At 47.5% G+C, this 72,089-nt stretch overlaps 2 protein-coding genes and 1 pseudogene across 2 annotated transcripts; 2 read left to right on the top strand and 1 right to left on the bottom strand.

Moving 5' to 3' along the window:
* The first annotated feature begins 20,139 nt into the window (after positions 1 to 20,139).
* Positions 20,140 to 24,583, top strand: LOC119325850 (elongator complex protein 2-like). The gene is made up of 10 exons (XM_037599573.1): positions 20,140 to 20,374; positions 20,473 to 20,560; positions 20,852 to 20,937; positions 21,122 to 21,275; positions 21,472 to 21,629; positions 21,707 to 22,357; positions 22,474 to 22,789; positions 22,921 to 23,135; positions 23,556 to 23,733; positions 23,838 to 24,583. The coding sequence occupies exons 1-10, from the start codon at positions 20,210 to 20,212 to the stop codon at positions 24,332 to 24,334; spliced, it is 2,508 nt and encodes an 835-aa protein (XP_037455470.1). The 5' UTR covers positions 20,140 to 20,209; the 3' UTR covers positions 24,335 to 24,583.
* A 1,486-nt stretch (positions 24,584 to 26,069) lies between these two features.
* On the top strand, positions 26,070 to 27,374 carry LOC119303231 (protein CHUP1, chloroplastic-like). The gene is made up of 2 exons (XM_037580341.1): positions 26,070 to 26,738; positions 26,824 to 27,374. The coding sequence occupies exons 1-2, from the start codon at positions 26,100 to 26,102 to the stop codon at positions 27,277 to 27,279; spliced, it is 1,095 nt and encodes a 364-aa protein (XP_037436238.1). The 5' UTR covers positions 26,070 to 26,099; the 3' UTR covers positions 27,280 to 27,374.
* Positions 27,375 to 40,535: 13,161 nt separating this feature from the next.
* Positions 40,536 to 45,289, bottom strand: LOC119325842 (annotated as a pseudogene).
* Positions 45,290 to 72,089: the final 26,800 nt, after the last annotated feature.

Raw genomic sequence — 72,089 nt, 5'->3', positions numbered from 1 at the left:
AAACAAGACTTACCCTGACAAGACTGGGACCGGGGTCGGCTTCCCGCGCCTCTTCTTGGCCGGCCTCCCAGGCTCGGCTGGGTCCGCCGTGCGCTTCGAGGCTCGGGGTCGCGGCGCGACGCTGTCCTTCCCGTGCGGGCGGCTCGGCACCGTCCCGCGCGAGGGCCCGGCTCCGCCCGCCTTGCCGCCTCCCTCGCCCAACGCCACTACATCAAAAACTGGCGTCAGCATTGCCAACACCGCAACACGGCCAAACGATCCAAGACAGATGAAGAAGAGAAAGACTTGAAGCTTACTCGTGTGATGCCCAGTGTCGGCGTCGGACTCGGCCACATCCTCGCCGCCGTGAGCCGCGGGCTCCCCTGGTGCCACCGGCGCCACCTGAAATGGAGCCCGGGCGTAAGGGTGCCGGCTCGCATTCAGAAGAATCTCCCGCGACGCATCGGGACGAATGAGAAGATGCGCGGCAGAAATGTGGTCCGCGCTGTGGTTGCGGACGTAGAAGAAGGAGTTCTGCCACTTCTTGGCAGAATCGTCGAGCGGGATCTTGGGGAAGTCTGCCCCCGACCCCTTGGAGATGACGGCGGCCCCGCAATCGGCGAACTCTTCGGCCGATGGGCCTTGCTGCTTCAAGGAGAAGAAGTGCGCCCAGAGGTCAATGGTGGGCTCAACCCCCAAGTACCCTTCGCACAGGGTCATGAAGCCGGAGAGCTGGACGATGGCGCCGGCGCCGAGATGGTGCGGCTGGAGCCCGAAGAACTCCAAGAACCCATGGAAGAAAGTGCTCACCGGCAACCCCAAGCCGCGCTCAAAGTGCGTGAGGAAGACGACGCGCTCCTACCCCTCGGGCCGGGGCCTCTGCTCGCCGTGCGGCAGACGGACGCCAACGTCCGTCTCCCGCGGCAAGCGCCGCGAGGACCGAAGGTAGGTGATGTCGTCGGTGGTGACGGTCGAGCCCATCCAGGAGCCCGACGCAGCGACATCACCGAAAGAAGAAGAGGAAGAAGGACGACGGAGAAGGTCTCTGCTCGAGGCCGCGGGCGTAGCTGTGCGTCGGTAGCAAGAAGCAAAGCAAGAGCGGGGGGCAGGAGGGCGCGAGCGAGAATAATGTCCGCCGCCCCCTTGCCCCCTCAATTTATAACCCCCAGTTCAAACATGGGGAAGTGGGATCGTCTGCACGCGCTCGTTCCACTACCCGCAATAAGTGTGCACGTACACGCTCACTAACTGCACGGGGAAGTGCAACCGGCCCCCAGACACCGCAATAAATCCATGCGCGTGGCCAGGAGCACGCGGCGGCGGGCCTCGGCCCGTCGCCCAGTCTCGTCACGCGCGTGGCCTGTCAGGCCCCTCCGACTTCCGGGCACCATGTGGCGCCTGCACGAAGCCCGGGGGATCACCTCAAGATTCGACGGACTCCTCGGTTCCCGCCACGGCCGGGACGCCGCGATCCGGTTTCCGAGAAAACCGGCACACAGTGGGTGTTGCCGGACCCGGCGTTCACAGATTCCGCTTTGCTCAAGGTGGAAGCTGGGAAGGCCCACTCATCCAAAGACGGCAGACCTTCACAGCTTCGGGGACTACTGTCGGGGGATGAACCCCAGGCAGGCAACGGAACCCGGATCTATTTCAAAAACAGCGGGGCCCGCATCGCCCCGCAAACCGGCGTGCGCCAGGCCGGGCCGCTCGACCCGTCCAGGCACGCAACCCGGCCAAGACCCTCGACTCGGCAAGGTACATCGACCCGGCCGTAGTGGCCCGCGCAAGGCATCTCAACCCGGCGCATCCTTGGCTTCCCCAGCAAGCGATCCCACCCATGGCGTCCACGGCAACCCAACCACGGGTCAGCTCCCGTCCCATTCAGGCCGTATGATGGGACGAGACCGCAATCACCGATGACCAAGACTACAATACCCCCGCCCATGCCCGTGGTCAGCCAGAGCGTGGAAACAGTGCCCCTTACCTACCCGCTGACCAGGGTTGGCACGGCAACAATGTCCCCGCCCACACCGCTGACGACAACAAGCGGCGGTCTGACGGAGAACACTGTACGCGGCTCGACTCGGCCACGCCATGACGATCGACAAGACGGCGCATAGTCCCCCTAGGCGCGGGGCCCGCGCCTAGGGGAACCCGGCGAACCACAAGCCCCCAAGCAGGACCCAGCCCGGTGTCCCGGACGCCGACAATACGGACTCACCGACTTGGCATATTACCATTGTAACCCTGGGTGGGTTGATCTATAAAACCCCCCAGGAGGCCACGCCCACAGGGGCATCAAAGATAGAGAGGCATGGCATGATACGTGAGATCCCCGGCATGCAAAGCCACTCGAGATAAAGCAAGCAAGATAGGACTAGCCACTACCTAGCCACACCAGGGAGAAGAAGCAGCCCGAGCCTCGGCCAGCCTTCTTCCTCCTCGATACAGCTCCAGGAGCAACATTGTACCATCGACCATCCAACTAAACTCGGCAGGACTAGGGGTGTTATCTCTCTGGAGAGCCCCGAACCTGGGTATGTCCGGTATCCCGCGCCCGCACATATCAACCTCGCCTCCCAAGACCACCAGTGCCCTCGAGCCTCCTCCTCTCTTTAGCCATCCCTTGGCATCTGCCATGCGCCCACCACGATAGTACTATTGCAAACTCATCATTTATTTATATTGGTGTAATATCTACTGTATTCCAAGTTTTCCATGGTTCATACCCCCCGATATTACCCATAGATTCATCAAAATAAGCAAACAACACATAGAAAACAGAATTTGTCAAAAACATAACAGTCTGTAGCAATCTGTAACTCTCGAATACTTCTGTAACTCCAAAAATTCTGAAAAATAGGAAAACCTGAGAAATTTGTGCACCAATCCAGAGCAAAAAGAATCAGCTCAAAAGAACATTTCAATCAAATTCTAGAAATTATTTACTGGGCCCAAAAGTTTATGTTTTTCAGCAGGATCAACACAACTATCACCGTAAGCTATCCTAAAGGTTTAACTTGGCACAAACACTAATGAAAACATAAAAACCCACATCTAACTAGAGGCTAGATGAATTATTTATTAGTAAACAGGTACAAAAAGCAAAGAACAAAAGTAAAATTGGGTTGCCTCCCAACAAGCGCTATTGTTTAACGCCCTTAGCTAGGCATAAAACACAAATAGATCTAGGTATTGTCATAGTAATGATAAGGCAAATCTCGAAAGCTCATCTTGTACTCTCTACGTTCAGCAGCAAGTTTTCTTTGGGCCAAGCAAAAGTAATCAAAAGGGCTAAATTTAATGGGATAAAAATCGACAAGATCAAGCTCGGGAGGGATAGATTCCTCCTTTAGCGTTCTTTTGGAAAAAGGTCATGAGTTTTTGTTCAAGAGAGAAACCCAACCCATTGTTTTGAATAGCCAAATCATCATTAAGCTCAGAAATCCTATCAATTAAAACATCTGTAGGGACCCTCTTTCTTAAATTTTCATTGTAAGCAACATGATCTAGGGATAGTAAATACATTATGTCCTCTTGGTTAAAGAGAATTGCCTCTATGGGAGGACGACCACCATCTACCCTGTAATGCACAAAAATTTCATTGGCTTCTTTTATTATAAATCTAAATTCATGTGCTAGAAAGATGGTAGCTGCGCGCTTAATAGAAGAATGTTCAATATTAGAAAACTCTAGAAAAATCCTTTGTATGGATGGATGCATGTGAACAAATTGTCTTTCAAGATCAACCACGAGCAAAGATATAGCATCCGCGAGACTACTAGTTTTATGGAGAGTATATCCACCCATTGTGGGTAACGCACCGACACAAGTAAAGAAATCTTGAATAACCCCTTTTTCCAATAATATTGCCGCTACCAATGCGAAGCTTTTGGTGTGCAAAATAGTAGATTCTTTGTGAGGATTATTATTGGTAAAATCATTAAAGTTTCCCTCATTATTACTACTATCTTTTTTTAGTGATATCCTCCTTAGATTCAGACATGGTGTCAACAAACCAAACTAACAATCTAGCAAACTGAAGGCAAATGAAAAATACGAACGGAAGAGGGGCGAAGAAAAGGCAAATCTTTTCGAAAATCGTTTTAGAGGTGGGGGAGAGGAAAACGAGAGGCGAATGGTGAATAATGTAATTCAAGAGACAAGAGTTTATGATGGGTACTTGGTATGGCTTGACTTGGCATAGATCTCCCCGGCAACGGTGCCAGAAATTCTTCTTGCTACCTCTTGAACTTGCGTTGGTTTTTCCCTTAAAGAGGAAGGGGTGATGCAGCAAAGTAGAGAAAGTATTTCCCTCAGTTTGAGAACCAAGGTATCAATCCAGTAGGAGACAACGCACAAGTCATCGAATACCTTCACAAACAATCAAACAAACTTGTACCCAATGCGATAAAGGGGTTGTCAATCCCTTCAAGGTTACTTGCAAAAGTGAGATCTGATAGAGATAGAAAAACGTAAGTAAATATTTTGGTATTTTTGGTTTATAGATGGGAAAGTAAAATATTGCAAAATAGTAGATCAGAAACTAAAATGATGGAAAGTAGACTTAATATGATGGAAAAGAGACCCAGGGCCATAGGTTGCACTAATGGCTTCTCTCAAGATAGCAAATAATACGGTGGGTGAATAAATTACTGTCGAGCAATTGATAGAAGAGTGCATAATTATGACGATATCTAAGGCAATGATCATGAACATACGCATCACGTCCGTGTCAAGTAGATCGAGACAATTGTGCATCTACTACTATTACTCCACACATCGACCACTATCCAGCATGCATCTAGAGTATTAAGTTCATAAAGAACAGACTAACGCATTAAGTAAGATGACATGATGTAGAGGAATTAACTCAAGCCATATGATGAAAACCCCATCTTTTTATCCTCGTCGGCAACAATACAATACGTGCCTTGCTGCCCCTACTGTCACAGGGAAACAACATCGCAAGATTGAACCCAAAGCTAAGCACTTCTCCCATTGCAAGAAAAACCAATCTAGTAGGCCAAACTAAATCGATAATTCGAAGACACTTGCAAAGATATCAAATCATGCATAAAAGAATTCAGAGAAGATTCAAATTGAAAGAACATGTGGTGCCCCCATGTTTGGTTTTGGTAATTGATGACAATATCTATGGACTAATGGTTGCCTTGAGTTATGTTTGAAGGTTTTGTCCATAGGCCTTTCTTGAAGTCCATGTGTTGGTTTCAAGGAGTTTATGAGTTGACCAAGGTGTTATTAAGGAATTATCCAAAGATTGGTCATGTGAGTGGTGAGATTATTGCAAGCATGTCTTGAAGAATAAGATTGTGTGATCATTCATGTCCACCTTCAAGACATCATCCAAATGAAGAGAGTTGGAAAGATTCAACACAAAAAGCGCACAAGATGTACCGAGGGATCAAGTGATCCCATGGTATGGTAAGCATTGTCCATTACGCTTTGTGTGCTAACCCATGGTCTTCGTGAGAGTTCTTTGTGGGGTTAGGTTACGGTGTGCAAGTTCAAGTGATGTATCACGAAGAGATCAAGTGCTTGAATCTTGCCGTCCATTGTGGTGACAATGGACTTGTGAAGATGAGCGGAAGAGTGGATCACCCATAGTGGAGTATGGGGGAGCAATCAACTAGTCTTCATCGAGCCAACGCAATCAAGAAAGGTGGTCCATCTTGAGGAGGAGTAGATCGTCATCATCTAGCTCAAGTGGATTTTGTGCAAGGCAAAGGTTTGCCCTTGATAGGTTTTCTATTTTACCGGTCTCATGGTAGTTGTGGGAGACCGAGTTATAGGATCGATTGCCGTACTATCAAGGGGGGCTCTCGATGAGTTGCTTGATCGTATCGTTCGTAGAGAGCTCAAACCATTGCATCCTTGCATCATCTTTATTGGTTCTTGTTTGGTTCTTCTCCTTGTGAGTTTTGGAGCTTTTGGTCATTTTTATGACAAGCTCAAGTTCATCGAAAACGGAGTTCACATGCGTCTTCTATGATGTTTTCGATGTTGGAGGGTATGCCGGTTCTTCTCTGTTGGAGGTTTCACTCCTTTGCTTGTTAGGCATACCTCCCCTGCCTCTTCTTACTATATCCAACAAGCTTGAGTTTGCTCAATTCGGAGCTCATTTGCAGAAGTTATGGCAGTTCTGGTTTTATTGTTACCCTCTGTTGTCTTCTCTGCAAAATGAAGGACTCCTAGTGTTGCTGATCTGGGGCATGCGGTAGTACTGCTCTCCGGAGCGGTAGTACCGCAGGCCCTTGCGGTAGTACCGCTCTGTGGGAGCGGTAGTACCGTGGCCTCAGGCCAGGCGCAGCTGCTCGAGCGGTAGTAGGGGCGGATGTAATTTTTTACATCCGCGCCCTATGCGGTAGTACCGCGCCGCGGGCGCGGTAGTACCGTGGGCTCTGGCCAGGCATAGCAGCATGAGCGGAAGTAGGGGCGGATGTAATTTTTTACATCCGCGCCCTACGCGGTAGTACCGCTCTTCGTGTGCGGTAGTACCGTGCCGGAGTTTTGCGCAGGTCCTCCTCAGCGGAAGTAGGTACGGAAGTAATTTTTTACTTCCGTGCTTTCTCTGCACCTAGTGTTGCCTGCCTTACGGTAATACCGTAGGGGGGCGCGGTAGTACCGCTCCGGCGATTCTACCGCTCGTTGCCCTATGCAACAGGCCTTCATCTGGCCAGTGCTGCACATGCAGCGGTAGTACCACAGCCGACTGCAGTAGTACCGCAGCTCCGTGCGGTAGTACCGCGTCGTGCGGGCTGAGTGAGGGGATAACGGTTGGTTTTTCTCCCCACCTATAAAAGGGGGTCTTCTTCCCCATTGAGATGTATCCTTTGAGCTCGTGTTCTTCCCCCATTGTTGACCTTCTTCGAGCTTGCTAACTCTCAATCCCTCCATGGATTCTTGCTAATTTTTGAGGGAAAAGAGAGAGGAGATCTAGATCCACATTTCCACCAATCACTTTCTCCTCTATGTGAGGGGAAGCCCTTGGATCTAGTTCTTGGAGTTCTTGGTGTTCTCCTTCTTGTTCTTCCTCTCATTTTCCTCCCTAGCATTAGTTGCTTCGGTGGGATTTGAGAGAGAAGGACTTGGGCACTCCGTGTGCCCTTGCCATTGCATTTGGTGCATCAGTTTGAGTTCTCCACGGTGATACGTGGAAGTTACAAGTTGAGAAGCTTATTACTCTTGGGTGCTTGGTACCTGAGGGAGTTCCGAACTAGGGGGTGTCCGGATAGCCGAACTACCATCATCGGCCGGACTCCAAGACTATGAAGATACAAGATTGAAGACTTCGTCCCGTGTCCGGATGGGACTTTCCTTGGCGTGGAAGGCAAGCTTGGCGATACGGATATGTAGATCTCCTACCATTGTAACCGACTCTGTGTAACCCTAGCCCTCTCCGGTGTCTATATAAACCGGATGGCTTTAGTCCATAGGACGAACAACAATCATACCATAGGCTAGCTTCTAGGGTTTAGCCTCCTTGATCTCGTGGTAGATCTACTCTTGTAACCCACATCATCAATATTAATCAAGTAGGACATAGGGTTTTACCTCCATCAAGAAGGCCCGAACCTGGGTAAAAACATCGTGTCCCTCGTCTCCTGTTACCATCCGCCTAGACGCACAGTTCGGGACCCCCTACCCGAGATCCGCCGGTTTTGACACCGACATTGGTGCTTTCATTGGGAGTTCCTCTGTGTCGTCACTGATAGGCTCGATGGCTTCTTCGATCATCAACGACGATGCAGTCCAGGGTGAGACCTTCCTCCCCGGACAGATCTTCGTATTCGGCGGCTTCGCACTGCGGGCCAATTCGCTTGGCCAGCTGGAGCAGATCGAAGGCTACGCCCCTGGCCGTCAGGTCAGATTTGGAAGTTTGAACTTCACGGCTGACATCCGCGGGGACTTGATCCTCGATGGATTCAAGCCACAGCTGAGCGTGATGTACTGTCACGATGGGCATGATTTAGCTCTGCAGCCGGACAGTACCCTGGAGGCCGCACTCGAACCCGCTCCGATCTTCGACTCGGAGCCGGCTGCGCAGACCAAGGATGGATGGCTAGACACCACCTCGGGGGCTGCAACCTCTACGGCGATAGAGCCGAACACCGATCTTGTCCCTCATGAAGCTCGTGACTCCGAGGTGCCGGACTCCTTGACGGACTCCGGACCTCCCGCGCCCCCTCCAGTCGAATCCGATTGGGCGCCGATCATGGAGTTCACCGCGGCGGACATCTTTCAACACTCACCTTTTGGCGACATCTTGAGTTCGCTAAAGTACCTCTCGTTATCAGGAGAGGCCTGGCCGGACTGCGGCCAGGACGGTTGGGATGCGGACGACGAAGAAATTCAGAGCCCACCCACCACCCACTTGGTAGCCACTGTCGACGACCTAACCGACATGCTAGATTACGACTCTGAGGACATCGACGGTATGGACGACGATGCCGGAGACGACCAAGAACCAGCGCCCACCGGGCACTGGAAAGCCACCTCTTCATACGACATATACATGGTGGATATCCCAAAGGATGGGAACGGCGAAGGAATAGCGGAGGATGACCCCTCCAAGAAACAGCCCAAGCGCCGGCGTCAGTGGCACCGCTCTAAATCCCGCCATAGCAAGAATGAGGATTCCGGCACCGGAGACAATAATACACCGGATAGCGCCGAAGACAACCCACTCCAGCAAGATCCAGCACAGGAGGAGGGGGACGCCAGCCCTCATGAGAGAGCGGTCGAAGAAGAGGTAGAGGACTATATGCCTCCCTCCGGAGACGAGGCAAGCCTCGACGACGACGAATTCGTCGTGCCTGAGGATCCCATCGAACAGGAGCGTTTCAAACACAGGCTTATGGTCACGGCAAACAGCCTCAAGAAAAAGCAGCAGCAGCTTATAGCTGATCAAGATCTGCTAGCCGACAAATGGACCGAAGTTCTTAACCAAGAAAAACCAAATCGTCGACTGTCCGGATGCCGAGGCCCTCGCGGCCTTCAAGCATAACATCTGTGACGAGTGGCTTGCCCGGCACCTGGGACAGGAAAAGCCGAAATCCATGGCAGCCCTTACATCACTCATGACCCGCTTCTGTGCGGGTGAGGACAGCTGGCTAGCACGCAGCAACAACCTCAATAAAAATTCTGGCAGTCCGGATATCAAGGACCGTAGTGGCAGGTTGCGTCGCAAAAAAAACAAACACCGCATTAACGGCGATAACAGTGAGGATACGGCAGTCAATGCCGGATTCAGAGGCTCTAAACCCGGTCAATGGAAAAAGCCATTCAAAAGAACAACTCAGGGTCCGTCCAATTTGGACCGAATTCTCGACCGCTTGTGCCAGATACATGGCACCCCTGAAAAGCCAGCTAACCACACCAATAGGGATTGTTGGGTGTTCAAGCAGGCAGGCAAGTTAATTGCCGAAAACAGCGACAAGGGGCTACATAGCGACGACGAGGAAGAGACCCGACCGCCGAACAATAGAGGACAGAAGGGTTTCCCCCCACAGGTGCGGACGGTGAACATGATATATGCCACACACATACCCAAAAGGGAGCGGAAGCGTGCACTCGGGGATGTATACGCGATGGAGCCAGTTGCCCCGAAGTTCAATCCATGGTCCTCTTGCCCGATCACCTTTGACCGAAGGGACCACCCCACCAGCATTCGCCATGGTGGGTTCGCCGCATTGGTTCTAGACCCAATCGTCGATGGATTTCATCTCACCAGAGTCCTGATGGACGGCGGCAGCAGCCTAAACCTGCTTTATCAGGACACGGTGCGCAAAATGGGCATAGACCCCTCAAGGATTAAACCTACCAAGACGACCTTTAAAGGCATCATACCAGGTGTAGAAGCCAATTGTACAGGCTCAGTTACACTGGAAGTGGTCTTCGGATCCCCGGATAACTTCCGAAGCAAGGAGTTAATCTTTGACATAGTCCCGTTCCGCAGCGGCTATCATGCCTTGCTCGGACGTACCGCGTTCGCAAAGTTCAATGCGGTGCCACACTACGCATACCTCAAGCTCAAGATGCCAGGCCCTAGAGGAGTCATCACGGTCAACGGAAATATTGAACGCTCCCTCCGAACGGAGGAACATACAGCGGCTCTCGCGACAGAAGTACAAAGCAGCCTTTTAAGGCAATTCTCGAGTCCGGCTGCTAAGCGGCTGGACACAGCTAAGCGCGCCCGGAGTAACCTACAACACGACCACCTGGCACGTTCCGAGCATGCGTAGCAGTGCGGTCCCAACCCCAGCCCCTGTAAAACATTAAGACAGACCCTTCGCGTACTCCATTACGCTCTGAAGATACCATGGGCATGGGGTAAGGGGCTCGACCACGATAAGCCCAGACTGCGGCTCAACCGCACCAGGGGCTCTTAAGTGTGTCGTTTCTTTTTCTTTTCCTTTTATTTTTTACCCACAGGACTCCGTTCGTCAGAGGCCCTGTCCGGCAGCAGACATGCCGAACCCACGATGCAACAGCCAGGGAAGGAGAAAGGCTACAACGAAAACCCAGGTGGTCTCCATCATGAGCATTAAATCTGTTTTATGGATTATTCCGTAGCCTACCCCTGGAGGGGGACATGTTAAAAAGTCCCATCCCTTGCTTACCGCACCACTTGTATCGTCCTGCACTTACAGCAGTTTTTATTGAATAAAGCAATGCAGCACATTTTTGCTTCTAATTGCATTTCTTTCTTACACATGTGTTCATCTATGACATGTTGCATCCGAACGTTTTGGTACAGCTAAATACACCAGGGGCTTATGTTTCCCGCGTTATGGTGTGATAAGTCCGAACACTTTCACAAGTGCGGCACCCTGAACTTATAGCATTATATGCTTCGGCTCCGAATCATGTTCTTGGGTCAATAGTTGGGTTTGCCCGGCTCCCATGTTTTGGTACCTTACGTTCCATTTTATCGGCTAAGGTAGCACTGGGAGAACCACTGCGATTGCGCCCCAGTTGAGCTGGGTTAACGCCTCAGTGGAGAAAGCTAAAACTGACCGTCATGATGAGGCGAGAGCTGGTCGCTGTTCGAGAGGTTCTTTGCGAGTCCCTAAAGACTTATGCCGCTTCGAGCGAGGAGCCGGATTCTGTCCGGCCAAGGCGTGGATAGCGCCCCAAATTCGGCCTTCCGAAAACTAGGGGCTTCGCCGAAATTTAAAATTATAGAATTCTATGGCTAAGTGAGAGTGTTCAAGCATTATAAGTCCGGTTGCCTTGTTCGTTGTGTTGAGCACCTCCCTAGATGGACCCAAAAATGGAAACAAGAGCGCTCGAGTTTATCCCGAACACCCCAGCACTCGTGGCATGGGGGCTGAAGCCGACGACTTGCCATCTCTCAGATTTGATAAACAGCCGCACAGAAGGTAATATTTTAAATTAACAAGCGTTGCTTAGCGCATATGAACCAAGTTTTCAGCGCACAGGATAACAAAATGCGAGTCTACTCAAATATTACATCTTTGGAGCACTCACCCACAATAGTGCGGGCGCCCTTGAGCACACTCCTATAATACATCTCGGGCGTGCGATGCTCCTTGCCCTCTGGTGGGGGGTCCGTCACAAGCTTCTGGGCATCCATCTTGCCCCAGTGCACCTTTGCGCGGGCAAGGGCCCGACGCGCACCTTCAATATAGGCGGAGTGCTTGATGACTTCAACCCACGGGCACGCATCCACCAGCCGCCGCACCAGGCCGAAGTAGCTCCCAGGCATGGCCTCCTTAGGCCACAGCCGAACTATGAGGCACTTCATGGCCTGTTTGGCCGCCTTGTGGAGCTCGACCAGCTGCTTCAGCTGGTCGCTAAGGGGCACCGGATATTCGGCCTCAGCATACTGAGACCAGAAGACCTTCTCCGTCGAGCTCCCCTCCTCGGCCTGGTAGAATGCGGCAGCATCGGACACACTGCGAGGAAGATCTGTGAACGCTCCTGGAGAGCTCCGAATTCGGGTAAGCGACAGGTAATTAACACTCACATGCTTACTTTGCATGAAAAATGCCTTACCCGCTGCTATTTTCTTTACCGCCTCGATCTCCTGGAGGGCCTTGTAGGCTTCGGCCTTAGCGGCTTTGGTACTCTCAAGAGCCGTTGCAAGCTCAGACTCTCGAGTCTTCGAGTCACGCTCCAGGCTCTCATGTTTCCTCACGAGATCCTGGAGCTCTTGTTGTACCTCCGCCACCTGCGCCTCCTGTTTCTCTCGCTCGGTGCACTCCACAGCCGCATTGCGTTCGGCCGCGGCCACCGCCTCCTTCAGGGTCGCCACCTCGTTAGTGGCCCCTGCAATACCCCAGTTATCCTTGTCATTTTTCTTGCAACCAAATCCTTTTCTGTAAGGTACAATTTTCATAAGGTATTACTCACCTTCTTTTTCCTCGAGCTGCTTCTTGGCATGGCCGAGCTCGTTCTCGGACCGCTCGAGGTTTTCCTTCAAAGTTTTGACCTCCGCAGTCAGTGCGGCAGAGGTCAGCAGCACAGCCTGTAATCCCATATTGACATATTTTCATGACTCCTGCGTTTATCTTTCTAAAGATCCTCAGTCCGGCTTTTCTTTCTGAACACCGAACCGAGCATCAGGGGCTACTGTCTATGCGGTACCATTTTACATATATTGAAATTCTTACCTCAAAGCCTGTTAGAAGGCTGCTGCAGGCTTCGGTCAGCCCGTTCTTGGCGAGCTGAACTTTCTGAATCACCGCACTCATAACAGTGCGGTGTTCCTCTTCAATAGAGGTGCTATTGAGCGCCTCTAGCAAATTATCCGGCACCTCCCGTTGGACGGAGGCAGCCAGCGTCGCGGTCTTGCCCTTCTTACGAAGGGGTCGCCCGCCGGACTCCGGAGCCACTATGGGTTCCGGAGCTGAGTCCGGTGCAAAGTCCGGGAGGTTGTCCTGCGACACCTCCGGGGCCCTCTCCTCCTGGTGGGTCCCTTCCTGGGATCTCACCTCGGCATCATCCGCATCACGGGGGGTGGAGGCAGTCGGAAGAGAATCCATATCCGACGCCCCTAAGGACCCGCTCGACGAAGTGGGGAGATCATCCTTAGGCGGACTGCAGGGTTGTATGCGGCATTAGAAAGACATAATGTGGTGGAAAACGAAAACCTTGAAGTTATTCAGGAGTCCGGATACTTACGATCTCGCCAGAGGCTTGGCCCTTGGAGGCCAGTTCTCGTCGTCGTCACTGGCGTTGGCGGAACAGTCCGGGGGAAGAGTTTTTCCCCTCTTGGACCCTTCGGCCTCCCTTGTTGGGGAGGCCTTCCTTTTCTTCCCTCCCCCCGCTAGGGGAGAGGCTTTCTTCTTCTCCTCCTCGCCTTGGTGGGAGGAGTCGACCTCGGATTCATCGTTCGATAGCACCTGAAAACGGGAACTCTTCCGAGTCCCCGTGGCCTTCTTCTTGGCCTTCTTCTCCGGCACCACGTGGGGTGCCGGAGCTAGCAGCCCCGTTAGGCGGGCGTCATCTAGGTCCTCTGGCAATGGGGCCGGACAGATAGCCTGTGCGACCTTCTTCAGCCAGTCCTGTCAAAGGAAAGGGAGTTTAGATCCCGCATAGAGTCAAACTATGAATAACAAGCGTCCCTTAAAGGACAATATCACTTACCTCGTCAGCTGGACGCTGCAAGCTGAATCCGCGATCTTCGGTAGCGGATGCGGGAGCCTCGGCGCCCTTGAACAGCACCTTCCAGACCTCTTCGTACATAGTGTCGAAGAGCCATTCAAAGTCTGGTGCTGCGCCGGATCGAACTCCCACATGTTGAAGCCCCGTCGTTGGCACGGGAGAATCCGGCGGATGAGCATGACCTGGACTACGTTGACAAGCTTGAGCTTCTTGTCCACCAGCTTCTGGATACAGGCTTGGAGTCCGGTCAGCTCCTCCGAATCCCCCCAGATCCGGCCACTCTCTTTCCAGGAGGTGAGCCGTGTAGGGATACCAGATCTGAATTCGGGGGCCGCTGCCCAATCAGGGTCACGCGGCTCGGTGATGTAGAACCACCCCGATTGCCACCCCTTAATGGTTTCTACGAAAGTACCCTCCAGCCACGTAACGTGGGACATCCTGCCCACCATGGCGCCTCCGCACTCCGCTTGGCTGCCCTTCACAACCTTCGGCTTGACACTGAAGGTCTTGAGCCACAAGCCGAAGTGGGGCTGGATGCAGAGGAAGGCCTCGCACACGACGATAAACGCCGAGATGTTGAGGATAAAATTCGGGGCCAGATCATGGAAATCTAGGACATAGTAGAACATGAGCCCCGGACAAAGGGATGAAGTGGGAAGCCCAGTCCGTGGAGGAAATGGGGAAGGAATACTACCCTCTCATGGGGCCTAGTGGTGGGGATGAGCTCTCCCTCGTCGGGGAGCCGATGCGCGATGTCGCTGGACAAGTATTCGGTGCTGCGTAGCTTCTGGATATGCCCCTCCGTGACGGAGGAGGCCATCCACTTGCCTCCCGCTCCGGACATATTTGGAGAAGGTTGAGGTGAGATGTGCGGGCTTGGGCGCTAGAGCTCGAGTTCGCAGAGATGGATAAGCCAAGGAGGAAGAAGGCGCAGGTAAAAAGGTTGGATCTTTATCCCCTTATATGGGCGGACGGAAACATGCGTCCCCACCGGCCTGATAAAACTCACTTATCTCCCAAGCGCCGCAATCAATGGCGCGGTTGGGTTACCCACGTCCGTATTGATGGGAATCCCGGAATAAGGGGAACACGATCTCTGCTTCGACAAGACGTGCCAAGGAAATCGCCTCGCTAAACGCGCTGAGATGGAACAATAAAAACAATTTGAAGGCTTGGTAGTGGCGTGACGTTACGCCACAAAATACTTCAGCAGATTGAACTTGTGTAATATTATTCTCTCTACGGTTGTATGTGGAATTTATTTTGCAGAGCCGGACACTATCCTGGTGTTCACAATCTTCTATAAATTATTCGGAGGAGGAACCCGCCTTGCAATGCCGAAGACAACATGCGCGCCGGACTCGTCGTCATTGAAGCTTGGTTCAGGGGCTACTGAGGGAGTTTCAGACTAGGGGGTGTCCGGATAGCCGAACTACCATCATCGGCCGGACTCCAAGACTATGAAGATACAAGATTGAAGACTTCGTCCCGTGTCCGGATGGGACTTTCCTTGGCGTGGAAGGCAAGCTTGGCGATACGGATATGTAGATCTCCTACCATTGTAACCGACTCTGTGTAACCCTAGCCCTCTTCGGTGTCTATATAAACCGGATGGCTTTAGTCCGTAGGATGAACAACAATCATACCATAGGCTAGCTTCTAGGGTTTAGCCTCCTTGATCTCGTGGTAGATCTACTCTTGTAACCCACATCATCAATATTAATCAAGCAGGACGTAGGGTTTTACCTCCATCAAGAGGGCCCGAACCTGGGTAAAAACAACGTGTCCCTCGTCTCCTATTACCATCCGCCTAGATGCACAGTTCGGGACCCCCTACCCGAGATCCGCCGGTTTTGACACCGACAGTACCCTTGAGCTTGTTCCTCTTGGGTGCTTGGGCGCCCTAGACGGTTGGTGGTTTTCGGAGCTCAATCATTGTGGTGTAAAGCTCCAGGCAAGCGTCGGGGTCTCCAATTAGGTTGTGGAGATCACCCCGAGCAATTTGACGGGTACCGGTGACCACCCCCAAGGGTTGCCAAAGTGTACGGGTTCGGTGACCGCCCCCAAGGGTTGCCATTTGTACGGGTTCGGTGACCGCCCTCAAGGGTCCCTTAGTGGAATCACGGCATCTTGCATTGTGCGAGGGCGTGAGGAGATTACGGTGGCCCTAGTGGCTTCTTGGGGAGCATTGTGCCTCCACACCGCTCCAAACGGAGATTAGCATCCGCAAGGGTGTGAACTTTGGGATACATCATCGTCTCCGCGTGCCTCGGTTATCTCTTACCCGAGCCCTTTACTTATGCACTTTACCTTGTGATAGCCATATTGTTTCTTGTCATATATCTTGCTATCACCTAAGTAGTTTTTCTTGCTTAGCATAAGTTGTTGGTGCACATAGGTGAGCCTAGTTGTTGTAGGTTTTGTGCTTGACAAATTAACCGCTAGGTTTATTCCGCATTTGTTCAAGACTCAACCATAATTATTTTAAAGCGCCTATTCACCCCCCCCCCTCTAGGCGACATCCACGATCTTTCACAAATAATATTCATAGATAGTCTGATCATAAATCCACAATTCATCAGATCTCGGCGAACAAACCGCAAAAGAGTATTACATCGAATAGATGTCCAAGTACATCAAGGAGAACATGGTATTGAGATTTAAAGAGAGAGAAGAAACCATCTAGCTACTAGCTATGGACCCGCAGGTCTGTGGTAAACTACTCACGCTTCATCGGAAGGGCAATGGTGTTGATGTAGAAGCCCTCCGTGATCGAATCCCCCTCCAGCAGGACGTCGGAAAAGGTCCCTAGATGGGATCTCACGGGTACAGAAGGTTGCGGCAGTGGAAAAGTGTTTTCGTGGCTCCCCCTAATGGTTTTGGGGTATAAGAGTATATATGGGCGAAAGAATTAGGTTAGGAGACCCACGAGGCAGGGGGCGCGCCCTCTACCCTCGTGGCCGCCTCGTTGCTTCTCCGACTTCATCTCCATGTCTCCTGGTTTGCTTCTGGTCCAAGAAAGATCATCGCGAAAGTTTTATTCCGTTTGGACTCCATTTGGTAGTCCTTTTCTGCGAAATTCTAAAACAGGCAAAAATAAAAACTAGCACTGGGCTCTAGGTTAATAGGTTAGTCCCAAAAATAATATAAAATAGCATATAAATGCATATAAAACATTCAAAAACAGATAATATAATAGCATGGAACAATAAAAAATTATAGATACGTTGGAGACGTATCAGGAGACAATATGAGCATCCAGGTTCTGCTATTGGTTATTGACCGGAGAGGTGTCTTGGTCATGTCTACATAGTTCTCGAACCCGTAGGGTCCGCACGCTTAATGTTCGATGATGATATTGTATTATATGAGTTATGTGATTTGGTGACTGAATCTTGTTCGGAGTCCCGGATGAGATCACAGACATGACGAGGAGTCTCGAAATGGTCGAGAGGTAAAGATTGATATATAGGACGATGGTATTCGGACACCGAAAGTGTTCCAAAGGGTACTGGGTACATATCGGGTCATTGGAAAGGAGTTTCGGGCAACCCCGGCAAATATATGGGCTTAATGGGCCGAGGGAGGGACAAACCAGCCCACAAGGGGCTGGTGCGCCCCTTTCCTGGCCGTAGGCCCTAGAGGAAGGAAATGAGGGGGCGCCACCTCTTCCTGCATTTCCCCCTTGGTGGCAGAAAGGAAAAGGGGGGTGCCACCTCCTCCTTCCTTCCCCTCATCGCCAAAAGAAGGAAAAGGGGGGTGCCAGCCCAGGGCAGGAGTCCAAGTAGGATGCCTCCTACTTGGGGCGCCCCTAGGGCTGCTCCCTCTCCCTCCTACCTATATATATGAGGGGAGGAGGCACTTAGAAAACACAACGACATCTGTTAGCCGTGTGCGGCACCTCCCTCCACAGATTACACCCTCGGTCATATTCTCGTAGTGCTTAGGCAAGCCCTGTGCGGATCACTTCACCATCACCGTCACCACACCGTCGTGCTGACGGAACTCATCTACTTCCTCGACACTTTGCTTGAGCAAGAGTTCGAGGGACGTCATCGAGCTGAACGTGTGCAGAACTCAGAGGTGTCGTACGTTCGGTGCTTGATCGGTCGGAACGAGAAGAAGTTTGACTACATCAACCGTGTTATCAAACGCTTCCGCTTTCAGTCTATGAGGGTACGTATACACACTCTCCCCCTCTCGTTGCTATGCATCTCCTAGATAGATCTTGCGTGAATATAGGATTTTTTTTAAATTGCATGCTACGTTCCCCAACAGTGGGGTGGTGCAAATTCTTTGCAAAAAAAATTCTACATGGCCGGGGTTAGAGGGATGGTTGGGGCGATAGCAGTATATGATGGACAACGGTTGGGGGGAGGGCGGCGCGGCGAGGCCGGCGAGGTAGCGCCGCCGCCCGCGGGCGTTGGTAACAGGCGGTTAGGCCGGTGGTAGATCCGCGAATCTGAGGTATAAGATGAACAATGAAACTGTTTGAATGTTCAAGAAGCCGATCTGGCTGTTTTTCTTTCATCCAATGGCTCCCAAAATTGTTTTCAGTCACCGGACATCTAGCCCGTCCCTTTGTTTCTCTCTCTCTAAAAAAATCGCGTTACCGACGGTTATTTCAACTCGATCGACCTGTTAAGCCTTAGAGCATCTACAGTCGTTCGGCCCCCGGGGGCTTGTAAAAGCGCCGCCTGGGGCGCGCCGGCGAAAATATCGGCATGGGGACAGTCGGTTTCCCAACCACTGACCCCAGGTCGCCCCCAAACGCCGATTTTTGGAAATATTTGAAATAAAAAAACTCGGCCAAACATGACACATTTCAGGCAAACTAGGCGATTTCATTAATGTTTGTACATAAAAACTTAAAAAAGCTAGGCGATTTCATTAATGTTTGTAGGGGCGCCGCCGCCCGCTGCCCCTACAGGTCGAAGAATGCGCCGAAGGCACCATAGTCGCCTCCGTTATCGGCCTCCTCCTTCACGCCACCGCCGTCCTTGCTGCACCCCTGGCCTGCGTTGCCTTGGCGGATGGCTTTGGTTGGCGGCGGTGGTGTGTCGTTGTTGTCGTCGAGGACGATGACACCGCCCTCGTCATGGCCGCGGCGCCAGGCGGTGATCTCCTCGAGGCGCGGCGCCGGCGCTCCATTTCCAGCTTGACGTAGTCCTCGCGCTCTCACTTGAGGGCGGCCTCGGCGGCGGCGGCCATGTCGTCGTGCTCGTTCTTCACGGCGACGAGCCCCCACTCTGGCTTGGGCTTGACGAGGCGGAAGGAGGAGGAGCCACGGTCAGCCTCGTTGATGATGAGGGGGCTGCCGCGGGTGCGTCGCTCGAGCGGCGTCCCCATGGGCTCGGGCTTGACGCTGGCCATCGCCAGCGAGCCGGAGGAGAGGGAGGAGGAGGAGGACAGGGAGGACGAGGAGGAGGAGGAGGACTAACCCGCCATGCGCCTCTACAACCAGATCGCACCGCTCCAGCGTGGGATAGGCGCCGGGGGCGTCGGGTACTGGAGCGGCGGCTCGTTGCCGCCCTCAAGGTGCTTGAGGACGAAGTGGAGCGTGCGCCCGGGGGCGCCCCACCACAGGCGGCGGCCGTCGGCGCTGTGGCGCCCCCTCACCGGCGTGTGGTTGGTGGAGGCGAGCTGCTCCTCATGGCGGCGTTGGAAGTACGCTGCCCAGCTTGCGTGGTTGTTGGCAGCGTACTCCGGGCGGCCGCGTACCTCCTCCAGCAGGGAGGCCCGGACGCGCTCGATCTCATCGTGGAAGCGGCCAGGGTGCTCGGGGTCGGGCCGCGGGGGGACTGGGACGCCTCCGGCACTAAGCCTCCACCTCCCCGGCGCGCGCATGTCTAACGGCGCCGGGTAGTTGGCCTCGTGGAGGAGGTGCGCCTCCCACTCATGTAGAGTGCAGCGCCCAACAGTTCATCCATCGGAGATTGGTGGCAGGGGGAGGGAGAGACGGAACGGGGCGCCGGCGACGAGAGAAAGAGAGATGGAACGGGGCGCCGGCGACGAGAGAAAGAGAGACTGCGGGGCGAGGAGAGTGCGTCCACCAACGAGAAGGGTGGCTTCTTATAGCCGCTAAGGAGGCGACAAACGTGTGTGTACGCGTGGCTGGAGGGGGCGGCGAGTCGCCTGGCCATTACTGCGTTGCCAGTGGGGAATCTTAGCGGAAGGCTGACCAGCGGCAGCCTTGACATTGATTCGTCGCGGGAAAACGAGGCGACGAGGACGAGGATACGCCGTGCGTCGCTGACTCGACAGTCCCACCGGGCTTTCGCGCTAAAAACGTTTTCCCCGACACCTCCGGGCGTTCCTGACGCGTGGGTTTGCTCTGGGTCCGCCGGCGGCAATTTTAGACCGAACCGACGAAAATTGGATTTCTGAAGACGTGACTAGGCTTTTTTTAGCGCGGGCTCTAAAAACAGACCGGGGGACTGTTGGGGCGCGGCAAGAGATGCTTTTAGCGTGGCTGAGCCGGTCGGACCCGGCAGTAACCAAACCCTGAACCCTAGCTAGAGCCTGCTTTCCCCCAAAACAAAGGAGAGAAAAGAAGCAGAGCCTGCTTGCCGTCGCGATGCCGCCGGCGGCCGGGGAGCTCGCCGGAACTCGCGGGGGAGTGGAGGCGGAGAGGGTCTTCATTGGCGCCGGGTGCAACCGTGTCGTGAACAACGTCTCGTGGGGCGCCTGTGGTCTCGTCGCCTTCGGCGCCCAGAACGCCGTCGCCCTTTTCTCCCCTTCGGTCCGTCGATCTGGTCCTCTTACCCTTCTGTTTTTAGGTATTCTGCTGTTTTCTTTGTTTGATCCGATTGGTCTCGGTTCGTGTGTGTGCTGGAACAGAGAGGGGAGATCGTGACGACGCTGCCGGGGCACAAGGCGGCGGTGAACTGCACGCTGTGGCTGCCAACCAAGAAGGATGTACTCCAAGGTCTGCTACCTCCTTTTTACACCTATTTTGTGCCTCTCTTACTAGTTTCCTGTTGCATCTGAACTGAAATGATTAGCCAGAGTAACCAGTCTGAAACAATACCATGTCTTGTACCATTGCTGATGCAGTGAGCTGCATTTTGAGGTAAAAATTAGAGTGTGAACCTGAAATTGTCTCAATGAATAATTGGTGCGACTTGAGAGGAGATAGATCAAGCAAAATGTGTTTTGGACTGATCCTGTAATGAGTACTGAACCGTTGGCTGGTGGTTTTTCATTTGCCCCTTTGCAGTTCAAAGCAGGGAGACACACTATCTATTGTCTGGAAGTTCTGATGGTGCTATTATGGCATGGAAGATTGGTTCTGGAATAGGCAAGGTGAATTTCTTCTGTTTCACCATATATGAGTTTGTTGTCGTTAGGATTCTGTTTGAAGCCTTTGCTGCAATTTCGTGGCATTAGATTTCTCCTTCTTCTTCTTCTCATGTGCTTGCTCGGAATATGTTTATCTGTTTATCTTGACCTAAGTTGATTGATTTTGCTGTTTATGTCTGCTTTGCAGTGGTCTCATGTTTTGCAACTACCAGCCATGCATAAGAAAGGCGTCACCTGTCTTGCTGGAAGAATGGTGTCGGATAGGGTATCAATTTTCGCTTCCACCTCCTCAGATGGTATAGTGGTTATTTGGGAAATGGTGGTTGAGCCGACTGCTGATGGTAAGATGATCGACTAGCATTCTGATACTTTGTCCACGGATCCTAAGCTTAGTGATTATATCTCGAATAGTCGCATTAATCTTTAGCTTATCTCTAAAGCAAAATTTATAGTCCAATTCTTTTAACTTGTATGATCTTAAAGCTTTACAAACGCGTGCTGTCATCCCATTTAAGTTATCTGGTTTCACTTCTGCAGGCTCCTGCAAAGTGTCTTGTTTGCATTCTCTTTCCGTTGGTTTAAAACCAATGGTTTCACTTTCATTAGTGGTGTTGCCGGAACAGGAAGGCCTAATTTTAGCAATGGGGGGATTAGATCATAAGGTCCACATATATTGTGGGGATCAGTCAGGCAAGGTTTGTAAGATTTCTTCTTACTTCCATTGCTATACCTGCTCGCATTTCTGTACTGACCAGCATTTTATGATGCACAGTTCATTAAAGCCTGTGAACTTAAGGGCCATTCTGACTGGATTAGAAGTTTAGACTTTTCTTTACCTGTGATGACGAGCAGTGAGAAACACAGCCTTTTTCTCGTTAGCTCGTCTCAGGACAAAACCATTCGGATATGGAAGATGACTTCAGATGTGCAACAAAGGAAGGATAATATTGGGATGGCCTCCTACATTGAAGGTCCTCTATTTGTGGCAGGTAATACAAGTTACCAGGTATCATTGGAGTCTCTTCTTGTTGGGCATGAAGATTGGGTATATTCAGTAGAGTGGCAGCCTCCTAGACTGCTACTTGGTGGTGAAGCTCATCAGCCAATGAGCATATTATCTGCATCTATGGACAAGATGATGATGATATGGAGGCCTGAAAAAAATACCGGCCTTTGGATAAATTCAGTGACAGTTGGTGAATTAAGTCACTCAGCACTTGGATTTTATGGTGGCCATTGGGAACCTGATGGTAAATCAATTCTTGCACATGGCTATGGTGGATTTTTTCATATGTGGAGAGATGTTGGACTGGATTCGGAAAATTGGCAGCCCCAGATTGTCCCATCTGGTCATTTTGCACCCGTATCTGACTTAACATGGTCTAGATCTGGCGAATATTTGCTAACAGTTAGCCATGACCAGGTAGGTTCTTGTACTTCAGCTTCAGCGCAGTCTTATAGAGAACATTTATCTTTGGTTATTATCATTTTTGCTTGCTTACTTGCTAAGCCTGTTTTGCATCAATGTTTATTATGCAGACAGCACGCATATTTGCTCCTTGGAGAAGTCATGTTAACCCAGGAGATGTGATTTGTTGGCGCGAAATTGCTCGCCCCCAAATCCATGGGCATGACATTAACTGTGTGGCATTCATTCAGGGTACAGGAAACCACCGGTTTGTTTGTGGTGCTGATGAAAAGGTCTGTAGAGTCTTTGAAGCTACTTTATCATTCCTCAAGACCCTACAGGAAGCAACTTTGTTGAAACCTGACAATGAGGATTTTGACAATGTGCAAGTCCTTGGAGCAAATATGTCTGCTCTTGGGCTTTCACAGAAACCTATATATACACATGGTAAAAATCCCTCACGTATTGGGCATAGTGTCTTGTTAGCTTTTCATAACAAATCTTAGTAGCACCTACTTTATTTTTTCAGTGATTCTTTTTCATTTGACCGATATTTTTTTATTGATGGTTTTATGCAGGAAAGGAATCCCCAAGCAGCGCTTCTAATGATGGTCCAGATTCCATGGAGACGATTCCTGATGCAGTGCCAACTGTGTTTACTGAGCCTCCTGTGGAGGACCAGCTTGCATGGAATACCTTATGGCCTGAATCTCACAAACTTTATGGGCATGGAAATGAACTCTTTTCCATCTGCTGTGATCATGCAGGGAAGCTCGTTGCATCGTCGTGCAAGGTATTACTGCATGCTTTCTTGTCGTGACTGAAATTTTTGTATGATATCCGGTATCAGTTGTGTTAAGCCAGACATCAGCATCACCATGATCATTTACCTCACCTGGCCATGATTGTTCTTGTTTAGAGCATGTACGGTTCAGCTAAGTGCTCAAATGTGAATCTGCAAACAGATGTTATTTTTCATTTTCATAGAAACTTGAACGGATACATAGTATTGCTGGGGCTTTATTTATTTATTTCTGGGAACCACTTAAATGTTTTGCCACTGTCGCAGGAAAATAGTTTTGTATCTGTGCATCCTCATGTGGCAAGAATACATATTACAGTACTATTTGTCGTCATACTACTACAATAGTAGTTGATGGAGAATGTCTATATTTTGCTAGGGAGTTCTGAATGATACTTGATTCTCTTGCAGGCTCAATCGGCACCAGTTGCTGAGATCTGGCTCTGGGAAGTTGGAACATGGAAAGCCGTTGGCCGCTTGCAGTCTCACAATCTGACGGTTACGCAAATGGAATTTTCTTCTGACAATGCTTTTCTTCTGAGTGTATCAAGGGATCGTCACTTGTCTGTCTTTTCGATTAAGAAAACTGGTGAGGGATTTGTATCTTTTAGTTTCATATACCTTGTTTGTTGTATTGGATCCAGTGCTCATGTTGTGCAATTGTTGGTGCCATCCCACTTTTGTAACTCTTAGAGGAAGGGGCACAGCATCACCTGGTTACAAAGCATGAAGCGCACAAAAGAATCATATGGGCATGCTCGTGGAACCCATTTGGGTACGAATTTGCAACTGGTTCAAGGGACAAGACTGTCAAGATATGGTGTGTTCAAGATGCATCTTCCGTCAAGCTGCTCGCCACATTGCCTCAGTTCCGTGAGAGTGTCACAGCATTGGCCTGGACGGGCCGTGACCGTGCTCGTAATGCCGGCATTATTGCTGTTGGCATGGACAATGGACTGATCGAGCTCTGGAGTGTTTCAGGGGGGAGAGCTGCTTCAGACAGTAGCTCAGATCCACCCCTCCTCAGCGTCGCATGCATGCTCCGGTTGGATCCTCTGTTGTGTCATGTGTCAACTGTGCACCGTTTGCGGTGGCAGAAACCCGACTCGGCTGATGAGAAAGCAGCAATCGAGCTGGCTTCTTGTGGATCTGATCACTGCGTCAGGGTGTTTGCAGTGCGTGATACTTGAGGTATATATGCAACGTTGTGACTCTGAAATTTTGAGCAGATGCATCTATTTTGTTGGCATGACATAGGCATATACGTCTAGATTTAGTGGACTAAAATCCTGGCAGTTCTTGGTGCCCTTGGCAATCCTCCCTGATGTTGTAAAACTTTTATCGTTCTGTTTGTGAGATAATATTCCTGTATTGCAATGATGTACACCTTAGTTGACTGGTGAATGCAGTGCGTTTGGATTTTCAATCCAATATTTTAAGCTCTAAGACTGGCACATTGTTGAATACCATGTGCACAACTTTTGCTCCATGTATCATCTAGTCTGCAACAACTTTATATTTTCGAACTGTATTTTGACAGCTATATACAGCCACTCCAGCTGTTTTAAGGGAAGCTTTCAGGTTCTTTCAGGTTTGCCACAACCTCAAGCAGCACTAGTTTTCTAGGAATAGGATGCATGCAGTGAATCAGGCAATTTTCTAGATCAAATCGACAAAATGTCCGACACTTGAACTGTATATGACATTTAGTGAATCGGGCAATTTTAGTGATGGAATCAACAAAAACTTAGTATCAGGCTTATGAAGCTCTGGACTCCTGACAGCATCTAGCAGAAAAGAATGGTTTTGCTTCACTAGTACTCCCTCCGTTTCTAAACACTTGAATTTCTAGGGGTTTTTGAAGTCAAACTTCATAAGTTTGACCAAGTTTATAGAACTTTAATTATGTTGGAACAGAGGGAGTACTGATTATTTCAACATTGACAGGAGCAAAGCTGCAAAGGTACATAAGCTTCCATGCTTTTATTGTTCCCTAGCATGTCGAAGGTAGAAAAAAAAAGATCACACTACATAATAGGCCATCTAATAGAAAAAAGTAGCTTTGCTTCACTAGTAATTTACTTTTTTTTGCCGGTGTTCACTAGTAATTTACTGTACATAACATTACATAGTTTGAGTGCACAACAAGTTTCAACATAAACCCCTCCAAAAAAAAAAGTTTCAACATACTAGAAGGCAGATAGAATACTTGTAAGAGAGGGCATACGCAAACAACAGCCCCAACACAACAATCTGGACATCACAGACTTCACCCATGGTACAATTACATGCTGGTAGCTAGCAACCAACATATACTAGGAAAGGTTTCCCGATGCCCGTAGGTGACGATCTTGTACACTCCAAACAAACTGGGAAGACTTTGCATCTGGTGCATGCCAAGAGGTTGTGCTTTCCTCTCTCAAGCAAGAAACAAAACAATACTAATCCTGCCTTGCAAGGCAAAGATATGATGAATCCCAATTGGTTACCAACTCCAACAGTTAATGTGTTTAATACCGTCAAATAACACGGAAGAAGCGAAAATTTCCGTGTCTTGAAACTCTTGATCAAAGATGTCACCCAAGCAGCTGCTCTTGGGTTACAGACCTGGAGAAACTTGGCATAGTTTAACCCTCAAGGCAAAGCAAGTCAGGACTTATGGGGTGGGGCACTGTCCAGATATACATACTACTAATAAAGAGCTTGTTTCATGCAGACTGCAGGAATGATGAAATGTTCTAAATGGGAAGTAAGCAAGCAGAGGACATCAAGAATCTCCTTCTCAAGATAATCATTCCCTTGACCTTTCCCCTGGCAGGTTCTTTTATCTGCGGCCTCATAGCAGATAGAGCAATCAGGCACAGTGACCTAGACTCGTCTGATAACTCGATCCAATTGGATCAATCATCGTCAGACGGTTTGAGATTGATTCAAGGAGAAGAGGGAGGAGGAGAAATGGAGTCCCCGAACCGGGCGCCGCGGAAGCTGGTGCAAGCAGAGACCCCCTACAGCACCGGCAGGCTCGTCGGCGGTGGACATGCGAGGCAGGCTTCTCTTACTGAAGAAATCATGGTGGCGCAGGACACCGAGAGCTCATCGGAAGTTTTAGTCAAGAACCAGAGGTTCCAGGACGTTCAGGGGACGTCCCCCGCCGGCGCCGAAGAGGTCGAGAGCCTGAAGCGCGTGGTGTCGGCCCTCGAAGAGCGGGCCGCCGGCATCGAGTCGCGGTTCCACGACTACTGTGACGCGAAGGAGCAGGAGTCGACGTACCAGAAGATGCAGATCATGTGCCTGGGGATGAAGCTGGAGCTGCTGGAGTCCCAGAACCAGAGGCTCGAGGCGGCCGCCACGGAGATCCGGGCAGCCGCTGAAGAGTTCGCCGTGATGCGGGCGAGCCTCGACGCCCTGCAGAGCAAGTTCAGGAAAGCTGCCAGGAAGAGCAGGCAGGAATTCGACGCCATTGATGGAAGGATCCTGGCTCTGGATGCCCGGGAGGCAGAGATGGCGACGAGGTGCCGAGGCTTTGAGCAGCTCGTGGCGGAGATGAAAGAGCTGGTTTTGCAGCTACAGAAGGGGAAAGGAACAGACAGTGAGGTACGCATTTTCTTCTTCGCTTCGTGGACATTTCCTTCCATTTCCGTCTAATCAAGATCTTTCTTGTGTGCTGTGCATGGCATAGAGCGTGGAGGTCGCCGTGGAGAGGAGCATGCGGAAGCTGTCGAGCAGCAAGGACCTGCTGGACGGGATGGAGGTGCTCCGGGACCGGTGGGCGGCGGACATGGAGGAGCTGATCTACCTCGGCTGGATCACGGCGTGGCTGCAGCACGACCTCCTGGTCAGCGACGGCGAGGGCGCCGCCGCCAAGGGCCCGGTGGTGATAGGCGACGACGACGATGGCACCAACCCGACGGTGGAGGAGCAGCGCAAGAAGGGGGAGAAGATGGTGGCGGTGGCCGCGCCGATCAACGAGGTGGAGCTCCGCAAGACGTCGTCCAACGCGTCGTCGTGCGCCGCGGGAGAGGAGTCGTGCATGGGGTTGGTGGGCTGCAGGGCAGGAATCGGACGGCCGAGATTGCTCCGCAAGATCAAAGGGTGGGCCAGGGGAAAGGGTCCAAGCAAGAGCAGTGAGTCCTGAATAAGTGCTGATTAATTTACTTGTGATCACTCGTGAGAATAATGTATGTTTGAGTCAAATTGCGTTGTTGAAAGATAATAAATATGGTGCATATATGTGTTTTTTACACAGTTCAATCACAGATGCTGACATACACGCACACACACCCCAATGAACGCACACACACCCTACATCTATGAGCATCTCCGAGACACTGAGCTAGCACAGCATCTTAAGATTGACAAAGTCATCACAGACGCCGCATTGTCGATGGAAATGTCGTCCCCCACTGAATGAACATTGCTGGAAAGGTTAAAATAAATCTAGCAAATATGTGCACCCGTATCGGTGTAGGATTTGAATTCTGATGGGCAGGCTTCACCACATGAAAGCTAACCATCTGAGCTATAGTTTGCATACGATGCTGGAGGACCAACGGTGAGCTAGCTTATGTTCAGATTTTCTTCGACAAGAAGGTGTCAATTACATCTTCATATGCACCCGGATGAATAGTAAATTTCAAACAAAAAGAAAAAGGAAACAATTTAGTTTTGTGATAAACATTGTTGAATGTGCTACCAACATGCAAAGTTTCATGATGAAAAAACGTTCGGGGAGGCCTGGAGAAAAACAAAATTGATATTTCAAATGCTTAAAAAATTACCCTTTTGCAGCATTTTTTTGTGCCCAGATCTCCATGAATATTTTTTCACCGCAAAAATATTCATGTGGGTAAAACATTCAACAATGTTGATAAAAAAATTTAGATTTTTTGATTTTCTTCTATTTTTTTTGATTTTACTGCATCTGAATGCACAAACTCCATGCCAACTACACCTAACCTCTGTATCAACACAACTCAAGAGCTACTCAACACATCGATGATTCACACAACCAACTTATTACAAAAGAAGAAGAAAAAAATCTCAACCGAACTCCAAATGCAACAACAAAAACCATTAACGATGACAACCCAAGTAACACGATATGTACTCCAATAACAATACCTTCAGAAAGGAAGGTAGACCCAACCACTTAGATTAGATCATGGGTTTTCATCCAGGGGTCTAAGTGAACACAATGCAACAAGGAAAGGTTGCATTAACAACGGCATTGCCAAGTTCAACCAACAAAGGTAAAACCTAAAGCTTTCACCCTCAGGAACTCGGCCCCTGCACTAAAAAACACCACTTAAGTGATGCACATATAAAATCATTCTTTTGTGCAAAGTTTAACAATTTACTTGGCAAAAAATATATTTTGTAGGGGTCGTTTCCAATAGCCAGTTAAGTTAAGGAAATAAAAAATCACCCCCTGCCGCTTCCTCTATTTCTTCTCCAGCCTTGTTCAAACGGAGTACTATATTCGAGTCCAATGTGAATGATGGTTCTTACGAAAGAAAGAAAGAAAAAAGAAACCCAAATGATAAGTGCCACACGTGTGGCACGAAGCACTCTGGCCCTAACGTCTTTTTACAACTAAAGTTGGCGTCCAAAAAGAAAAACAAAATAAAATAAACTGAACTTGTCATCCAAAAAGAGGTTGTCATGCTTGACCATTAAAGTAGCCATCCTCGTGTCACTAAATTTGCCATAAAAACATTCGGAGTTGCCATGTGTGTGCCACGTGTGTCATTTATCAAAGTCCAAAAGGAAACAACCCTTTGTTCCACAACGAAGGGCTTGTTGTAAACTCTTTTTTCCTTGATCTTTCTATATCAGCCCTTTGTGCCGCTAAAAGAAAAGGAAAAAAAAAGATCGATCAATCAGAGCCGAAAGAAAGCCGGCCGTGCAGTGAGGTCTGCCGGCCGAACGATGGCGGCGCTTCTGAAGCACAGTGGATAATACCTAGCGGCCGGCGGCTTCCCTGATTACAAAGCGGACATCACAGCAGAAATGACGAAGATGTCAATTTGGAATCAAAATTAACAAGGTTTCAGGGCTTGTTAATTTTGAAATGAACGAACCCAGAGAATTTCGCTTTGATTTTTTATTTCATACTGTATTATACTGTATTCATACACACAGCGTTTTGCGTGACAAACGCACTGGGTCCTCGTGCCCGCACCGTTGAGCCCACGGAGAAGGGAGGCGGCCGCCGCTTCCCGCAGCTGCTGCGGCTCCCGCATGTCTGGACTGCTCGGCCCAGAAGAGCAGCTATGCACGATGTCATCCATCGGTCGCTGACCCCGGCGGACGGATGCGAGGCGTCACCGCCGGGCTCGACATTGAGGAGTCCAAGCACCCCACAGCAGAGAGGGCGAGCGCCGCGGCGAAAGCAGTCCAGCTGGCGAAGGAATAGGCTCACGCCGCCCGTCGACTCACCAGCATTACTCCTCCTTGTTGTCGTCCGAGAGCGGCACGAGAAGGATCCTCCTCGGCTGTCGATGCCTACGCGGTTCAGTGACAGCAAAAGAAAAGGACCAGCGAGGAAATGATGAAGTCTGGCGCCCCTCCCCGTTTAATTAGTCAACCTAGCTAGCATTTTAGCTAATCCATATATCCAAGTGGAGAACTTGCTTTTTGGGTGATTGTGCAAAATTTTAATACCCCATATATGTATGATTTTTTTTTGCGGGTTCCATATATGTATGAATATTCCTATGTTGATCTACATAGTGTTTATCAAGTTGCATGGCTTGTATGGATTTGAAGAACGGATATGAGGATGACAGCTTTGGACGAGGCGTCACGCTGCGGGTGGAGGTGGGGTTTAGTGGGACTACCAAGTCCATCCCAGTTAAATTGCTTTAGTGGGGTCCCATTGAACAGAAAAAATATTAAGTGGGTTAACTCTCTCAGCCCATCGGGATCCCACCAACCCCTTCTCTCTCGTGGACACACAGAAACAGAGGAGGCGCGGCCCTACTCCTGACGTCGCCGCATCCCCTCCCGTCCTCCCCTTCCTCGCAGCTTCTGCCTACTCCGCCTCACATCGCCGTCCTAATCAAGTTTGGCCAATCCCCACTACTCCGGCCGAACGGGGTGGCTAGGTCGCCGCCAGCGGCCGCAACCCGGACCCACAGGTCGACGAAAGCATCAGTCCCACATAAGTGACCGCGGGGGACGATGGGCATGGGTGGCATCATGACCTGGGGCACGGTGATCGTGGGCACGACCGGCATGGGCGGTACCGTGACCCGTGGAGCGGTGAGCGCGGGCACGGCCTACATTGGCGCCACTGTGACCTATGTGTTGGAAATATGCCCTAGAGGCAATAATAAAAGCATTATTATTATATTTCCTTGTTCATGATAATTGTCTTTTATTCATGCTATAAATTGTATTATCCGGAAATCGTAATACACGTGTGAATACATAGACCATAACATGTCCCTAGTAAGCCTCTAGTTGACTAGCTTGTTGGTCAACAGATAGTCATGGTTTCCTGACTATGGACATTAGATGTCATTGACAACGGGATCACATCATTAGGAGAATGATGTGATGGACAAGACCTAATCCTAAGCATAGCACAAGATCGTGTAGTTCGTTTTGCTAGAGCTTTTTCAATGTCAAGTATCTCTTCCTTAGACCATGAGATCGTGTAACTCCCGGATACCGTAGGAGTGCTTTGGGTGTACCAAACGTCGCAACATAACTGGGTGACTATAAAGGTGCACTACAGGTATCTCCGAAAGTGTCTGTTGGGTTGACACGGATCGAGACTGTGATTTGTCACTCCGTATGACGGAGAGGTATCTCTGGGCCCACTCGGTAATGCATCATCATAATGAGCTCGGAGTGACCAAGTGTTTGGTCACGGGATCATGCATTACGGTACGAGTAAGTGACTTGCCGGTAACGAGACTGAACAAGGTATTGGGATACCGACGATCGAGTCTCGGGCTTGTAACGTACCGATTGACAAAGGGAATAGTATACGGGGTTGTTCGAATCCTCGACATCGTGGTTCATCCGATGAGATCATCGAGGAGCATGTGGGAGCCAACATGGGTATCCAGATCCCGCTGTTGGTTATTTCCCGAGAGCCGTCTCGGTCATGTCTACGTGTCTCCCGAACCCGTAGGGTCTACACACTTAAGGTTTGGTGACGCTAGGGTTGTATGAATATGAGTATGCAGTATACCGAATGTTGTTCGGAGTCCCGGATGAGATCCCGGACGTCACGAGGAGTTTCGAAATGGCCGGAGGTAAAGAATTATATATAGGAAGTGGTATTTCGGCCATCGGGAAAGTTTCGGGGTCACCCGGTATTGTACCGGGACCACCGGAAGGGTCCCGGGGATCCATCGGGTGGGGCCACCCATCCCGGAGGGCCCCATGGGCTGAAGTGGGAGGGGAGCCAGCCCATAGTGGGTTGGTGCGCCCCCTAGGCCCACCCCCTGCGCCTAGGGTTGAAACCCTAGGGTGGGGGGGGGCGCACCACATGCCTTGGGGGGCACTCCTCCCCCCTTGGCCGCCGCCCCCTTGGGAGATTGAATCTCCCAGGGCCGGCGCCCCCCCTGGGGGCCTATATAAAGGGAGGGGGAGAGGGGCAGCCGCACCCTGAAGTCCTGGCGCCCCCTCCCCCTGCTACACCTCTTCCTCCTCCGTCACGTGCTTGGCGAAGTCCTGCCTGAGTGCTGTTGTTCCACCACCACCACGCCGTTGTGCTGCTGCTGGAGCCATCATCATCAACCTCTCCTTCCCCCTTGCTGGATCAAGAAGGAGGAGACGTCACACGCACCGTACGTGTGTTGAACGCAGAGGTGTCGTCCGTTCGGCGCTAGGATCTCCGGTGATCTGAATCACGGCGAGTACGACTCCATCATCACCGCTCCATCTAACGCTTCCGTACGCAATCTACAAGTGGTATGTAGATACAAACTCAATCCCTTGACTCGTTGCTTAGATGAACTCATAGATGGATCTTGGTGAAACCGTAGGAAAAATTTTAATTTTCTGCAACGTTCCCCAACAGTGGCATCATAAGCTAGGTCTATGCGTAGTTCTCTATTGCACGAATAGAACACAATTTAGTTGTGGGCGTAGATCTTGTCAACTTGCTTGCCGCTACTAGTCTAATCTTGCTTCAGCGGTATTGTGGGATGAAGCGGCCCGAACCAACCTTACACGTACGCTTACGTGAGACCGGTTCCACCGACACATGCACTAGTTGCATAAGGTGGCTGGCGGGTGTCTGTCTCTCCCACTTTAGTTAGAGCGGATTCGATGAAAAGGGTCCTTATGAAGGGTAAATAGAAATTGACAAGATCACGTTGTGGTTATTCGTAGGTAAGAAAACGTTCTTGCTAGAACCAAATTGCAGCCACGTAAAAGATGCAACAACAATTAGAGGACGTCTAACTTGTTTTTGCAGCAATTGTCATGTGATGTGATATGGCCAGAAGTTGTGATGAATGATGAATGATATATTGTAATGTATGACATCATGTTCTTGTAATAGGAATCACGACTTGCATGTCGATGAGTATGACAACCGGCAGGAGCCATAGGAGTTGTCTTTATTTTTGTATGACCTGCGTGTCATTGAAGAACGCCATGTAAACTACTTTACTTTATTACTAAACGCGTTAGTCATAGAAGTAGAAGTAGTCGTTGGCGTGACAACTTCATGAAGACACGATGATGGAGATCATGATGATGGAGATCATAGTGTCATGCCGGTGACAAGATGATCATGGAGCCCCGAAGATGAAGATCAAAGGAGCTACATGATATTGGCCATATCATGTCACTACTTTATATAATTGCATGTGATGTTTATTATGTATTATGCATCTTGTTTACTTAGAACGACGGTAGTAAATAAGATGATCCCTTACAAAATTTCAAGAAGTGTTCTCCCCTAACTGTGCACCGTTGCTAAAGTTTGTCGTTTCGAAGCACCACGTGATGATCGGGTGTGATAGATCCTTACGTTCACATACAACGGGTGTAAGACAGTTTTACACATGCAAAACACTTAGGGTTAAGTTGACGAGCCTAGCATGTACAGACATGGCCTCGGAATACGGAGACCGAAAGGTCGAACACGAGTCGTATGGAAGATACGATCAACATGAGAATGTTCACCGACGATGACTAGTCCGTCTCACGTGATGATCGGACACGGCCTAGTCGACTCGGATCGTGTAACACTTAGATGACTAGAGGGATGTCTAATCTGAGTGGGAGTTCATTATATTAATTTGATTAGATGAACTTAATTATCATGAACTTAGTCTAAAACCTTTGCAAAATATGTCTTGTAGATCAAATGGCCAACGCTCATGTCAACATGAACTTCAACGCGTTCCTAGAGAAAACCAAGCTGAAAGATGATGGCAGCAATTATACGGACTGGGTCCGGAACCTGAGGATCATCCTCATAGCTGCCAGGAAACAATATGTCCTAGAAGGACCACTAGGTGACGCTCCCGTCCCAGAGAACCAAGACATTATGAATGCTTGGCAGTCTCGTGCTGATGATTACTCCCTCGTTCAGTGCGGCATGCTTTACAGCTTAGAACCAGGGCTCCAAAAGCGTTTTGAGCAACACGGAGCATATGAGATGTTCGAGGAGCTGAAACTAGTTTTCCAAGCTCATGCCCGGGTCGAGAGATATGAAGTCTCCGACAAGTTCTATAGTTGTAAGATGGAGGAAAATAGTTCTGTCAGTGAGCACATACTCAAAATGTCTGGGTTGCACAACCGTCTGTCCCAGCTGGACATTAACCTCCCAGATGAGGTGGTCATTGACAGAATCCTTCAGTCGCTCCCACCAAGCTACAAGAGCTTTGTGATGAACTACAATATGCAGGGGATGGTGAAGACCATTCCTGAAGTATTTTCAATGCTGAAGTCAGCAGAGGTTGAAATCAAGAAAGAACATCAAGTGTTGATGGTCAATAAGACCACTAAGTTCAAGAAGGGCAAGGGTAAGAAGAACTTCAAGAAGGACGGCAAAGATGTTGCCGCGCCCGGTAAGCCAGTTGCCGGGAAGAAGTCAAAGAATGGACCCAAGTCTGAGACTGAGTGCTTTTACTGCAAGGGGAAGGGTCACTGGAAGCGGAACTGCCCCAAATACTTAGCGGATAAGAAGGCCGGCAACACCAAAGGTATATTTGATATACATGTAATTGATGTGTACCTTACCAGTACTCGTAGTAACTCCTGGGTATTTGATACCGGTGCCGTTGCTCATATCTGTAACTCACAGCAGGAGCTGCGGAATAAGCGGAGACTGGCGAAGGACGAGGTGACGATGCGCGTCGGGAATGGTTCCAGAGTCGATGTGATCGTCGTCGGCACGCTACCTCTACATTTACCTACGGGATTAGTTTTGAACCTTAATAATTGTTATTTAGTGCCAAGTTTGAGCATGAACATTGTATCCGGATCTCGTTTGATACGATATGGCTACTCATTTAAATCTGAGAATAATGGTTGTTCTATTTATATGAGAGATATGTTTTATGGTCATGCTCCGATGGTCAATGATTTATTCTTAATGAATCTCGAGCGTAATGTTACACATATTCATAACGTGATGTAAAGTTGATAACGATAGTTCCACATACTTGTGGCACTGCCGCCTTGGTCACATTGGTGTCAAGCGCATGAAGAAGCTCCATGCTGATGGACTTTTAGAGTCTCTCGATTATGAATCATTTGACACATGCGAACCATGCCTCATGGGCAAAATGACCAAGACTCCGTTCTCCGGAACAATGGAGCGAGCAACCAATTTGTTGGAAATCATACATACCGATGTGTGCGGTCCAATGAGTGTTGAGGCTCGCGGAGGATATCGTTATGTTCTCACTCTCACAGATGACTTGAGTAGATATGGGTATGTCTACTTGATGAAACACAAGTCTGAGACCTTTGAAAAGTTCAAGGAATTTCAGAATGAAGTAGAGAATCAACATGACCGAAAGATAAAATTCTTACGATCGGATCGTAGAGGAGAATATTTAAGTCAGGAATTTGGTACACACTTAAGAAAATGTGGAATCGTTTCACAACTCACGCCGCCTGGAACACCTCAGTGAAACGGTGTGTCCGAACGTCGTAATCGCACTCTATTGGATATGGTGCGATCTATGATGTCTCTTACCGATTTACCGCTATCATTTTGGGGATACGCTCTAGAGACAGCTACATTCACTTTAAATAGGGCACCGTCTAAATCCGTTGAGACGACACCGTATGAATTATGGTTTGGGAAGAAACCTAAGCTGTCGTTTCTAAAAGTTTGGGGATGCGATGCTTATGTCAAGAAACTTCAACCTGAAAAGCTCGAACCCAAATCGGAAAAATGCGTCTTCATAGGATACCCTAAAGAAACCATTGGGTATACCTTCTACTTAAGATCCGAGGGCAAGATCTTTGTTGCCAAGAACGGATCCTTTCTAGAAAAAGAGTTTCTCTCGAAAGAAGTAAGTAGGAGGAAAGTAGAACTCGATGAAGTACTACCTCTTGAACGGGAAGGTAGTGCAGCTCAGGAAAATGTTCCTGTGATGCCTACACCAACTGAAGAGGAAAATAATGATGATGATCAAGATACTTCAGATCAAGTTGCTACTGAACTTCGTAGGTCCACAAGGACACGTTCCGCACCAGAGTGGTACGGCAACCCTGTCCTGGAAATCATGTTGTTAGACAACGGTGAACCTTCGAACTATGAAGAAGCGATGGCAGGCCCAGATTCCAACAAATGGCTAGAAGCCATGAAATCCGAGATAGAATCCATGTATGAAAACAAAGTATGGACTTTGACTGACTTGCCCGATGATCGGCGAGCGATAGAAAACAAATGGATCTTTAAGAATAAGACGGACGCGGATGGTAATGTCACCATCTATAAAGCTCGACTTGTCGCTAAGGGTTATCGGCAAGTTCAAGGGATTGACTACGATGAGACTTTCTCTCCCGTAGCGAAGCTTAAGTCCGTCCGAATCATGTTAGCAATTGCCGCATATTATGATTATGAGATATGGCAGATGGACGTCAAAACGGCATTCCTTAACGGGCATCTTAAGGAAGAACTGTATATGATGCAGCCAGAGGGTTTTGTCGATCCTAAGAATGCTAACAAAGTATGCAAGCTCCAGCGATCCATTTATGGGCTGGTGCAAACATCTCGGAGTTGGAACATTCGCTTTGATGAAATGATCAAAGCGTTTGGGTTTATGCAGACTTATGGAGAAGCCTGCGTTTACAAGAAAGTGAGTGGGAGCTCTGTAGCATTTCTCATATTATATGTAGATGACATACTTTTGATGGGAAATGATATAGAATTCTTGGACAGCATTAAGGCCTACTTGAATAAGTGTTTTTCAATGAAGGACCTTGGAGAAGTTGCTTATATATTAGGCATCAAGATCTATAGAGATAGATCGAGACGCCTCATAGGTCTTTCACAAAGCACATACCTTGATAAGATTTTAAAGAAGTTTAAAATGGATCAGTCCAAGAAGGGGTTCTTGCCTGTATTGCAAGGTGTGAGATTGAGCTCGGCTCAATGCCCGACCACGGCAAAAGATAAAGAAGAGATGAGCGTCATCCCCTATGCCTCAGCCATAGGATCTATTATGTATGCCATGCTGTGTACCAGACCTGATGTAAACCTTGCCGTAAGTTTGGTAGGGAGGTACCAAAGTAATCCCGGCAAGGAACACCGGACAGCGGTCAAGAATATCCTAAAGTACCTGAAAAGAACGAAGGACATGTTTCTCGTTTATGGAGGTGACGAAGAGCTCGTCGTAAAGGGTTACATCGACGCTAGCTTTGACACAGATCTGGATGACTCTAAGTCACAAACCGGATACGTGTATATGTTGAATGGTGGAGCAGTAAGCTGGTGCAGCTGCAAGCAGAGCGTCGTGGCGGGATCTACATGTGAAGCGGAGTACATGGCAGCCTCGGAGGCAGCGCATGAAGCAATTTGGGTGAAGGAGTTCATCACCGACCTAGGAGTCATACCTAATGCGTCGGGGCCGATCAAACTCTTCTGTGACAACACTGGAGCTATTGCCCTTGCCAAGGAGCCCAGATTTCACAAGAAGACCAGGCACATCAAGCGTCGTTTCAACTCCATCCGTGAAAATGTTCAAGATGGAGACATAGATATTTGCAAAGTACATACGGATCTGAATGTCGCAGATCCATTGACTAAACCTCTCTCGCGAGCAAAACATGATCAACACCAGAACTCTATGGGTGTTCGATTCATCACAATGTAACTAGATTATTGACTCTAATGCAAGTGAGAGACTGTTGGAAATATGCCCTAGAGGCAATAATAAAAGCATTATTATTATATTTCCTTGTTCATGATAATTGTCTTTTATTCATGCTATAAATTGTATTATCCGGAAATCGTAATACACGTGTGAATACATAGACCATAACATGTCCCTAGTAAGCCTCTAGTTGACTAGCTCGTTGGTCAACAGATAGTCATGGTTTCCTGAGTATGGACATTAGATGTCATTGACAATGGGATCACATCATTAGGAGAATGATGTGATGGACAAGACCCAATCCTAAGCATAGCACAAGATCGTGTAGTTCGTTTTGCTAGAGCTTTTTCAATGTCAAGTATCTCTTCCTTAGACCATGAGATCGTGTAACTTCCGGATACCGTAGGAGTGCTTTGGGTGTACCAAACGTCACAACGTAACTGAGTGACTATAAAGGTGCACTACAGGTATCTCCGAAAGTGTCTGTTGGGTTGACACGGATCGAGACTGGGATTTGTCACTCCGTATGACGGAGAGGTATCTCTGGGCCCACTCGGTAATGCATCATCATAATGAGCTCAGAGTGACCAAGTGTTTGGTCACGGGATCATGCATTACGGTACGAGTAAAGTGACTTGCCGGTAACGAGACTGAACAAGGTATTGGGATACCGACGATCGAGTCTCGGGCTTGTAACGTACCGATTGACAAAGGGAATAGTATACGGGGTTGTTCGAATCCTCGATATCGTGGTTCATCCGATGAGATCATCGAGGAGCATGTGGGAGCCAACATGGGTATCCAGATCCCGCTGTTGGTTATTGCCCGAGAGCCGTCTCGGTCATGTCTACGTGTCTCCCGAACCCGTAGGGTCTACACACTTAAGGTTCGGTGACACTAGGGTTGTATGAATATGAGTATGCAGTATATCGAATGTTGTTCGGAGTCCCGGATGAGATCCCGGACGTCACGAGGAGTTTCGGAATGGTCTGGAGGTAAAGAATTATATATAGGAAGTGGTATTTCGACCATCGGGAAAGTTTCGGGGTCACCCGGTATTGTACCGGGACCACCGGAAGGGTCCCGGGGGTCCACCGGGTGGGGCCACCCATCCCGGAGGGCCCCATGGGCTGAAGTGGGAGGGGAGCCAGCCCATAGTGGGCTGGTGCGCCCCCTAGGCCCACCCCCTGCGCCTAGGGTTGAAACCCTAGGGTGGGGGGGGCGCACCACATGCCTTGGGGGGCACTCCTCCCCCCTTGGCCGCCGCCCCCTTGGGAGATTGAATCTCCCAGGGCCGGCGCCCCCCCTGGGGGCCTATATAAAGGGAGGGGGGAGAGGGGCAGCCGCACCTTGAAGTCCTGGCGCCCCCTCCCCCTGCTACACCTCTTCCTCCTCCGTCACGTGCTTGGCGAAGCCCTGCCGGAGTGCTGCTGTTCCACCACCACCACGCCGTTGTGCTGCTGCTGGAGCCATCATCATCAACCTCTCCTTCCCCCTTGCTGGATCAAGAAGGAGGAGACGTCACACGCACCGTACGTGTGTTGAACGCGGAGGTGCCGTCCGTTCGGCGCTAGGATCTCCGGTGATCTGAATCACGGCGAGTACGACTCCATCATCACCGCTCCATCTAACGCTTCCGTACGCAATCTACAAGTGGTATGTAGATGCAAACTCACTCCCTTGACTCGTTGCTTAGATGAACTCATAGATGGATCTTGGTGAAACCGTAGGAAAAATTTTAATTTTCTGCAACGTTCCCCAACACTATGGTGTGGTGAGCGTGTGCACTGGTGGCACTGGTGGCATTGTGCCATTATAGCCAAGGAAAGCTTGGTGCCAACGAGCCCCTGCTGGACGAACATGCTCACCGACGCGTGGCATTTCCGAGCGAGAGCGCGCAGTGAGCAATGAAACCATCGACACCACTAGGCGGCTTCCTTAACGTCTTCGCTTTTAAGTCTCGCCTTGTTGCCGTTCGTCGTGTCTCTCTGCTCGTGACACCTCTGTCGGCGCCATACAACCATTAGAAAGCGAGGTTGCTGACACTTGAGAGGGTGCTAACCAATGGGCGCGGAGGTGGATTTGGTGGCGAGGGCGACAAGAAGAGGACGTCCAACACATGCTTCTGCATAGCCAATGAGCTACAATCGCCGGAGCTCGGGACCGAGAGGTCGTCACGTTCGCAGACGACGACGACGACGGACAAAGTTTTAGTGCAGGATTGGTGGTCAGCTTGCTTGGTGCAGACAACATGAATCATACATGCATATTTGCGCAGGATAGCATGCCCAGGAGATTAGGGTGTGATTAGGTTGGTGGTTGGCTAGATTAAGCTAAGCAACTTCTGTTTAGCGTTGGTGATGGTCAGGCCGCTTTGATTCATGCTGTGGCCACATTTCATGAGTGGAATCCCACTTATTTTCAGATAACCCATATAAATTCTAATGAAGTGTGAAGTGTTGGCTATCACCCATCAAAATATGTTGGGATTAAGTGGGATGTGATAGGACACCCACTACCAGTCTCATTTGTAGCCTGAACGAGGCGAAATAAGGAATGACCGATCACTACCCGCATACGTAGTGGGGATCTGATCAGTCCGACTACACATGCTCAACAGCGCAACGGTCCAACCGCGCGCCGGATCTGTAGTGGTAGCCTTTTTCGCCATCGAGCTCCACACTGGCGGCGGCATGAATCAAAGAAGCTGGCCAGGAAATTCTAATGACGTTGGGCATGCTGCAGGAGCAGGCGCTCAATGCCGCTGGATCATATGGATCAGGCTTGCAATTCACACTCCACACTGGCGGCGGCCGTTCTTTACGGGAGACATTTGCGCTTCTAGCACTCTTTCGTCACCATCGTCACTGTGTTCGTTCCTCCACTGGAGGATGTCGGCACGGTGACTCTCCAAATAATAACCAGTCCAACTAAAAATATGCAATGCTACAGAGAGGCCTAATAATCGGAACATCGAACTGACTAGCCTACTTGTAAACGGTGGGCTCAGATCTGCAACTGCATAGAGGCATAATAACAACTTCACAGGCAAATTGCACCGCAAAATACCAGAAAGGCAACGACATACCAAACATACGCTGATTACATAATAAAGCTTATAAAGTACTACTAATACAAGTTCCATACGTAGGTAGCAAGTGAACAACGGTAGCAAAACACACGGAGCAGAGCAGGTTCAACAAACTGTACAAAAAGGGCAACTAAAGCCGAATCAAGATGCTACATGATCGGCGGGATACTTCAGACATTGCCAACATAGGCATCCTCCTGATGCGGCGCAGCACCGTTCCCACAAGCCTGCCGCTCGAGGGGCACTAGCCTGAGCCGGACAGTCCAGCGAGGCGCACAGGCTGATTGTTTTTGAATCTCAGACCACCAGCGCCGCTGTTACCACCTACAAAAGAGTAGGGGGCTGGGCAGTCACTAGGACAGTGCCCAAGCTGATTACATCTGAAGCAAAAAACCAAGGCTGCCGTTGCCGTTTCCACCTGAAGAGCCGTGCGAGGCGGAGGCGGCCTGCACCGGACAGTCTCTAGACCAGTGCCCAGGCTGATTGCATTTGCTGCATGGGCGAGCATTGGATGCAGAAGAGCCATATGAACTCGGCGTGAAGCCGCAACCTGTTGCTGGTGGCTGGATATCCATGGCTGCTGGGCAGTTCTGCACGTTGTGCCCAGTGGAGCCACAAGTACTGCATACATATCGTGCTGCTGATGGTGCTGCATTAGGCATCCCGCCAGATACCTTAGCTTGCCGTCCGGCGTCTGAGTTGGTGAAACCAGCCTTCACAGCAGTAGCAACACCATTCACACCAGGTGCTGATCCTCGACCATCCGCCCAAAGGCCATCAAATGCTCCAAGATCAAAAACACGACTCTTGTTTGATGTGTGATCCAATCTTTCAGCCTTCAGGATGCTGACTTTCACATGCGCCTCGTCGCTAAAGGTTTCTTCCTTGACTTTCAGCTTCAACAGATATCGCTGATAACAGGCCCCATGTATTATTTCTGCGAATCGTGCGTCATCTAGATCCACATTTTTAATCATGAAAAGCTCTTCCGCTGAGAGGCCAATTATTTCCTGGCCAGCTTCTTGGAATGCAGTAGCATTGGTAGTCCCAGTGTGGTCCTGGATCTTACACTGAAACAAGTATCGATACTCACAATTTTGAGAGCTCTGCTGGCATTTGGGGCAATGCCACATCCCATCACCATTATTTGTTACCTTTCTGTTGCAGCGCTTACCATTAACCTCCCTTGTGCAAGCTGGATAAGAAAATTTCTCGGTGTCGATGTGTGAAATTGTAGCTTCAACAGTGACCCAATCTGACTGATCTGATCGCCCCAAGTTCTCGTCCTTGATCTGCGCAACTGTTTTTCGCATATACATCTTGCCCACACTTGAGATGTCCTTAGATAAAGAAGTGCAAACCGCTAATTTCCCTTCAGTTATGTACCACTGCATCAGCTTCTCTGCATCAGGCAAGTCTGGATTTATTTTTAACAAGCTTGAGCTGACTGTTCCCACAGTTTTGCCGTTGAATTCGCAGATGCGGCCACCTTTCAAGGCAAGTATAGGGTTAGAGCCAGAAATGCACATCAAGTGCAGCTGCTGACCTTCAGCATTACAGACATTTCCCCATAATGTTATTTCCACACTGCAACCAGACATGTCCTTCAGTTGAAGGGTTCTTTTCTGGGTTTCTGCGCCATCCTTCCGCATTATTATAACAGAAGGGCTAACTGATGTAACAACCCCAAGCAAATCAACCATAACTCCACTGTCCATATTTACTATTTCACTGATCTGCTGGAAATTGTATTGCTGCCAAGGGATGCCGCTGTCATCACTGGAACAGATTTCTACAGATGTTGAACTATCCAAAATCAGTTCATACGCATTGTTTAAATGGTTAAACAACTTCTGTGCTGGTTTCAACAATCCTCCAGATATGAAATACACATTTCCAACAACAAGTTGGTCAGAGAACTGGGCAACCATCAAACCAAAGCATGTTGCACGAATTTCTCCACCCTGTGCATCAAGGAGATCAAAGGATAAGGCTCTCCCGTGGAAGTGATCAATCTTTGCAGTGACCCTACCCTTGATATGGGTTCAAGGCAGCGATAGGGATGACAGAAGGAGTGCCATTGTTAGGAACAGATCCTCTGTTCACACATACTGGAGGTGGCTGCTCACACGAAAACTCTGCAGGGCGAGGGCCAAAGCTCCAACCAGTGGGACGAAGTGCAGGCATTTTCCCTTGATGAGAGTTCAGTGAAAGCTGCTGCATCTTGGCATTTATTGTGTTTTGCTTTAGCACTGAACCGTGAAGTCCACTGAACGACAGATTGTTAACAGCATTTTCTGCCCTTGCGGCAATAGAAGAGCGCAATAGATCTTGATCAGGAGAAAATGCCATGTCATTAATACCTTGCTCAGTCCTTGACCCATGGATGCCTAGGCCACTAGAACAGGATCTAATATTTGGTTGAGCAGCATTGAGCTGATAACTTGTAGGACTCCCGATCAGTGTGCACTCAGTTTGCACCACTTCAAGTTGGATAACAATGATGACCCTGAAACAAAAACCCAATATACGTCAGAAATATTATAGAACTGTCAATGGACAAGGCATATATAAGTAGCTCTACCAGAAGAGAAGTTTCAAGGAATGGACTCCATTTACTATTATGGGGCTAAAAGTAACAATGTAACATAGAGTACATCCTAGCAAGAAACCAGTAGGATTAGAAGACACTAAAGAGAAAGTTACTGTAATAGGAAATGTTTAATACTCCCACCGTTCACAAATATAAGATGTTCTAACTTTTTTTTCTGATTTGGATGTATATAGACATATTTTAGTCTGTTTGTTCACTCATTTCAGTCCGTATGTAGTCCATATTGAAATATCCAAAACATCTTGTATTTATGAACAGAGGGAGTAGCAAAAAGAAAGATAATTTTGGAAAGTAGAGATTGCCGATAAGGGACCCTTATACTCTGCTAAAAAAATGAAAAAAGAAGAGAAGTTTCCTAAGCCCAAAGCCTCTCTTCCACAACAGCAAGAGCCCTGTCACCAGATTGTGGAGGCCGAGTGACATATCCCCGAGCTTCAAACCATTATCCTACCCAAACCATTATCCATCCCTATCGCACTCCTATAAAAAGCATTTTTTACTCCCTCCGTCCCATAATATAAGAGCGTTCTTTACACTAGTGTAGTGTCAAAAATGCTCTTATATTATGGGACGGAGGGAGTACAGTGTAAAAAACGCTCTTATATTATGGGACGGAGGGAGTAAAAAACGCTTTTTATAGTCAATACACTAGAGTAATATTGTAACAGCATATATATACTTGATACTAGTACTACAGACATTTATGATGAAAATTCTAGTATTCACATTGTCACATGAGCCATTCTCGAACCAACAGGCAGGCGTGTCATTTATATTGGAAAAAAGTTCTCCAAAATGGTATAAAGCTAAACAACCACGAAGGGTGGCGCGGACATTAAACCACACAAATAAAAGGTAAAATGTTCAGGCAGAAGCCTAAGATCAGGAAAACGGAAGTCCTATCTAGCCAATAAACTTGTGCTGTCAGGTGGACTTGCATGCAGCAAAAATATATATCTGATAATGGAGGGTTTGTGTGCTCTAATGTACATCAAAATAATTGATTTGAACTCTATATATAAATCTTTGTTTCCATACAAATAGACAATGCTAGATCTCACGGCCACAGCACAAATACACAAGTCAGTCTTCTAGTTTTGGTAGTACCGGATAGCTATTTCCTTCCAAACTGGTGAGCAAGGTTGTGATATCTGATTCAAGTTGTACCAAATGAACCAGCTAGACTGGACACCTACCCATCGGCGCCATATGTTTTTTTTTGAGGGACATCGGCGCCATATGTTGACTACATAACTCCGTTGCAACTTAGTACTCCCTCCGTTCCAAATTAGTTGTCTCAGATTTGTCTAGATACGAATATATCTAGACATGTTTTAGTGTTAGATACATCTGTATCTAGATAAATCCAAGTCAACTAATTTGGAACGGAGGGAGTACTATTAAAATGTTAAAAAGTTCAGTCATGTACACATCACAGCAAAACCAACACTCGCAAATGCGCATTATTAGCATGTAATGCAAGGAATCAACTACAGGCCCGCGGAAAGCGTGCATGCACCAGCCACAAAAATAGAGCCATAGATCTCGCGGGATACTGCTCGCGCAGTCACCGCGTGGGGGAAATTAGCACAGGAAAACCGTGCAGAACCCTAGCATTTCCCCCCATCTAGCACACATAAACCGCATCAAAACCCTAATCCATCTCGTAGGACAATCAATGCATATCGCGGGGGGTGGGCTGGGGAGCGACTGGCCGTCACCTTCGGCTGCAGACGGAGTTGCAGACGTAGTCGAGGACGCGTATGCCGTCGCGGAGGCGGCCGGTCCTGACGAGGCTGTCGAGGGAGGGGACGAGGATCCCCTCCTGGGAGTGCACGCCGTCGGAGAGCAGGAAGCGGTACCGGTCCGTGCCGCCTCGGCGGGCGGGGGCGCCCACCACCTGCAGCACGGGCCGCAGGCCTCGCTGGAACCGCGACATCACCGCCACCGCGCCGTGGGTCAGGTCCACCTCCATAGCACCTCCCCCCATGTCGCCGCGGCGGTGGGGCGGAGTCCGGCGGAGCCCGAGAGAGAGCGAGACCCTGGCTTCTGGAAGAAGGTTGAGGGAGAGGGTTCACGGGTGCGAATTGTGAGAGAGCAAGGCTGTGGAGGGGTTTGGAACCGGGGAGGATGGGGACGGGCTTGGGCGCAGTTATTGGTTGGGAGTTGGAGGTGGCTTACGAGGGAAGCCGGTTGTGTCCCGAATTCCGAGGCGGGTCGTGCCGCGGGTGGGAGCAGCCGCGTGTGTATCGCTTTGGGAAAAAAATTCTATAAGACCAGGTCTCACAGATTAGAAGGTGAGACCCGTCCTGATGGATGACATGTGGCATTCACAAATCACAAAGCATCCACCACCCCCCACCTGAAATCAGGGGGGAGAGATTAGATGCTTTGTGATTTGTGAATGTCACATGTCATCCATCAGGGTGGGTCTCACCTGAACTATGGCGTGTCTGATTCTGGACGAAATCACTATTCTGACCTTTTTAACAATCTTTATCACAAAATGAACTTAATATGAAAGTATTTCACAATCTGATCTTTTTAGTAACGCCACAGCACGTGGCGTTTCTTCTCGATATAAAAACGCCGAAGTAGCTCGCATTTCAGACCCACATACGAATGCTAAGCTAGCTAGCGCTTCCGATCCACATTGAAACGCCAAGCGCATTGGCGTTGCCGCCCAGGCCGAAACGCCACGATCATTGGCGTTTGTAGCATAAACTCCCGCCGGCTCCAGGTGAAGTAATCTTACTGCTCACGCTGTAGCACCTAGCACGGTAAACACTGCGGTAACCAGAGTACCTGCATCCTGACAACACTGCGGTAATAATGCTGATCCTGACAACACCTACCACGGTGTTTGCATCTTTTCGTGTGAACAGTGTGAACCGCCTTGGGCCAGAATCAGAGTACCTGCATCATCATTGATGACTCGTCATCTCTCCAGCAGCACTCTCCCTGTGCTGTGCTTGTCCTCCAAACTGGACGATGCACATGACTGATATAAATGAGAACTGACTTGACTGCTGCGGCCACCCGGAAGATGCCTGGTAAATGTGGACGCAAAAGCATGAATGCTACAAACGCCAAGAATCATGGCGTTTCGGCCTGGCGGCAACGCCAACGTGCTTGGCGTTTCCATGTGGGTCGGAAGCGCTAGCTAGCTTGGCGTTCGTCTGTGGGTCTGAAACGCGAGCTACCTCGGTGTTTTTATATGAAGAAGAAACGCCACGGGCTGCGGCGTTGCTAAAAGGGTTAGATCGTGAAATACTTTCATGTCGAGTTCACTTTGTGACAAAGATTGCTGAAAAGGTCAGAATAGTGATTTCGGCCTCTGATTCTCAGGGGACGCCGTCTGGTTGCTCACAAGGTCCGGCAGCATGCAATGCAGTGGTTCTTCTCCTCCAACATACCGACGCATTTCATCCGGCCACGTCCGTTTAGGTCCGCGCGAATAAAAATCATGGTTCAATGGACTGACATACTACAAAACAAGAAATGCACTCGTTGAGAGTTCTACCCCCTTATGCGTAACTGATCTAGTTGTATACGCCCTACTGTGGGATTCGTCGGATTTAGCTCCGACACACACGCTGGGGCCTTGACCACGAGTACAAGGGTCATCGTCTCCTCCCGACGGATCTGCTTCTTGCCATCAAATGCCGTGTCCTGTCCGGACAGGCGTTGACAGCAGCAGAAGAATCCTCAATTTCTATCTCGTGGAGGAGTTGGTATGTGGTCTTGGGCACCACAGGCACGCCACAACACCACATATCTTAGCATCGATAGAGAAGTTGGATGCTGTTGCAGGAGTGGACACCATAGTGCCAACCGGCAGAAACAAGGCCCCTAGACGAACCAAAGCCAGGAGAGGCGTACCTCATGGTGGCGGTCAGTGGTCCAGGCGATGGCTGATGACGGCATGGCCACGTGGATGAACCGGGGCTGGCCAAGGTGGCCCTGCTAGTGGAGACTTGTGGGCCAGATGACACTAGGCCGTGACATAACCTTGACGAAGAATCATAGCTGGTGGATGTGACGCTCCTTGTGGCGGCGGTGGCATCCCACAGTCGGCGCACTCCCAATAGTATTCCTTAACTCTTGAATTGATACACTTGTTCATGGCATCTATTCTTTATCTTCACTTTTCACCTTCTCATCCTTAACCTCAGTGATCTGCTCCTCTTAGACATCCTTCTGCGTACAAAAACAGAAGAAGAAGCACGGGCATAAATCAATAGAATAGTTTAGTTTCAGAAGTCTTTTTTGATTGGTATATCAATCATGGTTTATAGGGAAATAGTTAGAATAGGAAAGCTCTGTTAGTTACTAATGTTTGGGTTTTTGTTTATGGCAATAGTAGGTTTCTTGCTTGTCATATTTAGAATATAAGCATCAGTTACATTTGACGTTCAACCTTTTTATAGAAGAGAAAGGAAGGTTAAAGGCAAGGGCGCAACATAATATATAAGACAAACTTGCTCTTTGAGGGGAAAATTTTCCACATCATGACCCAGAGTTGTATTCCTGGAAGGCGAGGCGCTGCTCACGACCGTAACACCCGACCTCCCGCCACGGCGACGCTTGATGCTAGAGAGAAGGAGGCAGGAGGCCGGAGCACAACAACAGGAATATGAGATCGATACATTTGTACGGGGGTGACACCGTGGTGGCCAATAGTGCGCGCTCCCTCACTCGGTCTTCTCCCCATTCCTTCGATCGTTTGACTTTCCTAAAAAAAAGTTATTGGGGGTTTTATTTTTTTAAATATTTATGAGTTTTAAAAAATGTCATGATTTTTTTTACCAATTTTGAAGTTAATTAAAAAGAGCAATTTTTTAAAATGTACGAGATAGGTGTTATGTATAAATGCTTCGCCATACTATTAAGTATTCTCCTTTATTTTTTTATCTATCTAAGTGGAGTAGAATAGCTTGGTTGATGACTAATGATCATATGTCTATTATCCAATGTACGTCCCAGAATAGGTCCTATTATCCTACATTTTCCAGATAGTCCATAGCTATTCACAGCTACCACCTTAACACCAAAGAAGAGTTTGACTCAATGCTTTATTTCAAGTTCAAGCATATGAAAATATTCACTATTTTGAAAAAAAATTGCGGGTTCAGAAAATTGTTCACTAATTTGAGAAAATATTCAGGGGTTTCAAAAAAGTCTGTCGGTTTTAAAAAAGTTGGCGTACTTGAAAAAAGTTTCACGAGTATGGAAAAGGTTTGCTCATTTGACAATTGAACATGAATTTTAAAGAGTTCAAAAATTTGAAAATGTTCCCATATTTGAAAAATGATCACAAAAAAGAAAATTTGGAATTTTCCAAAAAGGACGAAAAACAAAAAAGGTTTTTTAAATAATAATAATAAATATATTTGAGCCAAATAAACTGGTAGAAAAACCCAACCGAAAAACGTAGAAAATAACAGAACTTAAGCTTCTAATTAGCACCCCGCAAAAAAACTAAGCTTCTAGTTTTTTTCTTTGAGATTTAGAAGTAAGCTTCTAGTAGCTCCTAAAACCTAAACTAGCAGAAGATTATATAGACCGGCCCAATAGCAAATACGACCATTTTTCAAATTCATGAACATTTTTTCTAAAATTCATGAATATTTCTTTCAATTGTGAACATTTTTAGAATTCACGAACATTTTATTAAAACTAGCATATATTTTTCGAAATTGTGAAAATTGTTTTGAAACTCATAAACATTGTATGAATTGGCGAATATTTTTTGAAATTTGGGAACAATTTCTAAAATTCCTGATTATTCTTTTGTTTTGTTGAACATTTTTTAAATGCATGTCCCGTTTTTTAAGAGATGAGTTTGAATTTCTGAAACAATTATTGAAATTTGCAAACATTTTCTAACAATTCATGAACATTTGGTTCAAATTCATAGACATTTTTTAGTTTCATGATTTGTTTTTCAAAAATCTTGGGCATACATAAGAATATGCTTTTTTTGAAAAATCAGGAACATTTTATGATTTTTTGAACATTTTATTGAATTCATATGCATTTTATGATTTTATGTTTTTTTTAAATGCACATTTTATATAATCCTGAGTCATTTTAGATAAAAAAGAGAAATAAAATAGAAATGAATTAAAAAACAGTGGGCGGCACATGGGCCAGCCCAAAAAGGAGCGCGCGTACCCTCCCATACGCCAAGTCCTTTATATAGGGACGGCACATCATCTTTTAGTCTAGTTTTTTTACTATTCTTCTTTTCTTTTTCTGAGGGTCAAACGCTGCTTTCATTACTTAACTTACAGTTACATCGTCGCAAATAGCATCACGAATACAAACTGGAGGAACATTAAACCAAGTTTTATATCTTATTCACGCAGCCTTCCCTCGCAAGATTGTGAGCCACCTTGTTCGTCGATCTTCTGTCACGATAATGGGACTAAAGTGCGTACCACTCCCAAGTTGTCTGTCTCTAAGCACATCTTTTCTGTACCAAGTTCAATAGCTAGTTGGACTCCCCTCCTACAAGCCAACAATTCCACATGCTCAGGAACAATGATATTAGAGAAAAAAAAATGACAAGCCCATGCACGGAACATGCCATGATGGTCACGAACGATCCTACTAGACAGCAACTTCTTTGTATATTGGTATTAGCTTTAAGAGAGTATTCCACCAGAAGACCCTTCTAGCTTGCCAGTGCGTGGTGAATCCGCATAGTATGTTTCCCAAAACATGTTGACCCAAGGCAGATTATCCCTGTCGAAGAACTTGTGCAAATTTTTCAACAAAAGTGATTTATTGTGACTGACCAAGTACAAGACACCTAAGCCTCCATGAGTTTTTGGTTTACAGACAATATCCTAAGTAAACATTGCAGTACTTGTGTCGGCAGTCCTAAATTTTCTCCAAAGACAGTGTCTGAGGTACTTGTAGATTTGCTCTACTATTCCCATTGGTAATGCTAGGCATCTGACAGAGGCAAAGGTGTCCCGTCTTTCGATGAGATGATGAATTTCGCTTTGGTGGAAGTCGACTTTGACGATCCGACTACGAACGTGCGAGGACGTCGTGCCTTAGCAATCGCTAAACCAACTCCGAGAGGTTATTGACCACGCCGGAGCACAACCAACCTGACCACGAGGGTCTGTTTCCTGCGAGCAAACGAAGAACAAGCAAGAAACTGAGATTGCAATCTGGATATTGCGAATATAAGATGAAAGCTTTATTGATCAAGGTGGGGTTCTGTGACGCCTTTGTCTGGTCGTTGAACACAAACGAAGTACGCGAAGTTGCAGCTATGGCAAACTTTAATCTAAACAAAACCCAAGGAAAAAGCTACTAGATGGATCTACTTATATAGGAGCAAGGGGTGGCGGCCAAGGAGGTGGGAGAACGTCCCAAGGCAGCCTAAAACCAACCCTAAGTCGTACAAGGCTCATGGGCCCAAGTGGAGGTGACATAACACCTTTGGACTTGTAGTTTGACTCGGATTCTGCTACAGCGTCAGATTGTTTCATCCATAACTCAACGCTCCGGACGAATTTTAAGGTGAATCCAATTGGTGTGGAAAGAGCACGAAATCTACTTTCCAATAAAAAAGAATCACCCAATTCGGAGTCCGTATGAAAAAGTTATTGATGTTTTGAGTCAGGTATGTCTGTGCAGTCCGAATCTGAGTCCAGAACGTGAGAGACTTGGACTCTATCTTCTCTTGGGCCAAAAGTGACGTGAGAGAACTTTTTGGACAACAAATAAACATCTCTTTCTTCCTTATCTTCATATGTGGATTATACAAATGTATCATACACCTGCAATTAGACAAAACACAAAAGTGTGTGAAGTATTTTTGTTCTGGATAACATAAATAGATTATTGAATAGTTTGCAATAGAAATCACCTGACAAATATGCATGTATGCAATTTTTGGTCATATCCAAGGTAGTTATGTCCTTATCATCCTCCCTTTCTTGAAAATAAAGCCGTCATCGGCGTTGCTTAATCTGAAATGTGGCTAACAAAAGAGACAAGGTGTACATGTTGTATATGTATATGTCATCCATTTTTACTTCCCTCGATTTTTGCATATATGACACATGAATAGACGAGAAACTTGCATAGTTCATAAAATCTAAAGCCAAAACATTATCACAAGAAGTAAAAGGCATGAAATATTGCAACTTAGTTTGCACATATAAGTGAAGCTCTTATTCATTTCAAAAGATTGACAATGTTCATCATTAAACCATCCCAACATTGGTAAATAAACCTTACTTGCATCAAATTTACATGCTACAACATGCTTAAATAAGCAAACATGCAATAAGTCATTCAACACGGAATTATCACCAAGATTAGAGGTCATATCAAAATGATTAAACATTGATTCTTTTGCATCAACAGTTAATTCAATGGGTGCACTCAAAATTGTTGATATTTCAGTTGTTTGATCACATGGCAAAGTTAAATTATCAACGTAGTCCTCTAAAATAGGTGGTATGATCAAAGTAGTGGGTAGCTCATCAGATGGTGCATTCAAATTGACAAGGCATTCATCATTCTCATGTAGAGATGGAAGATCAGTACCTTTGTCATTACCTCTTATGATCAACTCAGATGATGTAGCCATTCTCGGGGGCGATGTGTCACATGGTGGAGGTGATGTAGTCCTGACAACAACGGATGTGGTTGTCATAGTATGCCTAGTAGTTGAAGGAACAATCATATCAACTCTTGGAATGTGCACCGTGCGCTTGTTCTCCTCGTGGCCAATACGTCGTTTTATTTCCTGTTCAGCTTTGCAAGCAAGATGAAACAAATGGTCCATAGGATAACACTCTTCATGAATTAGTATCTCTTGAATATCACGGTTTAATCCTCCCCAAAATCTATCCATAAAATCATCTTCACTTTCTTGTAAAGAGGAACGCAACAAGGTAGTTTGTAAATCATCATAATATTTTGTTACAGTGTTACTACCTTGTTTTAAGTGTTGCAACTTCTTAATCATATCACGAGTATAATAAGCAGGGACGAAAGTATGTCGCATGGAAAGTTTCAAATCATCCCAAGTAGTAGGTATATAATCAGGGTGTAACCGACAATATTCACTCCATCAAACCAAAGCATAACCAGTGAAAGAACCAACCGCAATCTTAACCTTTTTATGTTCATCGAAATTATGGGAAGCAAATATATTTTTTATGCCGAACTCTCATTCAATATATAAAGCAGGTCTAAAACAACCATTAAATGGTGGTATAGATACATTAACCTGATCATGTGCATTTGGATGTTTGTGCACCTCTCGTGACGGTTGTGGTATTTGCAAAGGTGGTGGCACGTCTCCCACGATCAATAAAGCCCATGAATTGACTCTGGATCCTGTCATGATTAGTAGAAACAAGAAACGGCATCCAAAAAAAATGTTCCTATGAGCTATTTGGAAGTGGTGGTAAAACGCTCACAGTATAGCAAATCTCAATATCTTACAAGTTCTTACCACGTAGCAGGTGGTGATCGGCAACCAGCGGTGTTAAATAACTCTGAAGATTGAGTAAAGCGATTGCTAGGGGAAAGTGCGTAAACACGGTGTAGAAATATGTGGAGCTGGGTTGGCTATATATGGTAGCAAAAGATTAGCAATAATCAATTCAAAGATGCAATGTTGAATAAACGCTCAACGACGATACTGTGCTGGTTCTAAGCTAGACCGGACTAGAGACGCGAGCCTAGAACACTAATGAGGTCACGGCGTAGCACAACTAGCATCAATGAAGGATACTAACTAGCTCTGGACAGCAAGATATAAGTGAAGATCACAACGGCAGTAAAGATAATGATGAAAAACAACTGCCAAACAGGATATACAACAATTTTCTCTCCAACTTTCCTATTAAAAAGTTTGAGCCAATTTTCTGATAAATTCTTTCAAACAATGCTACTAACTCAAGCTTTCCAATGCAAAAAGAATCACTCAATTCCGAGTTGATATGATGAGTCAAAGAATTCTAAAACTGGCCTGAAAAATTGGAACAAGCTGTATTCACAAACTTTGGAGGGCAAAAAGACCTATTTAGAAGCCGATTTTGAGGTGTCAAATATTGAACTAGCTTCTGCAACTATTTAGATGCGGCTCGTCGCTAGCTTCAATTTGACTACTCACGAAGCCAAAACGGACTTCGTATGATGAAGATACACCTGTTTTACTGAACAGTGCGCAAAACAGATTCCAATTCGAATTCAGGTACGAGATTGATTCTAGATAGATCCGATTTTTTTCTCTTTTTTTTCTCACGCTTTTTTTCCTTTTTCTTCTCTCTTTTTTTCTTTTTTTTTTCCTTTTTTCTCTCTTTTTTTCTCTATCTTCTTTTTCTCCCTCTTTCCAAGACAAACTAGATAAGATGCAGATTGGATCAGGCGAAGATGTGAGTGACCTCAACTATGATTATGACAATGAACAATGTGTAGCATGTGGTGTAAATTGGTGGATGGGATGGTGGACAGCGGACGGGATAATGATGCAGCAGCGACATGACTAATATGAACAAAACTCGAAACTCTAAAGGAACTAGACACTAAGACCAGCAACTCGACACGGCGATGCAACCGATAATTCAATAATGCAAACAATGAAAAGAAAAGTGCAAAGGCTCAGTCTGGCTAGGACAAAGGATGAATAGATCTAACTTTTGTTTTGTGGCTTTTTCTTGGACAATAGGTAAGAAAATAAATCTAATCTAGGAAAAACTGGAAATTCTCACCGAGCAACCTGAAAACTGATACCACTTGATAGAGGTGGGGTGTCCCGATCTTTCGATGAGATGATGAATTTCACTTTGGTGGAAGTCGACTTTGACGATTCGACTACGAACGTGCGAGGACGTCGTGCCTTAGCAATCGCTAAACCAACTCCGAGAGGTTATTGACCACGCCGGAGCACGATCAACCTGACCACGAGGGTCTGTTTCCTGCGAGCAAACGAAGAACAAGCAAGAAACTAAGATTGCAATCTGGATATTGCGAATATAAGATGAAAGCTTTATTGATCAAGGTGGGGTTCTGTGACGCCTTTGTCTGGTCGTTGAACACAAACGAAGTACGCGAAGTTGCAGCTATGGCAAACTTTAATCTAAACAAAACCCAAGGAAAAAGCTACTAAATGGATCTACTTATATTGGAGCAAGGGGTGGCGGCCAAGGAGGTGGGAGAACGTCCCAAGGCAGCCTAAAACCAACCCTAAGTCGTACAAGGCTCATGGGCCCAAGTGGAGGTGACATAACACCTTTGGACTTGTAGTTTGACTCGGATTCTGCTACAGCGTCAGATTGTTTCGTCCATAACTCAACGCTCCGGACGAATTTTAAGGTGAATCCAATTGGTGTGAAAAGAGCACGAAATCTACTTTCCAACAAAAAAAGAATCACCCAATTTGGAGTCCGTATGAAAAAGTTGTTGACGTTTTGAGTCAGGTATGTCTGTGCAGTCCGAATCTGAGTCCAGAATGTGAGAGACTTGGACTCTATCTTCTCTTGGGCCAAAAGTGACGTGAGAGAACTTTTTGAACAACAAATAAACATATCTTTCTTCCTTATCTTCATATGTGGATTATACAAATGTATCATACACCTGCAATTAGACAAAACACAAAAATGTGTGAAGTATTTTTGTTCTGGATAACATAAATAGATTATTGAATAGTTTGCAATAGAAATCACCTGAAAAATATGCATGTATGCAATATTTTTGGTCATATCCAAGGTAGTCATGTCCTTATCAACATCACGTGAAGTATGTTGGGAGGGAGGTATAGACTGATTCAATTAATTGCAGTTTGCCATTGTATGAGACTAGTATTGAGCATCCTGAGATTCTTCTTTCTATTCTTTGCATCATTGTAAAATCCTCAATTTTCAACTTATGGGTACTAAGGGGCAGCCCAAGATAAGTGAAAGGAAAAAAAACAGCTGGCTTGTCAGCACCCACATTGATTGGAATGATCATAGATTTGTGATAGTTCACCCTTAGGCCAGTTTGAATGTGTTCTACCTTATCAATTTATCATCAATGTCACTGCTATGACCGTAGTTTTGCTGATTGAGTTTGTCCATGAGCTATCTAGTTATGCATTTCCCTTGAATTCAAAAGAAAAGTATGATCTGAAAGCTCGGATGGTTCCAACAGCCGTTTGGTTGCCCCCCGCAATGATCTCCTCTTGTATGCATTATTGGGCAGAAATCTTCTGTCGTATATAAGCCCAAGTTGCTGTGTGGACCAAATTGCGCTAGACCTGTTTGAATGGATGAATACAAAATGTAGAAGTTTGAGTTCTCGAAGGTAAAAAAATGAAGTTTCTCTTTTTTGATTGAAAGATAAAAACTTAGTTCCTCTTTTTGACTGGAAGAGAATTTCCTAGGTTCATATATATGCTTGTTTGTTTTGTAGAATAAAAAACCATCTACTTTCCATGTAGAAAATTTTCATTTGTGTCTATAAATCCTGAAATGCAGTTGCTAGATCTTTTCCTGTGGTGCAACAAAACAATTTTTAGAATGTATTTATGTGTTTCGGTTTTCTGTTGGATTGAACAAGCAAAGACATCTTATACCTATGTTTATCTATTCACATGTTTTTGTCCTATGATTGCCTCTTTGATTCGTAGAAAAATTGGAGAAAACACGTACTAATAGATTTTTTTTTCGTGTGACTATTTGTCCATTTGGTTCAAAAGAAAGGAGAAAAAAAGAGGATAATTTCCTTTGTTCTCAGTAAGAATAGAAAACAAAGGTAATCTACAATTCACTTGGAACCTGTTGTGAAATGTCTATTGAGATGACCAACAAATATGAGGAACTTTGGTGGCATAATAATGTCTTAATCTTACGTTGATATGGTTTGGCTTCTATCTCACTATTATTTTATTAAGATTCATATGCTTAATTATATTTCGACAAATCAAGCACCATAGTTTATAGAATCTTTGTCATCTAACAAAGGAATCCACCTTATAAGTTACCCACCCTCAATTTTGGATTGTTGTTAGTGAAAATTTTGACAAAGGCTGCCGCCTCCACAAGGATATGTAAAAAAAGATCATAAGTCCCCACAACCGGCTGCAAAGAATACCGCGCATACTACATGGGTATAAATTTGAAGGTACTTGAATAATAGATCACACCACACGGGCAAACTTAGACTTAGAAAATAGGTGTTTAATTGACTTGTTATGGTGGCAAAAGACACAACGCTTACTACCTAGTCAATTTTGGCGTGTAAGGTTCTTTCTAGACTACTCCCCAAAATAGAAACCAACGGAAAATCTTCACTCGCAGAGTTATTCTGAGCTTTCATAATTTTAATTGTCCATAGGGACATCACTATGGGCGAGTGTCGTGTATAAAGAATGTACAAAAAAATAGTCTGCTGCGAATTCCATCGAAATACATCCAGACTCATTTGGCAATTGGATATGATTTAAGCTTGTGAGCAGTTCATTCCATGCTTCTAGAATAGGCTCTAATAAGTCCCTCCGGAAAGATATGTCAAGTTCATCTTCTCCCGGGCCTGGGCAAACGTCGCATATTTATATCTAACGATTCTATAAAGTCATAAGTATTGCACTCGGACAACTCGGTACGTAGGTTTCTCTCACTCTGAATGAGTGAAACATGTCCTCTCTATGGAACCGTCAGGCCCCCGCCTCGCTCCGCATAGGCGACACGGGCGGCGAATCTAGCAGCCACCGACAACCACTTCCCCACCGTCCTCCCCCTCGCCGCCGCCAGGGTGCGCCGCCGGTCAAAGGCCGTGTGGCCGCGACGGCGGCGGGGCTTCGTATTCTCTAGGGCGCCGGCGCACCAGTGGCTGGTTCATGCGAGAGCCAGCGCGTGATTCGTCCCGCGAACGGTGCCGGTGGCCGGGAGGTCCTCTTCTCCGGCAGGGTGGCGGATCCGGGGCCCTCTCGCCTAGATCTGGTGCGGTGATGGGCGAGCGGCCGTGGGGGCCCAACGCGGGAGGCTGGTGCACGGCGGAGGTGCGGGTCAGCTTGGAGCGTCACTGGGTGAGCGCGATGAAGGTGCTCACGATGGATCTGGCACTCGGCTTGTGGCTACCGGCGGTAAGGGGCGACAAGGGCATGCGGCTGTGTCGAGTGGGCCGGCGAGGCCGATGATCTTCTCTAGTTGGGTGGCAGCAAGGGGCAGCAGCGCAGAGGGCGCCGGACTGTGTTGGGCGCGCGACTCCTCAAGGGGCTTAGGGTGCCGTGGTTCTGGCATCGGGCGAGTGCCCAGCTGGACGCGCTGCTTGGATGGCTAGGGCGGTCTCCCTCGGCCTCTCTGCATCAAGGTCCGGTGTGGTGGCGACTCTAGGCAGCAACCAACGAGGCATCCCATCCTGTTGCGGCGATGGGGATGCAAGATTTGTCTGCTGGGGTGGTTGATGCATGGAGATGGAGGTGCAGAGAGGGAAGGTGGGCTGACTGATTAGCTGTCGACCAGAGGATTTCGAGGGCCGGGTGAAAACCTATTTCTAGCCATGGTTGGAGCCTATGACGGCGGCATCTGTGGACGACGTAACCTTCCTGAAGGCATCGACGGGATGCTCTCTCTTCCTCTGCGAGGGAGAACTCTGGGGGAAACTTCAGACCTGAGGGTCGGTCGTTGGTGGCGCGTGATACGTCTCTAACGTATCTATAATTTATGAAGTATTCATGCTGTTATATTATCATTCTTGGATGTTTTACAATCATTTTATAGCTACTTTATATATTTTTTTTGGGACTAACCTATTGACCCGGTGCCCAGTGCCAATTGCTGTTTTTTACATCACAGAAAATCAATATCAAAAGGAGTCCAAACACCGCGAAACTTTTTGTGGATTTTTTATGGACCAGAAGACTACCAATGGGCCAGAGCAGCACCAAGGAGGTGCCCCGAGGGGGCACAACCCACCAGGGCGCGCGCCCTAGTGGATTGTGCCCACAGATACGACAGAGACGTATCAGCATGTTGGGTAACATAGTAATTTCAAAAAAAATCGTACGCACACGCAAGATCATGGTGATGCATAGCAACGAGAAGGGAGAGTGTTGTCCACGTACCCTCGTAGACCGAAAGCGGAAGCGTTAGAACAACGCGGTTGATGTAGTCATACGTCTTCACGGCCCGACCAATCAAGCATCGAAACTACGGCGCCTCCGAGTTCTAGCACACGTTCAGCTCGATGACGATCCCCGGACTCCGATCCAGCAGGGTGTCGGGAAAGAGTTTCGTCAGCACGACGGCGTGGTGACGATGATGATGTTCTACCGACGCAGGGCTTCGCCTAAGCACCGCTACGATATGACCGAGGTGGAATATGAAGGAGGGGGCACCCCACACGGCTAAGGAACGATCACAAAGATCAACTTGTGTGTCATGGGGTGCCCCCTTGCCCCCGTATATAAAGAAGGGAGAGGGGGAGGTGCGGCCGGCCCCTAGGGGTGCGCCTAGAGGAGTCCTACTCCCACCGGGAGTAGGACTGCCCCCTCTTGCCTTGTTGGAGAAGGAAGGAGGAAGGGGGAAAGAGGAAAGGGGGGCGCCGCCCCCCCTTCCTTGTCCTATTCGGACTAAGGGGGGAGGGGGCTCGCGGCCTGCCCTGGCCCTCCTCTTCTCCCTTAGGGCCCATGTAGGCCCATTAACCCCCCCCCCCCGGGGGGGGGGGTTCCGGTAACCCCCAGTACTCCGGTAAAATCCCGATTTCACCCAGAACGATTGCGATATCCAAATATAGGCTTCCAATATATCAATCTCTATGTCTCTACCATTTCGAGACCCCTCGTCATGTCCGTGATCACATCCGGGAGTCCGAACAACCTTTGGTACATCAAAAGCTATAAACTCATAATATAACATATTCATGCTCAACGCAAACGCCAAATAACATTTATTTAGGTTTAACACTAATCCCGAAAGTATAGGGTGTGTGCGATGATGATCATATCAATCTTGGAACCACTTCCAACACACATCGTCACTTCACCCTCAACTAGTCTCTGTTTATTCTGTAACTCCTGTTTCAAGTTACTAATTTTTTTAGCAACCGAACAAGTATCAAATACCCAGGGGCTATTATAAACACTGGTAAGGTACACATCAATAACCTGTATATCAAATATACCCTTGTTCACTTTTCCATCCTACTTATCCACCAAATATTCAAGGTATTTCCGCTTCCAATGACCATTTCCTTTGAAGTGTAAGCACTCAGTTTCAGGCTTTGGTCCAGCTTTTGTCTTCTTCACGGGAGTGACAACTTGTTTGCCATTCTACTTGAAGTTTCCCTTTCTTTCCCTTTGCCCTTTTCTTGAAACTAGTGGTCTTGTCAATCATCAACACTTGATGCTCTTTCTTGATTTCTACCTTCGTTGATTCCAACATCACGAAGAGCTCGGGAATCGTTTTCGTCATCCCTTGCGTACTATAGTTCATCACGAAGTTCTAGTAACTTAGTGATGGTGACTAGAGAATTATGTCAATCACTATCTTATCTGGAAGATTAACTCCCACTTGATTCAAGCGATTGTAGTACCCAGACAATCTGAGCACATGCTCACTAGTTGAGTGATTCTCCTCCATCTTTTAGCCATAGAACTTGTTGGACACTTCATATCTCTCAACTCGGGTATTTGCTTGAAATATTAACTTCAACTCCTAGAACATCTCATATGGTACATGACGTTCAAAACGTCTTTGAAGTCCCGATTCTAAGCCGTTAAGCATGGTGCACTAAACTATCAAGTAGTCATCATATTGAGCTAGCCAAAGGTTCATAATGTCTGCATCTGCTCCTGCAATAGGTTTGTCACCTAGCCGTGCACTAAGGACATAATTCTTCTGTGCAGCAATGAGAATAAACCTCAGATCATGGATCTAATCCGCATCATTGCTACTAACATCTTTCAACACAATTTTCTCAAGGAACATATCAAAATAAACATATGAAAGCAACAACGCAAGCTATTGATCTACAACATAATTTGCAAAATACTACCAGGACTAAGTTCATGATAAATTTAAGTTCAATTAATCATATTACTTAAGAACTCCCACTTAGACATACATCTCTCTAGTCATCTAAGTGATCACGTGATCCAAATCAACTAAACCATGTCCGATCATCACGTGAGATGGAGTAGTTTTCAATGGTGAATATCACTATGTTGATCATATCTACTATATGATTCACGCTCGACCTTTCGGTCTCCGTGTTCCGAGGCCATATCTGTATATGCTAGGCTCGTCAAGTTTAACCTGAGTATTCCGCGTGTGCAACTGTTTTGCACCCGTTGTATTTGAACGTAGAGCCTATCACACCCGATCATCACGTGGTGTCTCAGCACGAAGAACTTTCGCAATGGTGCATACTTAGGGAGAACACTTCTTGATAATTAATGAGAGATCATCTTAAAATGCTGTTGGAAATATGCCCTAGAGGCAATAATAAAAGGATTATTATTATATTTCCTTGTTCATGATAATTGTCTTTTGTTCATGCTATAATTGTATTATCCGGAAATCGTAATACACGTGTGAATACATAGACCGCGACATGTCCCTAGTGAGCCTCTAGTTGACTAGCTCGTTGATCAACAGATAGTCATGGTTTCCTGACTATGGACATTGGATGTCATTGATAACGGGATCACATCATTAGGAGAATGATGTGATGGACAAGACCCAATCCTAAGCATAGCACAAGATCGTGTAGTTCGTTTGCTAGAGCTTTTCCAATGTCAAGTATCTTTTCCTTAGACCATGAGATCGTGTAACTCCCGGATACCGTAGGAGTGCTTTGGGTGTACCAAATGTCACAACGTAACTGGGTGACTATAAAGGTGCACTACAGGTATCTCCGAAAGTGTCTGTTGGGTTGACACGGATCGAGACTGGGATTTGTCACTCCGTATGACGGAGAGGTATCTCTGGGCCCACTCGGTAATGCATCATCATAATGAGCTCAAAGTGACCAAGTGTCTGGTCACGGGATCATGCATTACGGTACGAGTAAAGTGACTTGCCGGTCACGAGATTGAACAAGGTATTGGGATACCGACGATCGAATCTCGGGCAAGTAATGTACCGATTGACAAAGGGAATTGTATATGGGGTTGCTTAAATCCTCGACATCGTGGTTCATCCGATGAGATCATCGAGGAGCATGTGGGAGCCAACATGGGTATCCAGATCCCGCTGTTGGTTATTGACCGGAGAGCCGTCTCGGTCATGTCTACATGTCTCCCGAACCCGTAGGGTCTACACACTTAAGGTTCGGTGACGCTAGGGTTGTAAAGATATTAGTATGCAGCAAACAAAAGTTGTCCGTAGTCCCGGATGAGATCCCGGATGTCACGAGGAGTTCCGGAATGGTCCGGAGGTAAAGAATTATATATGGGAAGTCGTTTTTCGGCCATCAGGAAAGTTTCGGGGGTTACCGGTATTGTACCGGGACCACCGGAAGGGTCCCGGGGGTCCACCGGGTGGGTCCACCCATCCCGGAGGGCCCCATGGGCTGAAGTGGGAGGGGAACCAGCCCCTAGTGAGCTGGTGCGCCCCCCTGGGCCCCCTCTGCGCCTAGGGTTGGGAACCCTAGGGGAGGGGGCGCCTCCACTTGCCTTGGGGGGCAAGTCTCCCCCTTGGCCGCCGCCCCCCCCCTAGGAGATCCCATCTCCTAGGGCCGGCGCCCCCCTGGGGTCCCTATATAAAGAGGGGGGTGGGAGGGAAGCCGCACCCCTGACATCTGGCGGCTCCCTACCCCCTTGCCACACCTCCTCCTCCCGTAGTCGCTTGGCGAAGCCCTGCCGGACCCTGCTGCATCCACCACCACGCCGTCGTGCTACTGGATCTTCATCAACCTCTCCTTCCCCCTTGCTGGATCAAGAAGGAGGAGACGTCACACTGACCGTACGTGTGTTGAACGTGGAGGTGCCGTCCGTTCGGCGCTAGGATCTCCGGTGATTTGGATCACGACGAGTACGACTCCCTCAACCCCGTTCTCTTGAACGCTTCCGCTCGCGATCTACAAGGGTATGTAGATGCACTCCTCTCTCTCGTTGCTAGATGAACTCATAGATTGATCTTGGTGAACGTAGGAATTTTTTTATTTTATGCAACGTTCCCCAATAGTGGCATCATGAGCCAGGTCTATGCGTAGTTCTCTATTGCACGAGTAGAACACAAATCTGTTGTGGGTGTAGATGTTGTCAACTTTCTTGCCACTACTAGTCTTATTTTGCTTCAGCGGTATTGTGGGATGAAGCGGCCCGGACCGACCCTACACGTACGCTTACGTGAGACAGGTTCCACCGACTGACATGCAGTAGATGCATAAGGTGGCTAGCGGGTGTCTGTCTCTCCCACTTTAGTTGGAGCGGATTCGATGAAAAGGATCCTTATGAAGGGTAAATAGAAGTTGACAAATCACGTTGTGGCTTTATCGTAGGTAAGAAAATGTTCTTGCTAGAACCCTATTGCAGCCACGTAAAAGATGCAACAACAATTAGAGGACGTCTAACTTGTTTTTGCAGCAATTGCTTTGTGATGTGATATGGCCAAAAGTTGTGATGAATGATGAATGATATATTGTGATGTATGAGATCAAGTTCTTGTAATAGGAATCACGACTTGCATGTCGATGACTATGACAACCGGCAGGATCCATAGGAGTTGTCTTAATTATTTTATGACCTGCGTGTCAATGATTCAACGCCATGTAATTACTTTACTTTATTGCTAAACTGTTAGTCATAGTAGTAGAAGTAATAGTTGGCGAGCAACTTCATGGAGACACGATGATGGAGATCATGGTGTCATGCCGGTGACGAAGATGATCATGGAGCCCCGAAGATGGAGATAAAAGGAGCTATATGATATTGGCCATATCATGTCACTACTATATAATTGCATGTGATGTTTTTTATGTTTATGCATCTTGTTTACTTAGAACGACGGTAGTAAATAAGATGATCCCTTATAATAATTTCAAGAAAGTGTTCTCCCTAACTGTGCGCCGTTGCTAAAGTTCGTCGTTTCGAAGCACCACGTGATGATCGGGTGTGATAGATTCCTACGTTCACATACAACGGGTGTAAGACAGTTTTACACATGCAAAACACTTAGGTTAACTTGACGAGCCTAGCATGTACAGACACGGCCTCGGAACACAGAGACCGAAAGGTCGAACATGAGTCGTATGGAAGATACGATCAACATGGAGATGTTCACTGATGATGACTAGTCCGTCTCACGTGATGATCGGACATGGCCTAGTCGACTCGGATCATGTAACACTTATATGACTAGAGGGATGTCAAATCTGAGTGGGAGTTCATTAAATAATTTGATTAGATGAACTTAATTATCATGAAGTCTAAAATCTTTACAAAATATGTCTTGTAGATCAAATGGCCAACGCTCATGTCAACATGAACTTCAACGCGTTCCTAGAGAAAACCAAGCTGAAAGATGATGGCAACAACTATACGGACTGGGTCCGGAACCTGAGGATCATCCTCATAGCTGCCAAGAAAGCATATGTCCTAGAAGGACCGCTAGGTGAAGCACCCATCCCAGAGAACCAAGACGTTATGAACGCTTGGCAGTCACATGCTGATGATTACTCCCTCATTCAGTGCAGCATGCTTTACAACTTAGAACCGGGGCTCCAAAAGCGTTTTGAGCAACACGGAGCATATGAGATGTTCGAGGAGCTGAAAATGGTTTTCCAAGCTCATGCCCGGGTTGAGAGATATGAAGTCTCTGACAAGTTCTATAGTTGTAAGATGGAGGAAAATAGTTCTGTCAGTGAGCACATACTCAAAGTGTCTGGGTTGCACAACCGCCTGTCCCAGCTGGACATTAACCTCCCGGACGAGGCGGTCATTGACAGAATCCTTCAGTCGCTCCCACCGAGCTACAAGAGCTTTGTGATGAACTAAAATATGCAGGGGATGGTGAAAACTATTCCTGAAGTATTTTCAATGCTGAAGTCGGCAGAGGTAGAAATCAAGAAAGAACATCAAGTGTTGATGGTCAATAAAACCACCAAGTTCAAGAAGGGCAAGGGTAAGAAGAACTTCAAGAAGGACGGCAAGGATGTTGCCGCGCCCGGTAAGCCAGTTGCCGGGAAGAAGTCAAAGAATGGACCCAAGCCTGAGACTGAGTGCTTTTATTGCAAAGGGAAGGGTCACTGGAAGCGGAACTGCCCCAAATACTTAGCGGACAAGAAGGCCGGCAAAACTAAAGGTATATGTGATATACATGTAATTGATGTGTACCTTACCAGTACTCGTAGTAACTCCTGGGTATTTGATACCGGTGTCGTTGCTCATATTTGTAACTCACAGCAGGAGTTGCGGAATAAGCGGAGACTGGCGAAGGACGAGGTGACGATGCGTGTCGGGAATGGTTCCAAGGTCGATGTGATCGCCGTCGGCACGCTGCCTCTTCATTTACCCAGGAGATTAGTTTTAAACCTCAATAATTGTTATTTAGTGCCAAGTTTGAGCATGAACATTGTATCTGGATCTCGTTTAATACGAGATGGCTACTCATTTAAATCCGAGAATAATGTTGTTCTATTTATATGAGAGGTATGTTTTATGGTCATGCCCCGATGGTCAATGGTTTATTCTTAATGAATCTCGAACGTAATGTTACACATATTCATAGTGTGAATACCAAAAGATGTAAAGTTGATAACGATAGTCCCACATACTTGTGGCACTGCCGCCTTGGTCACATTGGTGTCAAGCGCATGAAGAAGCTCCATTCTGATGGACTTTTAGAGTCTCTGGATTATGAATCATTTGACACATGTGAACCATGCCTCATGGGCAAAATGACCAATACTCCGTTCTCCGGAACAATGGAGCGAGCAACCAACTTATTGGAAATCATACACACTGATGTGTGTGGTCCAATGAGCGTTGAGGCTCGCGGAGGATATCGTTATGTTCTCACTCTCACTGATGACTTAAGTAGATATGTGTATGTCTACTTGATGAAACACAAGTCTGAGACCTTTGAAAAGTTCAAGGAATTTCAGAATCAAGTAGAGAATCAACGTGACCGAAAGATAAAATTCTTACGATCAGATCGTGGAGGAGAATATTTAAGTCACGAATTTGGTACACACTTAAGAAAATGTGGAATCGTTTCACAACTCACGCCGCCTGGAACACCTCAGCGTAACGGTGTGTCCGAACGTCGTAATCGCACTCTATTGGATATGGTGCGATCTATGATGTCTCTTACCGATTTACCGCTATCATTTTGGGGATAAGCTCTAGAGACAGCTACATTCACTTTAAATAGGGCTCCGTCTAAATCCGTTGAGACGACACCGTATGAATTATGGTTTGGGAAGAAACCTAAGCTGTCGTTTCTAAAAGTTTGGGGATGCGATGCTTATGTCAAGAAACTTCAACCTGAAAATCTCGAACCCAAGTCGAAAAAATGTGTCTTCATAGGATACCCTAAGGAAACCATTGAGTATACCTTCTACCTTAGATCCGAAGGCAAGATCTTTGTTGCCAAGAACGGATCCTTTCTGGAAAAAGAGTTTCTCTCGAAAGGAGTAAGTGGGAGGAAAGTAGAACTCGATGAAGTACTGCCTCTTGAACCGGAAAGTAGTGCAGCTCAGGAAAATGTACCTGTGGTGCCTACACCAACTGGAGATGAAATTAACGATGATGATCAAGGTACTTCGGATCAAGTTGCTACTAAACTTTGTAGGTCCACAAGGACACGTTCCACACCAGAGTGGTATGGCAACCCTGTCCTGGAAATCATGTTCTTAGACAACGGTGAACCTTCGAACTATGAAGAAGCGATGGCAGGCCCAGATTCCAACAAATGGCTTGAAGCCATGCAATCCGAGATAGAATCCATGTATGAAAACAAAGTATGGACTTTGACAGACTTGCCCAATGATCGGCGAGCGATAGAAAACAAATGGATCTTTAAGAAGAAGACGGACGCGGATGGTAATGTTACCATCTATAAAGCTCGACTTGTCGCTAAGGGTTATCGACAAGTTCAAGGGGTTGAGTACGATGAGACTTTCTTTCCTGTAGCAAAGCTGAAGTCCGTCCGAATCATGTTAGCAATTGCCGCATACTATGATTATGAGATATGGCAGATGGACGTCAAAACGGCATTCCTTAACGGCTATCTTAAGGAAGAACTGTATATGATGCAGCCGGAGGGTTTTGTCGATCCTAAGAATGCTAACAAGGTATGCAAGCTCCAGCGATCCATTTATGGGCTGGTGCAAGCATCTCGGAGTTGGAACATTCGCTTTGATGAGATGATCAAAGCGTTTGGGTTTATGTAGACTTATGGAGAAGCCTGCGTTTACAAGAAAGTGAGTGGGAGCTCTGTAACATTTCTCATATTATATGTAGATGACATACTTTTGATGGGAAATGATATAGAACTTTTGGACAGGATTAACGCCTACTTGAATAAGTGTTTTTCAATGAAGGACCTTGGAGAAGCTGCTTACATATTAGGCATCAAGATCTATAGGGATAGATCGAGACGCCTCATAGGTCTTTCACAAAGCACATACCTTGATAATATATTGAAGAAGTTCAAAATGGATCAGTCCAAGAAGGGGTTCTTGCCTGTATTGCAAGGTGTGAGATTGAGCTCGGCTCAATGCCCGACCACGGCAAAAGATAAAGAAGAGATGAGTGTCATCCCCTATGCCTCAGCCATAGGATCTATTATGTATGTCATGTTGTGTACCAGACCTGATGTAAGCCTTGCCGTAAGTTTGGTAGGAAAGTACCAAAGTAATCCCGGCAAGGAACACTGGACAGCGGTCAAGAATATCTTTAAGTACCTGAAAAGGACAAAGGACATGTTTCTCGTCTATGGAGGTGACGAAGAGCTCGTCGTAAAGGGTTACGTCGACGCTAGCTTCGAGACAGATCTGGATGACTCTGAGTCACAAACCAGATACGTGTATATGTTGAATCGTGGAGCAGTAAGCTGGTGCAGTTGCAAGCAGAGCGTTGTGGCGGGATCTGCATGTGAAGCGGAGTACATGGCAGCCTCGGAGGCAACACATGCAGCAATATGGATGAAGGAGTTCATCACCGACCTAGGAGTCATACCCAATGCGTTGGGGCCAATCACTCTCTTCTGTGACAACATTGGAGCTATTGCCCTTGCCAAAGAGCCCATGCTTCACAAGAAGACCAGGCACATCAAGCGTCGTTTCAACTCCATCCGTGAAAATGTTCAAGATGGAGACATAGATATTTGCAAAGTACATACGGATCTGAATGTTGAAGATCCATTGACTAAACCTCTTCCGCGAGCAAAACATGATCAACACTAGAACTCTATGGGTGTTTGATTCATCACAATGTAACTAAATTATTGACTCTAGTGCAAGTGGGAGACTGTTGGAAATATGCCCTAGAGGCAATAATAAAAGGATTATTATTATATTTCCTTGTTCATGATAATTGTCTTTTATTCATGCTATAATTGTATTATTCGGAAATCGTAATACACGTGTGAATACATAGACCACAACATGTCCCTAGTGAGCCTCTAGTTGACTAGCTCGTTGATCAACAGATAGTCATGGTTTCCTGACTATGGACATTGGATGTCATTGATAACTGGATCACATCATTAGGAGAATGATGTGATGGACAAGACCCAATCCTAAGCATAGCACAAGATCGTGTAGTTCGTTTGCTAGAGCTTTTCCAATGTCAAGTATCTTTTCCTTAGACCATGAGATCGTGTAACTCCCGGATACCGTAGGAGTGCTTTGGGTGTACCAAACATCACAACGTAACTGGGTGACTATAAAGGTGCACTACAGGTATCTCCGAAAGTGTCTGTTGGGTTGACACGGATCGAGACTGGGATTTGTCACTCCGTATGACGGAGAGGTATCTCTGGGCCCACTCGGTAATGCAACATCATAATGAGCTCAAAGTGACCAAGTGTCTGGTCACGGGATCATGCATTATGGTACGAGTAAAGTGACTTGCCGGTAACGAGATTGAACGAGGTATTGGGATACCGACGATCGAATCTCGGGCAAGTAACGTACCGATTAACAAAGGGAATTGTATACGGGGTTGCTTAAATCCTTGACATCGTGGTTCATCCGATGAGATCATCGAGGAGCATGTGGGAGCCAACATGGGTATCCAGATCCCACTGTTGGTTATTGACCGGAGAGCCGTCTCGGTCATGTCTACATGTCTCCCGAACCCGTAGGGTCTACACACTTAAGGTTCGGTGACGCTAGGGTTGTAAAGATATTAGTATGCAGCAAACCGAAAGTTGTTCGAAGTCCCGGATGAGATCCCGGACGTCACGAGGAGTTCCGGAATGGTCCGGAGGTAAAGATATATACGGGAAGTCGTTTTTCGGCCATCGGGTAAGTTTCGGGGGTTACCGGTATTGTACCAGGACCACCGGAAGGGTCCCGGGGGTCCACTAGGTGGGGCCACCCATACCAGAGGGCCCCATGGGCTGAAGTGGGAGGGGAACCAGCCCCTAGTGGGCTGGTGCGCCCTCCCTGGGCCCCCCTCTGCACCTAGGGTTGGGAACCCCAGGGGAGGGGGCGCCTCCACTTGCCTTGGGGGGCAAGTCTCCCCCTTGGCCGCCGCCCCCCTAGGAGATCCCTTCTCCTAGGGCTGGCGCCCCCCTGGGGTCCCTATATAAAGAGGAGGGTGGGAGGGCAGCCGCAACCCTAACATCTGGCGCCTCCCTACCCCCTTGCTACAGCTCCTCCTCCTGTAGTCGCTTGGCGAAGCCCTGCCGGAACCCTGCTGCATCCACCACCACGCCGTCGTGCTGCTGGATCTTCATCAACCTCTCCTTCCCCCTTGCTGGATCAAGAAGGAGGAGACGTCACGCTGACCGTACGTGTGTTAAACGTGGAGGTGCCGTCCGTTCGGCGCTAGGATCTCCGGTGATTTGGATCACGACGAGTACGACTCCCTCAACCCCGTTCTCTTGAACGCCTCCGCTCGCGATCTACAAGGGTATGTAGATGCACTCCTCTCTCTCGTTGCTAGATGAACTCATAGATTGATCTTGGTGAACGTAGGAATTTTTTTATTTTATGCAACGTTCCCCAACAAATGCTACCGTCAATCAAAGCAAGATAAGATGCATAAAGGATAAACATCACATGCAATCAATATAAGTGATATGATATGGCCATCATCATCTCGTGCTTATGATCTCCATCTCCGAAGCACCGTCGTGATCACCATCGTCATCGGCGCGACACCTTGATCTCCATCGTAGCATCGTTGTTGTTATGCCATCTATTGCTTCTACGACTATCGCTACCGCTTAGTGATAAAGTAAAGCAATTACAGGGCGTTTGCATTTCATACAATAAAGCGACAACCATATGGCTCCTGTCAGTTGCCGATAACTTCGGTTACAAAGCATGATCATCTCATACAATAAAATATAGCATCACGTCTTGACTATATCACATCACAACATGCCCTGCAAAAACAAGTTAGACGTCCTCTACTTTGTTGTTGCAAATTTTATGTGGCTGCTACGGGCTTAGCAAGAACCGTTCTTACCTACGCATCAAAACCACAATGATAGTTTGTCAAGTTGGTGTTGTTTTAACCTTCGCAAGGACCGGGCGTAACCACACTCGGTTCAACGGAAGTGAGAGAGACAGACACCCGCCGGTCAACTTTAAGCAATGAGTGCTCGTAGCGGTGAAACCAGTCTCGCGTAAGCGTACGCGTAATGTCGGTCCGGGCCGCTTCATCTCACAATGCTGCTGAACCAAAGTATGACATGCTGGTAAGCAGTATGACTTATATCGCCCACAACTCACTTGTGTTCTACTCGTGCATATGACATCTACGCATAAAACCAGGTTCTGATGCCACTGTTGGGTAACGTAGTAATTTCAAAAAAAAATCCTACACACACGCACGATCATGGTGATGCATAGCAACGAGAAGGGAGAGTGTTGTCCATGTACCCTCGTAGACCGAAAACGGAAGCGTTAGAACAACGCGGTTGATGTAGTCGTACGTCTTCACGGCCCGACCGATCAAGCACCGAAACTACGGCGCCTCCGAGTTCTAGCACACGTTCAGCTGGATGACGATCCCCGGACTCCGATCCAGCAGGGTGTCGGGGAAGAGTTCCGTCAGCACGACGGCGTGGTGACGATGATGATGTTCTACCGATGTAGGGCTTCACCTAAGCACCGCTACGATATGACCGAGGTGGAATATGGTGGAGGGGGGCACCGCACACGGCTAAGGAACGATCACGAAGATCAACTTGTGTGTCATGGGGTGCCCCCTTGCCCCCGTATATAAAGGAGGGAGGGGGAGGTGCGGCCGGCCCCTAGGGGTGCGCCTGGAGGAGTCCTACTCCCACCGGGAGTAGGATTCCCCCCTCTTGCCTTGTTGGAGAAGGAAGGGGGAAGGGGGAAAGAGGAAAGGGGGGCGCCCCCCCTTCCTTGTCCTATTCAGACTAAGGGGGGAGGGGGCGCGCGGCCTGCCCTGGCCGGCCCTCCTCTTCTCCCTTAGGGTCCATGTAGGCCCATTAACCCCCCCCCCCGGGGGGGGGGGGTTCCGGTTACCCCCCAGTACTCCGGTAAAATCCTGATTTCACCCGGAACGGTTCCGATATCCAAATATAGGCTTCGAATATATCAATCTTTATGTCTCTACCATTTCGAGACTCCTCGTCATGTCCATGATCACATCCGGGACTCCAAACAACCTTCGGTACATCAAAAACTATAAACTCATAATATAACTGTCATCATAACGTTAAGCGTGCGGACCCTACGGTTCGAGAACTATGTAGACATGACCTGGAACAGTTTCCGGTCAATAACCAATAGCGGAACCTGGATGCTCATATTGGCTCCTACATATTCTACGAAGATCTTTATCGGTCAAACCGCATAACAACATACGTTGTTCCCTTTGTCACCGGTATGTTACTTGCTCGAGATTCGATCGTCGGTATCCAATACCTAGTTCAATCTCGTTACCGGCAAGTTTCTTTACTCGTTACGTAATGCATCATTCCGTAACTAACTCATTAGCTACATTGCTTGCAAGGCTTATAGTGATGCGCATTACCGAGAGGGCCCAGAGATACCTCTCCGACAATCGGAGTGACAAATTCTAATCTCGAAATACGCCAATCCAACATGTATCTTCGGAGACACCTGTAGAGCTCCTTTATAATCACCCAGTTACGTTGTGACGTTTGGTAGCACACAAAGTGTTCCTCCGGTAAACGGGAGTTGCATAATCTCATAGTCATAGGAACATGTATAAGTCATGAAGGAAGCATAAGCAACATACTAAATGATCAAGTGCTAAGCTAACGGAATGGGTCAAGTCAATCACATCATTCTCCTAATGATGTGATCCCGTTAATCAAATGACAACTCATGTCTATGGTTAGGAAACTTAACCATCTTTGATTAACGAGCTAGTCAAGCAGAGGCATATTAGTGACACTATGTTTGTCTATGTATTCACACATGTATTATGTTTCCGGTTAATACAATTCTAGCATAAATAATAAATATTTATCATGAAATAAGGAAATAAATAATAACTTTATTATTGTCTCTAGGGCATATTTCCTTCACAGCATCCCCAAGCTTAATTCCTGCTCGTCCTCGAGTAGGTAAATGATAAAAAGATAATTTTTGATATGGAATGCTACCTAGCATAATCTTGAACATATGTATAATCATGGCATGAATATTAAGACACGAGTGATTCAAAGCAATAGTACTACAACAAAACCACCACGTATGGTTGCTTTTTTTGGGTCGCTTTTTTATTCGTCTCTACGCCCATAAACACTAGCGATCTAAAGACGCTTTTAAGACGTTTATAGAGCGCCACA

The sequence above is a fragment of the Triticum dicoccoides genome, chromosome 1B (genome assembly GCF_002162155.2).
Source record: "Triticum dicoccoides isolate Atlit2015 ecotype Zavitan chromosome 1B, WEW_v2.0, whole genome shotgun sequence".
Taxonomy (NCBI): domain Eukaryota; kingdom Viridiplantae; phylum Streptophyta; class Magnoliopsida; order Poales; family Poaceae; genus Triticum; species Triticum dicoccoides.
Note: the sequence above shows the minus strand (reverse complement) of the source record. Positions and strands in the feature narration are given on the sequence as shown.

Coding starts and splice junctions, on each gene's coding strand:
- LOC119325850 (XM_037599573.1), top strand. CDS start 20,210: ATGCCGCCGGCGGCCGGGGAGCTCGCCGGAACTCGCGGGGGAGTGGAG. Junction 20,375..20,472: donor TCGCCCTTTTCTCCCCTTCG/GTCCGTCGATCT, acceptor GTGCTGGAACAG/AGAGGGGAGATCGTGACGAC. Junction 20,561..20,851: donor CAAGAAGGATGTACTCCAAG/GTCTGCTACCTC, acceptor GCCCCTTTGCAG/TTCAAAGCAGGGAGACACAC.
- LOC119303231 (XM_037580341.1), top strand. CDS start 26,100: ATGGAGTCCCCGAACCGGGCGCCGCGGAAGCTGGTGCAAGCAGAGACC. Junction 26,739..26,823: donor GGAAAGGAACAGACAGTGAG/GTACGCATTTTC, acceptor TGCATGGCATAG/AGCGTGGAGGTCGCCGTGGA.